Source organism: Hemicordylus capensis, chromosome 1 (assembly GCF_027244095.1).
Source record: "Hemicordylus capensis ecotype Gifberg chromosome 1, rHemCap1.1.pri, whole genome shotgun sequence".
NCBI lineage: Eukaryota > Metazoa > Chordata > Lepidosauria > Squamata > Cordylidae > Hemicordylus > Hemicordylus capensis.
In genome coordinates this window covers 436105290-436177076 of record NC_069657.1, presented here as the reverse complement: position 1 = coordinate 436177076, position 71787 = coordinate 436105290, and the positions used below count along the sequence as shown (strand labels likewise).

At 44.3% G+C, this 71787-nt stretch overlaps 3 protein-coding genes and 1 long non-coding RNA gene across 7 annotated transcripts in view; 1 reads left to right on the top strand and 3 right to left on the bottom strand.

The window, feature by feature from the left end:
- The window catches only part of EPCAM (epithelial cell adhesion molecule), a 12338-nt gene extending 9003 nt beyond the window's left edge, over positions 1–3335 (bottom strand). The window contains exon 1 of one of the 2 annotated variants that reach the window (XM_053243647.1): positions 2923–3335. In XM_053243647.1, coding sequence (XP_053099622.1) covers positions 2923–2992 — 70 coding nt within the window. In that variant the 5' untranslated portion in view covers positions 2993–3335. Of the gene's footprint in view, positions 1–2319; positions 2348–2922 lie in introns of those variants that run through there. The other variant, XM_053243657.1, reaches the window with a different exon arrangement.
- A 112-nt stretch (positions 3336–3447) lies between these two features.
- LOC128322445 (uncharacterized) lies at positions 3448–22121 on the top strand. Its single transcript, XR_008305717.1, has 4 exons — positions 3448–3622; positions 13121–13190; positions 19619–19693; positions 21797–22121. It is a non-coding gene; the product is annotated as an uncharacterized LOC128322445 (long non-coding RNA).
- A 6010-nt stretch (positions 22122–28131) lies between these two features.
- Positions 28132–62794, bottom strand: APMAP (adipocyte plasma membrane associated protein). The gene is made up of 9 exons (XM_053243635.1): positions 62569–62794; positions 54845–54961; positions 49037–49152; positions 47137–47229; positions 37414–37530; positions 32778–32952; positions 30816–30950; positions 30158–30350; positions 28132–29613 (listed from the first exon to the last, which is right to left on the bottom strand). The coding sequence occupies exons 1-9, from the start codon at positions 62658–62660 to the stop codon at positions 29404–29406; spliced, it is 1248 nt and encodes a 415-aa protein (XP_053099610.1). The 5' UTR covers positions 62661–62794; the 3' UTR covers positions 28132–29403.
- Positions 62795–70963: 8169 nt separating this feature from the next.
- ACSS1 (acyl-CoA synthetase short chain family member 1) overlaps positions 70964–71787 on the bottom strand; it is a 71047-nt gene continuing 70223 nt past the window's right edge. For all 3 annotated transcript variants that reach the window (XM_053243601.1, XM_053243613.1, XM_053243620.1), the window contains exon 14: positions 70964–71787. This exon is cut by the window's right edge and continues 201 nt beyond it. The gene's annotated coding sequence lies outside the window, so the exon portion shown is untranslated.

Sequence of the window (71787 nt, the reverse complement as noted above, 5' to 3'; positions counted from 1 at the left end):
AGCATCTCTCTCCTCAGCTCTTCTAGGTAACCTTCCTATCAGGAAATGATAGCTCTGTCAGCACCTGTGGATAGGGATGTGCATGAAACCAGTTTGAAGACAAAGGGAATCTCTTTAAGGATGGGGTAGGGTGCTCTTACCCTCCCGCTGAATCCTCCCGGCTGACACTGCCTTTTAAAACAGTCCAGGGGGCGGCAGCGTACCTCCTTGCCACCCCAGTGCCTCTTCAGACTGGAAGTGACTGGAAATTGTCACTGTGTGTGGGCACATTACACTTGCTCACTTGCGCAAACGTCATGACATGCACATGGGCAGCAGCAACTTCCAGTCCGAGGAGACAACAGGGCAGCAAGAAGGTATGCTGCCGCTCCACCCAATCATTTAAAAAGGCAGCACCGGCAGGGGAAATGTGGCGGGAGGAATAAGAACACCCTCCCCCCATCCTTAAAGAGATCCCCCCCACCTTCGAACCAGCAGGAGCCAGTTCCGTGCACACCACTACCTGTGGAGGTTAAAAGTGCCTCCAGAAGTCTGCCCTGAAGCTCTTGTGTTGTCATAGGTGCCTCTGGAGCAATTTATTTACTTTTACATTTGTATCCTGCTTTTCCTCCAAGGAGCCCAGAGTATATGGTTATATTTATCTTAGCAGCCCTGTGAGGTATGCAACTGGTCCAGAGCCGCTCAGCGAGTTTCATGGCTGAACAAGGATTTGAATGCAGGTCTCCCCAGTCATACACCAACTCTCCAGCCACTACCCCACAATGGCACTCTTCTTAGCCTGCTGATCAAACTAAAGGAATTGACTTTTATTAGAGAATGTTTAACACATGGTTTACAAAAGCAATAGTGATACTTCACCACTCACAGCACCAGAAAAAACAGGTAGCAGCAGAGCACCCCCTGCAGTTTCTGTGGCAATCTCTCTTTTTCTGATAGGAGAGGTGGCCAGAAGCAAAGAGCAACTCCTGTGCTTCATTTAACGCATTTCATACCCCCTTTCATGGCACTGAAAGGAATGCAGAAGAGTCACATACTGTTCCCTCTTCCAGCCCTTCCCCACAAGAGCTGGTGTGGCATAGTGGCTAAGAAACTGAGCTGCAACTCAGAGCTTCCCTGAGGTTACTTGGTGACCCCAGGCAAACCACTCCATCTCAGCCTCAGCTTCAATACAGGAATAATGCTTACTTGATAATAGGAGTCATATGTGAAGAACTTTCCACACTCAAAAATGCTATATAAATGCCAAGTATTGTTATAATTAGAGAATTAGTAGCCAGCATCTAATTTAAAGTAAGTGGCTGAATGTATATGGGCAGGGGGTAGGTTATCCAATTAACTGGAGCCTCTCTTTTATACACTCAGGATTTTTTAATTGATCAATTAAATGTTGCAGTCCTAATCACAGCCACTTCTTTCAGGAGGCTTCAGCAGGGCTATGTTTTACAGGACCTTTAGCAAGGTATCTTGCCTTCCATGGGCCTCAGGAGTGACTCTACTGTAATCACATCAAAACTAGTGTGCGCTCTGGTTGGTTTATTTTCTCCCCCTCCCCTGTTCCCCCTTCCCCTTCCCAGAATTATTGAAATAGAAATGTGATATTGGGGTGGGTGTTGTGGGTTTGAAATAGGGAATATGTTAAGTGGAACAAATATTAATACATATATTGTATTGTTGGAGGAATTTTTTACCATAAAATGTTTTTAAAATCCACATCAAAGCTAAGAGCATAGAATCTCAGGAATCAATGGGTCCTCCACAGCTACTGACCACATACCAACACCATAGTCATGAGGAAGTGTCAGTTCAACAATTATATTTTAAGTCACTTCCTCTTGAGAGGGCATGCCCTCAACTCCTGCTGTAGGCTTCCAGTGGCATCTGGTGGGCCACTGTGTGAAACAGGATGCTGGACTAGATGGGCGTTGGGCCGATCCAGAAGGGCTGTTCTTATGGATGCCACAGGCAGATAGATGCCCCTAAGCTCCTCCGAGGTGAAGCTTGGAGATCTCTTTGGAAAGAAAAGACCCCTTCAAAAGGAAATGATATTTGAAGGGGGAAACAAGTGCTTCCCACGATTTCCTAACCTGACAATATCCCAGCCACAGGGGGAAGGAAAATACAGAAAACAAGTAAAAAGCTTCCCAGTGTTGCTAGGTTCACCACCGCCATACTTCCTGAATCTACATAGTGCCTCCCAGCCAGGTGTATCCAGAGTAAACAGGTGTGTTTGTAATCCTGCAGGTGAAGACTTGGCCTTCCATTTGTTTTCCTTTGTACAACATTTAACCTTCTTAAATCCGAATATTAAGAGATGCTTACCCGATACTAACATTTAGGACGAGGGCATCGACCCCTGGTGAGAATTAGTGAACCATTTGTCTATTTTTAGTACATAGAACTGAGGAGTGGGCGCATTTATTGCAAGTTCGCTCCAAAGTTTTTACATAGGTGGAAATAAATTTGATGAAGAAGCAGCCTGCCAAGAGTACAGCAGCCTCTAAGGTGGACGCCCGCCCGCCTGCCTGCCTCTCCAGGGCTTCTCCAGGTGCTTCAGCGCCTCAGGGCGTTGCCTCCAGGAGGCTCCGCGCACTTCCAAGCCACCAGGGCCTGGCTGGGCGGGGCGGCCACCTCCACAGCAACAAGCCCCGCTCTCCAGGTGTGCTTCGACGGCAGGCCCAGCCCAGCCACCAGGGGCTGCCTTAGCCAGCGAGGAACCCCAGCCCCTCTCTCACCCACAGCCCGCCCGACGGCCCCGACGAGGCGCCATTTTGTGGCGGGCAGAAATGGCTTCCCCCCACTTCCAAGGGGGCGCTGCGCTCCTCCGGGCGAGGCGCCCCGAAGCTCCCCCACCGACGCCCAGCCGGGGGAGGAAGGAAAAAAAGGAATGGCGGGGGAAACGCCTCCCTGGAGGGGCGCACTTACCGCGGCACACGGTGGCGGCGAGCGCCAGCAGCGCCACCAGCAGCAGCAGAGCCCCACGAGGCCACCCCATGGCCGGCGAGCGAGGAGGAGGCGGCAGGTCGACGGGGAAGCAGCAAGGCGGCTGAGGGGGTGCAGCGACCACCACCGGCGCCTCTCCTTCTTCTTCTCCTTCGCAGTCTCGCTCCGCCGCCGCGACTCCTGTGCTCCCTTCCTGCTCTCTGGAGCGGCTCGACAGGTTCCGCAGGTAAAAACCAAGCCCCTCGAGCAGCCAGCCGCGCCCGCCTTCTCAGGTTACCCAGGCAAACAGGCAGAGCTGCCACGCCCCTCCCTGCACCTCGCCCCACACAGATAGCGCTGCTGCTGCTCCTGCTCCTTCCTCTCGCGAAGAACAAATGCGACCCGCCGCCGCCCCTTCCCCGCGCTTATAGCCCGCAGCGCCACCTCAACGAAACCGGGCGGGGCCAGCAGCGAGAGAGGGCGACTCACCTGTGGCCCGGCTGCCCATATATGGACTTTTCCGGGCGAAACGACGAATTGGAGGGGGAGGGGGGAGGCGCACCTGAGCTGGACGAGGTGGCCTCTGAGGTCATGCCCAGCCCAGGCAGGGAGCGTCCGTGTGAAGAAGCGCCCTGAGCTGGCTAAGGCGCTGCGTTCGTCGGTTGCTGCCGCCGTCGTCGTCTTCTGAGGAATACTTGACGACGTGGGTTGTGTACCTAAGCCCAATATGTGCATAATCTATAATTACGTTGGTATAAAATATAAGTATACATAACTTGCCAGCAGGTTGCTATTTTCACATTTTAGGAATGGGGAAATTGGGACTTGTTGGCAGGTATGATTATATAGCACCTAATGTAATATGTATAAGCCACCTTGAGTGGCGCATCGGGGAAATGCTTGACTAACAAGCAGAAGATTGCCGGTTTGAATCCTTGCTGGTACTATATCGGGCAGCGATGATATAGGAAGGTGCTGAAAGGCATCCTCTCACACTGCGCAGGAGGAGGCAATGGCAAACCCTTCCTGTATTCTACCCAGAGGCGTAACTAGGGAAAACGGCGCCTAGGGCAAGCACTGAAATTGTGCCCCCCCCATACATCTGACATGCATCTTTCCGAAAACTTTTATTTTACCATAATTACCTCAAAAATTACCAAAATAGCCAAAAATGCAGAAAATACAACTCACGCTCATTAATTTTTTAATTAGCAAATTATGACATGCCTGAAAATCATAACTGGACCCTCCTTGCTTTCATTGATACAAATTGGTCTATGATGCTATCGAAGTCCGTTTTGTCAGTTTCCTCTCTCTCTACACTCAGCAGAGCAAGATCACAGAGTCTGCCTTGACCCATGGAAGCTCTCAGATAGGAAAGTATCAGCTTTAACTTGCTGTATGATCTTTCACAGCTAGCAATGGAAACTGCAATGGTCAGCATGATCTGAATAGCAATGTGGAGGTTGGGAAAGACGCTCTCATCTCCATATTGAACTATAAATTCGAGAAGCTTGCTACTCTCATGTTGGTCCGCGCTGCTAGCAACATTCTGCAGTCCAAAATTTCATCATAGAGCTCCACATCAACATCAGAGCTCTACCAAGGACAACTACAGGGATCTGTGGTTGCCAGGAGTTGACAGCGACTCGGTGGCATGCTTTACCTATAATCAGAGGCGTAACTAGGGAAAATGGCGCCCGGGGCAAGCACTGAAATGACGCCCACCCGCGCCACAACATACTACATTATACTTAGGTTTTTCCTCACAAGCGCCCGCCGCCGCCAAGCCAGGCCACTGACTGGCCGCCAGGCGCCAGCAAAGCAATGGGGGGGCGCGGGCGGCATGGAAGGGACCGCTCGTGGGGGATGGGCTGCCTACGCGCTCCCTTGACTGCTGCAGCGCTGCTGCACTGAGCAGGAAACATTTGTATTAACAAAAAATTAAAAAAAAAAATTTAAAAAATTGTCATGTCGGCGCCCCCCATGTGACCAGAAAAGATGGCGCCCGGAGCACATGCCCCCCCTGCCCCCCCATAGTTACGCCTCTGCCTATAATGTTAACACTTTTGTATATTTTTGTTATAAATAAAGTATGTCTTAAATGGTGACACCAGGGGGAAAAATTGAAAGAGGGCGAAGAAGGGGCAAGTGCATTTATGGGTGGACGAGCTGTGTCCCACATAGTAGATTTCTGAAACAAAAATCGGGGGTGGGCCAGCCACTTTTCTGGGAGGAGCACTTGCTACCCCTGGCTGCCTTCTGGAGCAACCTTTGAGTTAAATCAAGACCTAATCCAACACCCAGGCCATTGCACCACGCAGTCCACCCTTTTCTAGCCTACTTTCCAGCAGGCTTATGAGATCACCCGGCATTCTGTGTGTGTCCGTCTGTGTGTGTGTCCCCTCCATCAACTTCGCAACGCTTTGATCAATATGAGCCAAATCAGGTACAGTTGTAGGGACACCTCAACAGCATCATTTGTGATGATGTCATCTACCTGATCCAAGATGGCGGATGTGTAAACTTTTGAGACACAAGTGGGCTAACTTGTGAACCGCCTAACCGATTTGAACCAGATTTGCTACAGCTGTAGAGATACATAGGGATGTCCTAATGGCATAGTGTGTGATGATGTCATTCACTCCAATTCAAGATGGTAGCTGTGTGAACATCTGAGGTGCAAGCGGGCTAATTTTTGGACTGCCTAACCAATTTGAACCAAATTTGCTGCACCTGTAGGAACACATAGGGACACCTCAATGGCGTAGTTTGTGAATATGTCATCTACACCAATACAAGATGGCGGATGCGTGAACGTTTGAAGCGCATGTGGGCTAACTTGTGGACTGCCTAACTGATTTGAACCAAATTAGGTACAGTTGTAGTGAGTGACACACAGGGGCAGCTCAGTGGTGTTGTTTGTGATCATGTCATCCACCCTGATTCAAGATGGCGGAACCATAAACTTTTGAGGCTCAAGAGATCTGACTTGTGGACCTCGATTTGCACCAGATTAAGTCCAGATGTAGAGACAGTGAAAGGAAAGTAGACTGATTAGTTCTTACTAGAAAAACTTGTATTTATATATGGGGAGTCAGGACTGCCTAAGTACTACCAACACTTGCATAAGCTGCTTTCAGCTCTACTGAACACTCAGGGTGTGACAGATAAGATGGCTCCTCTCCACAGGTCCTAATCTTTCTTTTGCATTCAGAAGTGAACATAAACAAGATTACCATTCCAGGTGTCCAGTTCTTCACTTGCAGTGTCCTTGGTTTCTTATTTGCAGTACAGAAGTGCAGGTTTAAAGAGGACAAGCAAGACATAAGTAAATCAACATACAGCTAACCAAACAAGGCATTCAAACACCAAAGACAGAACCTTGTGACATGTTAAATACTAATGACAGAACCTTGTGGCATGTTGTAATATAATAAGCTTTTGCTACAATACAGCTTGTATCACAATACATATGTCAGTCTTTAAAATGCCATAAGTTTGGTTTTTAAGATGTATTTACTGTAATGGACTAACTAATGGCACAATCCTATGCTTGTTTACTTGAATGCCCCAATAGTACTTGCTCCCAAATAGGCTTCAGTTCTTTGCACACTTGACAGGTACTGAAAAATGGTCAAGGAATTGAAATTTGACCACCTACATCCTGGAATAAAAGTTTTGGGCATTCCCAAACCAGACATGCATACCAAACAGGAGGCTGTTCCCTTTGAGCTACTCTCAACTGATGCAAGTCCAAAGGTTGTGGAAGAGCACATAATGAGGTCATTAACACAATCAAAACCTGTGTTTTACCTGGGTTTGGGAGCTGTGTGTGTTCCCCGTTTTCAGTTTTGTGGAAGCAAGGTAGGAGGAAAACCTGGGTAGAAGTGATTGTGCTACCCAGGTTTTCCCCCTATCTTGCTTCCACACAAGTCCCAAGATCAGTCCCTGGCCTCTCCAAAAAAAAGGCTCTCAGGTAACACAACTGCCTGAGATCATGAAGAGCCACTACCCATTAGAGTAAACAGTAGTGGGATAGATGGACCACTGTTGATTCAACAGAAAGTACCTTCATGTGTTCAGGTACATCCAATTTATGTGAATGCCTTGAGGTTCATTAGAAGGTCATTCCCCTGATTTCTTCCATGGAACAGAAAGTGTTATCCAGGGGCGTAACAAGGCTGGAGCGGACCCAGAGACAAAATTTTAAAATGGGCCCCTCGCTGATACACGCAAACACACACCACAATATATAGTCATGTGATATGCCTCTGGGGGGGGGGCCTCGAGGCATGGGGGCCCCCAGGCAGCCGCCTCCCCTTGCCTAATGGTAGTTACGCCCCTGGTGTTATCTGGTCACTGCTAAGCACCAAATCACAAAGATTATAACCTTCTAAATGGGGATGAACATGTGGTGGAGGTGCTGTGAAACAAGGCTCCCTGGCTCACTTCCATGCCCCCACCTCTGGTGTTTAGGGACGTGTGATTGCCTTTTACACTTTAGGCTTGTAGACATGGCTGCCAGCAGGGTAGGAGAAGTGCCCAGCTTGGGTAGGAGAGTCGAGTGAGCTCCCAATTTATACGCATGAGCTTGCAAGCCTCAAAGTAGGCGGCAGGGAGATTGATCATGTGCAAGGTGGGTGGCAGCTGCACAGGATCCCCACTTTTTTTTTTTATCAAGGTAGGAGGAAAAGCCATCATACCCGCTGCCACCTCACACATGATCCATCACGCTCCCCTTCTCCTACTTTAATTTTTGCAAGCACATGTTTGAAAATGGGGAGCGCACCCAACTCTCGTACCCAAAGCTAGGCGCTTCTGTCCTGCTAGCAGGCAGATGAACAAGACCTTTATCTATTTACTGCAGAAACACTGGTGTAATCACAGCAAGTACATTTCCCTCAAGGTGTGAAATTTTCATATACCAATTATAGAAAGCCAGAAAGAATAAACCTGAAACAGATGAAACAAAAATGCATATTCCCCAGATCACATAATAAGTTGCCACTCCATCCTTTCCTTCTGCCCCTAGTTCTATAGAATTCCAAGAAAGGCAAATATTTATACCTGAGATACAAAGAGATTGTACCTTTAAAAAGCAGGAATTGTAATTGCAGTATATGATGAAAAGCACAATACAAATGACAAATGGTCATACTAATAATGGAATTGCAAGGGACAAAAATATTTTCCAGATCCATGGAACCCTTAAGGAAGGAAAGAATACATTCCCACTGAACAAATTTATCCCCGAGTTTCATGAAGCATCATAGAACATATGCAAGAACACATCTTTTTACTCACCTTGTTTAATCCAAAATAGCAACATCCCAGGATGGGAATCTACTCTGTTACTATTTTAAGTCACTTGAATTGTCAGTTGAGGATTGTCTTAGAAGGAATTGGAAACAAAACAGTAAATCATCAGCAGATATTTTCTGTCTTCCCCACATTTCTTTCTGATCTCTTACTTTTAAAAAGAGATTTTCTTTTCCTGTTTCCTGTGCATGGAAATATAAGTGAGCAGGAGTTATGGGTGCAAGGAATATATATCAAGTTATATGTGTTATCCTAAGAAATCTTATTAAATTATTAAACAGGGTTATTTAGGTGCATTGAAATTCCCTGTCATGAGGATTGTGAATACTAGAGTGTTTGCTGAGTAGTGACAACTTTCTGTTAAGTGAGTTTGTGTATGTGTGCCATGTTTGCAAGGGTTTTTTAAAAAAAAAATGTAAAACATTTCCCCCCAGAAAAATGTGTATACATAATGTGCAGTATGGACAACCCAAGGTAACAGAGGTCTTCCAGTGCCAATAAACCAGGTAGCTTTCCCTGAGCTCAGAAAGCTCTTTTATGTTCAAACAGTGCCTGAAAACTATAAAGCATTGCCTGTTTTATGTTCATACAATGCCTACCTACACAGGAAAGAGAGGGGAGCAGCACCAGGAAAGAACTGATCCTCAGGAAGATAGGAGAGGGAGAGAAGTAAAGGGTTAAGGGTGAAGCCTAGAGTGGGGGAGAGATGGCTCAACGTCACTAGCAATATAAGGAGTGCATAGTCCTTGTTGGCCAGACAGAGGAAACTGTTACTCATTTGTTTTCTATGTGGTTGCTGGGAGAAATGTCACTCACGTTTTTTTTAATGACATGTTTTCTCAGAGAGTTTGGAAATCCCATTCTTGTACATGACACTTTCTTTGGTTTCTTCATTATCCCTGGTGATGTGATTTAGAGAGATTGGCCTGACGACCTGAATTACACATCTTGTTTCACACAAACTCCAGACAACCCTGATCCTGACACAGAGCCAGAAATTGCATATGCCATTTAAAGCATTTTGATGATCACTCAGGAATCTTTCCTTCCTTCAGTGGCATCACCACCATTTACAAGTTAGGCTTTCCCTGCTGTTAATATTATTACAGCTGGTTTGGGAATAGACATTCCCCCCACCTGCCTATTCTAGATATGAGACCAGACTGCCATCTGACTAGATTTGGGCGCCATCCCACGCAAAGCATCATTAGGGGGTGGCCCATGGGGCTTGGGTCCCCCATGAATGACTCAGAGCCCCAAATCTCATCAGCTGCTGGCTGCTTGATTGCAACAATAATTTCTTGTCTCTATCTCCATACCAAAAGGTGCTGTGCTAGGGACCAAACACAAGCTTTAGCCCCAAATACAGCACTTGTCTCCTCCAGTTTCCTTATGGGGAGGAGTCGAGACGTAATTATCAAAAGGAAGGCTGTGGGCCTGGGGCCTGGCTATTTTAAGCATCTAGCAACTTCCCTATACCCCAGCATCAAGAGCTGGGAACTAAGTCAAAAGTCTTGAATGTCACTCTGCACTACTGCCCCCTGTGGTATGCCATGGGTACTGCAAATCAGAAGGTTCCCTGTTAAGAATATAAGAACAAGAACCCTGCTGGATCAGGCCAAAGCATCCTGTTTTACACAGTGGCCCACCGGAGTGCTTTCCAGATTACACACTACAACACTGGCACTTTACTTTGGCTTGGCAGGATCATACTGAAACCTTGAATAACAGGAAAATACTGCTTTTTTGCAACATTGTAGCAATTGTAGCACTGCAACGCAAAGAGAAAACCCGAAAAAAGGCATCGGAAATGTGAACGGCACCTTGCTGACAATGCAGGGACTGCAGTGTCGAAGCACAGCCAGTATGGAAGCACACTTAATGAACACGCAGTGTAGCATGTAATCTGGAAAGTGCCTAGGTGCCTCTGAGAAACCCACAGAAAAGAGCTGAGGGCACGCCCTCCCTCCTGCTGTTGCTCCCCTGCATCTGGTATTTAGAGGCTTCTTGCCTCTGAGGCTGGAGGTACCCTATAGCCACCAGACGAGTAGCCATTGATAGACCTGTCCTCCATGAATTTGTCTAAGCCCCTTTTAAAACCATTCAAGCTAGTGGCCATCACCACATCCTGTGGAAGAAAATTCTATATTCTCTGCCCTGCGTGAAAAAGTATTTACTTCTGTCAGTCCTAAATTTCCTGGCCCTCCGTTTCATGGGATAACCCCTGGTTCTAGTGTTGTGAGAGAGGGACAAATTTTTCTCTCTGTCCACTCTCTCTACTCCATGCATAATTTTATAACCCCTATCATGTCTCCCCATAGATGCCTCTTGTTCCAAATTAAAAAGCCCCAGGTATTGTAGCTTTGCCTCATAAGGAAGGTGCTCCAGGCACTTGATCATCTTGGTTGCCCACTTCTGCACCTTTTCTTGTTCTCTAATTGCCTTCTTAAGATACAGTGGCCAGAACTGTACACAGTACTCCAAGTGTGACTGCACCATAGTTTTGTATAAGGCCATTATAATATTAGCAATTTTATTTTGTATACGGGCATTATAATATTAGCAGTTTTAATAGCCTGCTAACTTGGCAAAGAGGCACCTTTTAACATGGCGATTCTCTTTATTTAGCAGGGGGAGAGTAACTGGCCCTATCCACCCACAGCACAGTACCTCCAGTGACTGTTGCTGGTGTCTGTCATGTTTTGATAGACACCCCTCCCCCAAGAAATAACTAAAAAACCTCACCAACCATGGATACTCGGGTTGTGGTTGGCAAGACCTGTCACAAATTCCCATTCGCATATGAATGGGACTTGAACTTGAACTACTCAAAACTGCAGTTGGTAAAACTGTGGTTCACAAGGGATGACTGTAACTCAGTTAGTGAGGCAAGATTTGCCCTTGCAGAAGCCATGCTGGTTCTCCTTCAGCAAGGCCTGTTCTTCTATATGTTTAACAATTTTGTCCTTCAGTATGCTTTCCGTCAGTTTACCTGGCACAGAAGTTAAGCTAACCAACCTGTAGTCTCCCAGATCCACCCTGGATCCATTTTTGAAAAATGGAGTTATATTAGCTACTTTCAAGTCCTCTGGTAGAGCGCCTGTCTGTAGGGACAAGTAGCATATTTTTCTAGGAAATCAGCAATTTCACATTTGAGTTCCTTCAAAACTCTTGGGTAGATGCTGACTGACCCTGGCAATTTGTTAATTTTTCATTATCCAAGACAGTTTAGAACATCCTCTCTTGTCTCCTGAAACTGGCCCAATATTTCTTCAGCCTCCAAGCCTGAGAAGCTCACCTCTGGATCAGGTATATGATCAGTATCCTCCACCACGAAGACAGATGCAAAGTACTCATTCAGCTTTTCAGCAATCTCCTTATCCTCTTTAATAATCCCTTTCATGCCCACATCATCTAAGGGTCCAACCTCCTTCATGGCAGGTTTTCTGCTTCTGATACATTTAAATACGTTTTGTTGTTCCTCTTGATACTTCTAGCTATATGCTCCTCAAATTCTCTTTTTGCATCCCTTATTGTCTCCTTGCATTTCTTTTTCCAGAGTTGATGTTCCTTTCTGTTCTCTTCATTTGGACTGGACCTCCATTTTCTGAAGGACGTCTTTCCCCCTTTTATAGCTTCCCTGACCTTACTTGTTAGCCATGCTGGCATCCTCCTGAACTTGGTGGTACCTTTCCTCCTTCTTGGTATAACCTGTTGGTATACATGGACCCCTGTTCTGTGATCCTTGGGCACCAGGATGACCCCATCTACCCAGACAGTCCCTTGGCTCACCCAAAACTAGAACTATAAAGGTTTCCAGATCAAGCTGGGATTTTGCTTCAGCGACAGCAGCAATCTCAACTGTTAATCAGTGGGATGGAGATTTAGTTTTAAATTCTGCCTTGCAGTGTTCTTAGTTCTATAATTCCATATTGTAACTTTTTATTATATTATCATCATCATTATTAGACATCTTAGACAATTTTGAGGGGTGGGAATATTTAGTGGCATACAGATGCAGAGACGTAAATATAACTGTGCTCTGATTCTTTGTCCTGTATCCCAATGCTGGCACACAGTCTTAATTTCCTGCACTGTTTTGCCCTCTGCTCTCCACTGAAAATGACACCTTTGAGGAAAAACCTTGTTGGTTTCTCTCTCTCTCCCTCTCCCTGTGTTATAACTGAGTTACTACTTTTCACTGTTGTTATGCATATGTATGTACTTTGGAAGGAAATCTGCCTTCCCTCTTTTTCTCTAAGTGGTGAAGGTAAGTCACGTTCAAGGTTCATTTCTTATCTTTATGCTGCTCACCTTTCTGAGTTCCAGAGACCTCAAATATTGATTGAAATGTCAGAGAGATTACTGTTTAAAAAAAAAAGTGAGGCACAGCAAATTGCAAATCCAGGTTTGCCTCTGGTTTAAAATGATTTTTAAAAATACGAATGTTACTGCCTATAAATAACTTCACTTGATCATTGAGATTTTTGCTCCTTTTGCTGAAAGCTGCACTATGCTTGCTAACTGGTAATTAATGTCAATATGAAAAATATAAAATAAAAGAATCCTGAGACACATTGAAATTATTCAATTGAAGCCGAGATGCTGTGTTCAAAGTACTCCTGTTGGAATAAATTGGACTCCAGGCAAGCAAGCATTAAAATGGGAAGAAAAAATGAAACAAATCTGCAGAAGAGACAGACTTCTCTGGTGTTGGTGCAAATCTGCAAAATTAATTCCCACGGGCCTTAATTGCCACAGTCCTCACTATATAAACTTCTTTATGTTCGTCTCATATTTAAAACTATTCTTCTAAAATGTGTTTGTGGGGGGAGGTAACCTAAATAAAAATATCCACCTTTCTCCTCCCTATCCACAGAATCTCTCTTCACAAAAGTCATACCAAAAGGAAACAATACAATGTATGCATCATCTTCACTTGTGAGCAGGTGAGAGGAGAAAATAGTTTGCACTTGTTAAAGACGTATCTTCACACCCTGCCCAGGAAAGCCTGCTGTACAACATTTTTACTCTTTTTGCTATTATAATTAAAACACGGTTGGAAATAGCTTTCCCTGGGGCTGGCTAGCTGGTTTTGTTTTTGTAATACTGCTGCTAGTGACTTTGATGTCTCTTTCTGTATTTGGGTTGTTGGTTTTGTTTCTGTGCTTTTTAATTTAATGTTATTGTAATAGTAATATTATTTATATTTATTTTTTCACCAAAACGTTCACAAGGCGGTTTACGTTGCAAAATGAATGAGAAGGGTGGACATACTGCACAATGGTACCTCCACTTAGTAATGCTGCATGCACACAAGCTGTGCAAATGATGCTGCATGAAAGCACGACCATTAGAAACAGTGGATTTACACTTGTATAATGTGATTTGCACAAGTTTTGCATTTGGATAACTTGAATGCATGCACTGGTACTAGGCTGCCATCCCATTGTGCAGTACTGTATGCCAGCAAAGGTCATTCGCTGTTCCTCACAATCTCAAAAGAACTTGAGGCTTACATGCCGCAACACCAAATCAGCATGAGTGAATGCAAAATAACCTCTTTTCCAGTAAGCTCTCAGATTTACGACACAGTTGGTTCCTGAAAACTGTGTTTTAACTGAAACATCTTCATTTGGAACCCATTTTCCCATAGGAAACAATGCTATAAATGGGGGTGTGGTTCCTGAACCAAAGCTGGATCCTCTCCCCGGCCTTGCTTCCTGCCGCTGTCAAAACTGGTGGTGTGTTAGTCACATACATACAGACGGATAGCAAAGAGACGGATAGTGGAGAATCCGAAGTTGCCCAACCCTTGCCGCCCTCTCCCTTCCTGGCTTTCTCACTCCATCTCCTCCTCCTTCTGGGAAGTAGATAGGTGGGAAACAAAGGCGGGCAGGAAGCAGGTTGTGGTCTGAGAGCAGGTCAGGCTCTCTTCCTCTGAAGTTCACAGCACAACAGCTGAGCCTGGAGGAGAAGCAGCAGCAGCAGCAGGGAGAACCTCTTGGTTGGGTGAAGTCCCTCCTCAGATGCAGGTGCTGCTGCCACCAGGACTGCCAGGCTCAATGACCATGTGAGCCCTGAGCCACCCTTGCCCCCCCCCACCTCCTCTAGCCCATGCATGACCAGCGGTCTAGCAGAGCCTCCCCTCCTGTGATGGTAAGTATTGTAAAGTTCAAAAAAAAATCTTAAGTGCCATTTGTCTAAACTTGGAGTGTCTCAAGTCTTAAATTGCCTGCATATTTAAAAAAACAAAAAATTCTGCCAATAATTAAGGCCAAGAGTCCAGGCGCAAGATTGCACTACCTGTAACCCAGTCATATTAAAATTCCTGGAGAGCACACTAGGTTACGTTTGTTCCTAGTCAAGCTCTGTGGTTTTACCACATGCCCAGAGAGTTTGCCTCGGAGAAGGAAATCCCACTTGGCTTTATTTTCCTTTTGTCAGGAGATAATCTTTGGGAATGTCTGGCTTCTCCGTTTCTGCCTTGCATTCTGACACCACCAAGCTTGTCATTCTTGCATTCATCTGGGTTCCTAATCTGAGCCACCAATCTGGCCTTGAGGCGACTTCTCCCGGATTCAAGCCTCTGACTTAGCTAGTGCTCCACCTCTCTGCTTGCCACTTGCTTTTATTTCCTCGTCGGCTTTACTCTTTGTCTTATAACACAGTCAACCAGGCCTTGGATCAATGAATGGGAGAAAGTGCAAGAGCATAGTTGCACTCCAGCTCATTCCGGTGGAGTTTATGCAGCTGGATCTGGACCTGAAAGGACTGTGTACGTACGTACACACACACACACACACACACACACACACACACACACACACACCCCTAAACATGCCTGTTGTCATAGCAAACTCTCATACATGCTTTGGTGATAAAGCACTGAAGTAAAAGAACAGGACAGTTTGTCTTGATCCCTTTCATAAGAAGCTATACAGAGCTATGTGCTACTTCAATACATTCATTCAACAAGTTAAAACACAGCAACCACTTCTGTGTATGTTCCTGGGTGAACAGGACCTTTGTAGCACTGATCTCTGTTTCCTCTCACAATTTTGTATGAGTCATTAAAGTCCCTTTGTGACCTGTTTAAGTACTGTGTACCTAGTGCTTTTTAACATGTCAGCCTGAAAAGTTCACTTGGACCTGGCAATATATTGTCAGAAGCAGAAGCAGCATTCTCCTTAAGGTAAACATTCCACCTAGGCATGACCTAAAGGACTGCAAAGTCCATGCTTCTGCCAGTAGAACTGCCTTGATAGTTGAAACCGCCTTGAGAATGTAGTAATAAAATAAATATAAAAGATAGTTGCATTGCCCCACAAAGCCACACATATTATTTATCACTATGCACAGGGGTCAAGAAACCCATTTGTCTACTTGTCTGAAGAGCGAAAAAAATCCTGATGAGTAATGTACCAACACAGCTCAACGAGTACATTTTTTTTGTCTGGCTGGTGAACAGAGCCAATTTTTTAAATGAAACACATTGCCACAGTCATAAGGACGACTGGCACACAATTCCCCATAGTCAGCTATAGATTATAATAATGAGAATTATGTGCACAAGATGTATGCCCAGTTTGCCATGTATACCTCAAACTCCAGCCCTATTCACATACTCTGTTAACACTTGTAAAAGTGTACAATATACACAGGTACAGATCTGTATGTAGCTATAGCTGTTCACACACGATGTTGAACACAAGTACAGCAGTACACTTCCTATTTCCATCAAGCACTTTGAAGAGCCTGTACCCAGGTTCACTTTTAAAATGAGTTCAGGTGCATCCAGTCACACAAAAACCTGTACAACTGTACAGACATCTGGATACTTGTACAACATAATGCCTGAATAGGGCTTATGTATGCTGATTTACTGACTGGCAATTCAAAAGCCCTTCATTATCCTAGACTTCTTTACCTCCAGCTCATCCTTCAAGTTTAGTGTTAGCAGACAGACTCTTGCCTCCCATCAGATGGGAGTCTGATGGCCCAAGCTGCATGCTGCTGCCCCACAACCTGCCTGGCCAAGTACCCACTGCGTGCCCAAACCCTTTCTCTCTAAGCTGAATCATTAGGCTGCTGAGCCCCAAGCTGGAACACCGAACTGTTGAATTCTGGTAGAAATTCTGGGTCCAGAATTTCTAATGAGCTGGAATCACTATCCTTGCCTGTTACTTGCATGGGATTGCCCTGCACAGTCTTAGAAACCAGAGTCCTTGGGTTGTGTAGTGGCTCTCTGCATGGGCTTGAATGGGGCCATTCCTCTGCCTGAGTGCCTGAGAGCCCCTAGACTCCAAGTGGAGAACTTGAGGCTAGATCATTCCCTTTGTGGGCTTGCTGCGAGCTGACCCCCGCCCCCTGCACCTGACTGCCTCAGACTCCAGTGCTTAGTGCCACAGACCTTGATGCCTTGCCAGTAGCAGCCCGTACAAACAGAGTGGGGAGTAGTAAACAGCCCACAAGGGTGGCTCGTTCCCACTCTCCTCTCCCTGCCCTGGCTGCCTTGTTTGGTCTCGCCTCTCCCACCACCATATCATCCCCAGGCATGCAGGCTAGTCATTGGGTTGCTACTGTACCACACCAGCACCTCGCTGCTTCTCCTTGCCTCTGCTTTGGCAACACCTTTGTGAGAGACCCCAGATCTTCTCCTGGTAGGAAATAATCCCCTGGGGCATTGCACACGAACCAGCAGACACAGACAGACTTGAGATTAAACTGCCCTTAATTCTCTCTTCTCAATCCCTTTTCTCCTTCCCCCACCACTCCACCTGCTACACATTCCAACACCTGCTATTGGAACCTTGACTTCCCCTCCCGCCTTATCTGGTCCCTGGGAGTTGCCTTCACTCCCTGTGCAACTGTGACAGTACTAAGGTTGCCAAATACCGCTCTCTGCATTGTTTCTCTGCTTTATCGATAAACCTTGTTTCGAAAGCCTTGTCTGAGTCCACTGCTCCTTTGGGGTACCTTAACACCTGCTTTTGTCTGTGTCCCAACTGTGATCCATTTGCTGTGTGCACCTGTACATTTAGTTTTGTCCTAAATATGTGAAGATACTTTGTTCTGTAAACATGTTTAGTAGTGAAACAGAGAGTTCACTAATGAGGATAATTAAGCTCTTGCTAGTGTATTGCTTTCAGATTATTGCTGGACGATTCATGCAACTTTCTTGAACCTTCGTTTTTTCTCAGGTTTATTGAACTGTCTAGGGTTACCACCATAAGATTTGCACTTTCTAGAACCTTTCTTTCTTTTCTTTTTTTAAAAGTCCAAATGGTCTTTAAAAATTGTCTGGAAGAGTAGTCTAAACAGGGCTAAAAACTACTTTAGACATAAAGGGCAGACTTCTGCTTGCAGAAGTGAATTCCACTTGTGCAAGACGAGGGAGGGATATTTTTAATCAACCCTCTCTTCCCTCTGCTGCCCTCAACATACATCCCTGAGGGTCCACCTCAGATGCATATTATCAGGGGCAGCAGAGGAAAGTGGGAATCTGTGGAAAATGCCCCTCCTCCCTTGCACAAGTGGTACATTCAGAAATGGTTAGTCTGAATGCTGCCCAAGGACTCTTCTTTTAAGAGCTTTCAACTTCTTTCCCCCAAAAGTGTGATACCACTGTATGCATAAATATGATTATACCACTTGAAAGGTGGGGCGGGGGACAGGTTTCTTTAAGGTGCATAGATGGGTTGTACATTGGGATTCTGTTTTTTGGACCCTCCAGACCTGAGTATTGTTACCAAGAGAGCCCATTTGGAAGCTCCCTGGAGCACCTCTACCCTATTCCTGGTTTGGGGCTACAGGCTTGTAGTTCCCACATTTTGCTGTTCAGATCCCATGGGACTGTGAGCTCTCAATTTGGTTTGCATGAGTTAACTCACAGGGCATGTCACTTGGCAAATGGTAACTCTCAAGTCAGAGACACCCCCTGCGCTCGCCCCCTTGAGTGTTTTCAGGTGGGGGTGCCAGAGTAGCCGTGAGTTCATCCAAGCACTATTCTTTTCAGAACTAGCCTGTTATTCTCCCTATGTTGGCACATTGGATCAGGTCAAGTTATCAGCTCCTCAGGAAGGAGTGATAAGAGGTAACAGCTCATCTCCCCTGCTAACAAGCATGTTAATGGCTGGCTCAGGCCACCACTGCTGTCTCAACCACCATGGCCAAAAAGGAGATATTTGAAACTGGCCTATAATTATCCAGGGCAGAGGAGTCAAGAGAAGCCTTCTTTAGCAATGAACTTAGACTGCTTCCTTTCGCTTAAGCGAAGGCTGCCCGCTGCTGTTGTTCTAAATCTCCCATAATCCCCAGCCACAGTGGTCAATATTCAGGGATTGTAGGCGTTGTAGTCCAACCGCAGCTGGAGGGCCCACATTTGTGTTGCCCTGGTTTAAACTATCCTCTGGCTATCCTACATGGAGCATCGACTGTCTTCTCCACCCATTTGGCTAGCCCTCCCCAGGCAGCTTTGTTGTTGTTGTTGTTGTTGTTGTTGTTGTTAATTTGATTTCTATACGCCCCTTCCAAAAATGACTCAGGGCAGTTTACACAGAGAAATAATGGGCCAAGAGCAAGAATCAAAAAGGCAAGTGGCTAGGAACAGAGAGACTTCCAAGAATCTTGTCCATTGCCTTAGGCTGAACAAGTTGAAATGGATTGTAATCAGACGAGCAGAGGCTTGTTCATCACTTTGATCAATACTGCAGATTTGTGGTCACATTTATCAGTACAGTACTGCAGTTCCTCTGGATGTGAGTGATTCTGTCTGCCAAGTGTTAAGCAAACTGGTCACAGCAGGTTTCCAAGGGCTCCTCACTCCACCCCGCCCTCCAGTAAGCTATGATGTAACAAATCTTTCACTTCAGGGAATAGCTCTACTGGCTGACACCGAGCAGAGGCAATGGTGGCAGAGAAATAAGATTTCTGCCCTACCATCACCCTCATACTATAGGTCCCAAAATGGGCTGTAGCCGGTGTTTGGTAGGGTTTGCTATGAGTCTTCTTCCAGAGCCATTCTGCCTCATATATTGGGCAACATCCAGAGCACGTTAGACACGAGTAAGTCCCATCAAAATTAATGGGGTTTGAGTTAATCGTGACTAATTTGTCTCATTGATTAGACACGAGTAAGTCCCATCAAAATTAATGGGGTTTGAGTTAATCATGACTAATTTGTCTCATTGATTTTAATGGTGTTTAGTCATGACTAACTAGTCCAGATTTTGCTCTTGTTCTCAGGGCTTTGTGTCTCCACATTAATTATAAGCATTTCAGTGAATTAAATTTGCATTTGTTTTATGCATAAAACAATGGTCCTGGAGAAAAGGCTTTATTTGTTTCTTTAAAATTATGGATGCATATGTTACAGCAGATATCACCTTGAAAGAGGCATTCCATCTGGAGAAAATCCTCTTCTGTGATTATGCCTGCCACTGAGCGCTTTGTAAGTATTGTATTAAATAATTAACAATTCTGAAAAAGCCTGCTGCCAAATTAAACTTGGACACCCTTTTAAAGAATCAAAAAGGTTTGAAGTGATTAATCTGACTGATTCATTGACGAAATGCTGCAGTCTTGGGTTTGTTTTTGCGACAGTGTTAGCCAGCACTCACATTTCCGCCATCCAAGGATAAGCTGCCAAACGCCTCTGTGAATACACATTTTCTCAGTGGTGGTGTCCTCCAGAGAAGGCAGAAAGAAGGCACCTAAAATATCTGCAGGCACGTGCATTGCCTGCAGTTTGTATATTGTGGTTACTCCTAGTTTAGATTCATGCCTCCTTGTAAAAAATGCTGCTCAGAATATGCCACCTCAGTGTCTTAACCTCACTGGTGGTGCTTTTACAGTGGTAGCAGGAAGGGAGGCACAGGCACCTTCAAAGCAGCATACACCTTGTGCACTGACTTCCCAGCATGGTTGCTCTTGATTAGAGCCATCTTAGACAAATATTTCTGCCTTCTAAAGGAGGACCATTAAGTTTTTTTCATTTGCTACTCTTGTTTGGAGAATACCCAAGATCACATCAAAGGAAGCTGAAGGCTGGTTCCATTACTGCATGTACATCACAAGATTTCTCATTAATGATTACACAGCACTGGATGGCACAGGTGACTGTGTGAACTTGAACCCACTGAAAATCACCATGGTGTTGTTGGTTTTTGTAATGTCAGGTAACATGATCATAGGAACATAGGAAGCTGCCTTATACCAAGTCAGACCATTGGTCCATCTAGCTCAGTATTGTCTACACCAATGTTTCTCAACCGCTGGTCCGCGGACTGGTGCTGGTCCACGAGCTGTTGGGTACCAGTCTATGAGGGTACTGGTCCGTCACACATAGAGGGGTGAGGCCTGGGATCCAGGGAGCCTGGGTGAGCTCTCCAGAGCACATTTCTAGGCAGGCAGCCCTCGTTGCTGGATAGCGTTAATTTAACTTAGACAAACTTTATCTAGCAATGAGAGGTGCCTGGAAATGAGCTCCGGAGAGCTCCCGGTGGTGGCCCCTACTGGCCCAAAATTGTTTTTAGGGGCCTGGGGTTGGGATGAGGGGGACTGCTATACTAACTGCTGGTCCGGGAAACTGCACAAAAAAAATGTACCAATCCATGACTCCAAAAACGTTGAGAAACACTGGTCTACACTGACTGGCAGCATCTTCTCCAAGGTTGCAGGCAGGAGTCTCTCCCAGCCCCATTTTGGAGATGGCAGGGAAGGAACTTGGGACCTTCTACATGGTAGTGTGCAGATGCTCTTCCCAGAGCGGCCCCCTCGCCTAAGGGGAATATCTTGCAGTGCTCACATGCAGTCTCCCATTCAAATACAAACCAGGGTGGACCCTGCTTATCAAAGGGGACAATTCATGCTTGCTACCCCAAGACCAGCTCTCCTCAACAGACAGATCATTCTGTTTGTGGAGCAAAGCCTGGGATGGATCATTCATACATGGGAATCATCACTTACTGCTATGGTGAACATGGAATGTGAAAATCCAGCCCTGACTTTTAGCTGCTTTCCTTGTTAAATTCCAAGAAAGCAGTTGTGTGAACCTGTGACACAGCAGAAGAGAGAATCCGTAGAATAATACCTTAGCCTCGTCTTCTTGTTCCACAGCAGTTAAATGGACTTTGCCTGCAACCGTTGCATTTCTCTCGCACATCTCGCACTGCGCATTTTATTGTGCCAGCTTTTGTGAGAAGTAGTTTTTATGGTTATTGAGTGTATATACTCACTGTACATCATAGCAGGCATTTGGCTCACTACAGAGAGGCAATCAGATTCTCGGAAAGGGAGGGGAATCAACACCGAACTGTTGAGCAAACGTTCATTTCAGTTGCTTTAGGACAGTACTTGGCTTTTGCCAGAACTGAATGTATGTTGCCAAAGGAAAATATAGAGTTCTCCTTGAGGGAATCTGAAATTCTGGACAAAAAAAGCCTTGAAAAATCAGAACACAAATTATTGTATAATAGAGGCAATTTTATATAACATTGATTGATTTATTAAGTACCGTCAAGTCGGTGTCGACTTTTAGTGACCACATAGATAGATCTCTTATATCTTTAACTATGACAAGCCCCAACTCAGCAGAAGCAGATATTTTCTGTCGAGTAAATGCAATGATATGGGCAAGCGTCACCTGCCAAAGTTCTTCTTGTCACACAACTGGTAAAGCACAGGAGCCTTGCCACGAAAATACAGGCCCTCTCCGTAGGGGTCACTGAGCACCTTGCTCTTTTCTTTTTCTTCTTGGCTTTTGCCATTTATTAAACTTTTATTGTGTGTTCTTCTGTAAACTTTATAAGATATACTTTGTCAACATGTGTTAAGAATAGTTATATCAGTGATCCAATATAAATGAATAGGAGCTTTAAGCATTCTCTATCTTGATTGCTCTTGCTGGTTAAAACCGCAGAATAGGCTGATTAAGCACTTGGCAAATGTATATAATTGTTTGTGGAGTTTGTTTTATACAAAACCTGATAAGCTCACTGAAAAAGAGAGACACTCTGCCTGCTGTGCAGCTATTAAGGACTCGGGAGTCCAATCAGAAGGGGGGAAAGTGGCAACCCTATCCAGGAATACAGAAGCAAGAGAGAGCTAGGCAGAAAAGCCCCACCCTTTCAAATTTGCTTGCTGGGTGGAGACCCATTCTGAGTCATGACAGTCCGGCTGGATTTCCCAGCGGCACCAACTAGGAAAAACAGGACACACAGCACCTGTATTTTTAACTGACTTACTACTGCCACACACCGAGCAACTTACGTCATGAACAATTCAACTGACCTATAAGCAAAGTGTGAATTACCGAAGGCAGAAATCACGATGACCCTTTGATCTGTGTTGATAACATGGCACTAATTATTATGGAGTATAATTTCAAAAGCAAAACAAATGCTCTGCAACACACTTTTCTCTTTCTCTTTCCATAATTTACTTTTGACCAGATCCAGGAGCAGGCTTTTAACCATTTTCTTTAATCTCTACGCAACCTTTGTGTTACCAAAATCTGAAATTGCACTTAGAATTTCCATGGCTATCTTTAATGTTGTCCTTCCTAAGCCAGTAGCATTCTAAATATCCTAGTCAAACAAAGGGGTCACCAAACCTGACAGAGAGTCAGACAGGAGAGCCCCTCCCTTCTAGTATCCATACAGTGGAATTCACAGCGCTTCCTATGCCCATTTGATAACTTCTCCCTTTTGGAACAAGATTCTCAGGTGACATTTTTAGAGATATGTTATTTACCATCACATTTGTATTCTATCTTTCCTCTAAGGAGCTCAGGGTGGCATATACTCGGAACTAACCATTTCTATTCCCACAATCACCCTATGAAGTAGGTTAGGCTGAGAACATCGTGCATGCGCACGCACTACTTCCAGTCACTTCCGGTCTGAGGAGCAGATGGGGGAGCAGGGAGATATGTTGCTGCCCTGCCAGACCAGTTTTCTAGTGAGCACTGGTGGTGGGGAGGGTAAGTTCACCCTCCCCCACCCTTCAAGTTATCCTCCCCCCACCTTCAAACTCTCTGGACCTCCCAGTGCTCGAACCTGTTCAGAGAACCATAAAAGGGCCTCCAAACAGGTTTGTGCACATCTCTAACCCAGGCCACTTCCCCTCAAAGTCTAACACCATCAACCCCCACACTGTGCCCATTCCAGTCAATGCTGCTAGCATGTTGTTAAAAGCATCTTCACAAATGAAAGACCTAAAAAGTTACTTTAAAAATATGAGTGCTCTCAGGAATCCATATTTGGAACCAAGAACATATTGAAAATCCACACATGCAGGATTACCCAAGCCAGGAAGATCAGCCTCTGGCCTTATTGCAATGGGTGGCTCAGAAAGTGATGAGGTAAGCAAGCAGCAAGCCATCTGTAAAATCCAATTTTAAATTGGCTCATAACAAGCCATAGAGAACAAGCTCAACCTTCCCGCAATCAAGTGATGCACATTGGGACGGAAAAACCCAAGTTCATGTATACGCTGATGGGATCAAAGCTGTTGGTGACTGACCAGGATTGGGATCTTGGGGTCTTGGTGGACAACTCGTTGAAAGTGTCGACTCAATGTGCGGCAGCTGTGAAAAAGGCCAATTCCAAGCTAGGGATCATTAGGAATGGGATTGAAAACAAAACTGCTAATATTATAACACCCTTATACAAAACTATGGTGAAGCCACACCTGGAGTACTGAGTACAATTCTGGTCACCATCTAAAAAAGGACATTGTAGTAGAACTGGGAAAGGTGCAAAAGAGGGCAACCAAGATGATCAGGAGCCTAGAGCACCTTCCTTATGAGTCAAGGCTACAAAACCTGGGGCTATTTAGTTTAGAAAAAAGACCACTGTGGGGAGACATGACAGAAGTCTATAAAATCATGCATAGTGTGGAGAAAGTGGATAGAGAGAAATTCTTCTCCCTCTCTCATAACATTAGAACCAAAGATCATCCCATGAAATTGATGGCCAGGAAATTTAGGACCAACAAACGAAGTACTTTTTCATACAACGCATAATCAACTTCTCTGCCACAAGATGTGGTGACAGCCAACAAGCTGGCTGGCTTTAAGAGGGGTTTGGAGGAGAGGTCTATCAACGAGGTCTTAATGGAGGAGAGGTCTATCAATGACTACTAGTTAGAGGCCTATAGGCCCCCTCAGCCTCAAAGGCAGGATTTCTCTGAGTACCAGTTGCAGGGGAGTAACAGCAGGAGAGAGGGCATGTCTTCAACTCCTGCCTGTAAGCTTCCAGTGGCATCTGGTGGGCCACTGTGAGAAACAGGATACTGGACTAGATGGGCCTTGGGCCTGATCCAGCAGGGCTGTTCGTATGTTCTAAGGAGGGCAGCACTCTTGCTTTTCATGAGGAGGAACAGAGCCAAAGTGCTTTTTGTTTGTCTAAGCAGAGTCCCACCTGGCCTTAGAAACCATTACTGCAGCTGCATTATCAATAATTAATCCCAATGGCAGATGAGATACAGTTTACTGCAAATGATGGTGTTTGCTTTCTTGCTGGGGAGGTAAAAGGGGAATTGGGTTCTCTAAGCTAGGCCAGAGATAAAGTCCTGGATGAATGCCAGAAATAAAGAATTAAACTAGCATTTCCCAAGATTTTTTTCTGGACCCCCCCCCAACCCCTACCCCAGGCACACCTCTCTCACCTAAAATAACACCTAACACTGTTTCTGGTGTCTACCTTGTTTCCTTTTTGACTGTAAGCCCTTTGGAGACAGGGAACCATCTTATTCTTCCCTATGTAAAATCCTTTGAGAACCTTTTCATTGAAAAGCAGTATATAAACAACATGTATGTGCATTTGCGCATGTGTACACACACCCCACCACCATCTCAATCAGCTCTCAGAACAATGGGCAGGCATTCCCCTTGCAATTTCAGGATAGCTCAGTTAATATTGGCCCTTTTGTCAGTCCCTGATTTCCGAGAGGTTCGGGGCGCTAGAATCCGTGAAAGGGCCTTTTTGGTTGCTGCCCCACTTCTCTGGAACTCCCTTCCCCTTCAGATTCATTTAGCCCCTTCTTTACTGGTTATTAAATCTCTATTGAAGACTTTTCTTTTTCGCCAGGCTTTTGCCCTGTAGTTTACCTCCCCCCCCCTTTTTTTGTTAGTTACTTTAGTTTTTAATTTAGAATGTAATTTTAATGTTGTCTTGCTTTGCATGTTTTTGTACACCGCCCAGAGTCTTCGGAGTGGGCAGTATATTAAATGTTTCAAACAAACAAAGAAACAAACAAATAAAAGCCTTCCAGCATCTGTCAGATCTCAGAAACTGAATTATGGTTTCTTGGTAGTGGTGAGACTTACAGGATCCTCCACCAGTCAGCTATAGCATAAGGTGTTCGAGGGAATCCCTGAGCATCATGATTCCCTCTCTTGGGGTGATGTTCCTATCCCTGTTGTTGCAGAAAGACAGGGATACAGAAAGCATCTCAAGGAGCAGTTCAGCCCCTTCCACAGCACATCAGCATGCCCCAGTTCAGTGTTTCTCAATCGCTGGATTCAGCCATAAGCATTTGGGGATTTTTGCAGCAGTTCTATAGCTTATCTACAAAACCACTACCATGGTATGACTTGGAGATTTATATACTAGTAATCATTGCTTCCGGTTTGTACTCATGTTCACTGAAGAGAATTTTCAAGTCAGCGAGTTCAGAATATTAGATTGCAGGCCCACTGGGATTTTTCTCAAAACCTCCTTGCAATGAATAGAAGCTGTGCAAAAGCCGGGCACACATAGTAAAGATGCCTTTTAGAAGACACTTAGACTTTTGGACCAGAACGCAGTGGCTGTTATTGATGACCAACTTAGAACCCTTAACTAAAAACAAAAATAGCTCTGCCAATTTTATTCCATAGCTTTACCAGAAACACATTTTGGCTGTCTATGGGAGGTTGCTCTTCTGGGAATCTATGGTAGGAACCAATTCCAGTCACATAGCCCTATTAGTCTGTTGATGTAAGCACAAGATGAACATATTATAAGCATTCCTGGAGTAGCGTTAAGATGCATGAAATGTTTTCTTCAGTTGGCAGGGTTGTAAGTATATATATTAATACAACAGATATTTATATACTGCTTGTCAAGTTCCAAAAGCAGTTTTGGAAACTAGTTACATACACACGCAGATGCACACGCGCGCACAGATTGAGAGGAAAAATGGAAGTACAGAAATAAGAGACATATTGCTACCCTTGCTAATTTAATGGTGCAAATCACTTACAGTGCAATCCTATGTATGTTTACTCAGAAGGAAGCCCTATTTGTGTTCCATAAACACTGTTTTCTAAGCTTAGAAGTATCAATTTCTTAACTTTTTCATGTTTTAGTTGTTCCTTTCTGTACTTGTTCCAGTTCTAAAGCACCCCTTTTGAGAGGGGATAACCAGGCCCATGCACATGGCAGAATATACAGTATGGCTGCTACAGAGTTATATGACGGCCTACTACTGCCCATTTTATTTTCAATACCTTGCCTAGGCTAGTTATTTTTAACCATGGATTTGCTTTTTCACTTTCACATCTCACTGAGCTGATGTGTTCACAAGCTTTTTCCTGAGTAGTCATATCTTTTGAGATTTCCTCCCCTTCTCAAATGAAAAGAGGGTTTAAGAAAAGCCCTGACAGACCTTTTATAACTGCATAGAATCACACCTGCCATCTTGTTGGCCAGTCACCCAGTCTAGAGAATTCTTTTATTTATTTTTGGAGTGTTTAATATTTTACCAATCTTAAGCAAGCTTGCTCAGGAGTACTCACACCCGATACCATCTTCTTTATAACCGTCTGCCTTTGAAGACAGTCCGGAAACTGCAGTTAGTACAAAATAGGGCTGCAAGATTATTAACTGCAACTGGATGTTTTGATCATATTACACCAGTGCTTTATCAGCTGCACTGGCTCCCAGTCTGTTTCCAGGCCCAATTTAAAGTGCAGGTTTTAACCTTTAAAGCCCTAAAATGGCTTGGGACTGGATCATCTGAGAGAGCACCTTGCCCCATATGTCCCAACCCAAACCTTAAGATCTTCTTCAGAGGCCCTCTTCCAGGTGCCCAAGCCAAACAAAGTGAGGTGGGTGGCTACCAGGGAGAGGACCTTTTCAGTGGTTGCACCCCGTTTATGGAATAGCCTCCCCAGTGAGGTTCACCTGGCTTCACTTTGTTCTTTCAGACTTCAGGTAAAGACCTTTTTGTTCACCTAGGCCTTTTAAATGTTGATTTTCAGATTTGATCTGATTTTTTAACTAATGTTGAGTTTTTAACCTGCTTTGTAATGTATTTTGTATTTTCTTGTCACGTTTTTTATGTTATGACTTAATGTGTTGTGTTTTTATTGTAGGTTTTAATCTTTTTGTGAGCCACCCAGATAACAATTTGTTATGGGGCAGCTAACGTCGTTTATTATTTATTATTTATTATTATTAAGTCCCAATACAGATTGAGCAACTCTAGTCCTTATTCCCTTCCACTGTGCCCATTTATCCTTACTCTTTGCTTCCATAGAAGGACCTGTCCTCTTAGTCCATGGCTATGCAGTTTTCTTAGGAGCCTTGGGCTTATGACGAGCCAGTGACAGGATACACAATCTTTCCAATCTGTTTTTGCCATGAATACTTGCACTATACTTCCTGAGAGCAAGCAAGAATACTGTTTGTCTACACAGTGATAACTGCTGGGAAGTCTGCCTGCAATACATTATATACTAATCCCCTATATAATTAGGGATAAAAAATCTGAATGGTGTTGGGGGGAAAGTAAAGTGTCACCCATGTTCATCATTTCAGGTCCAGAATATGCAGCAGATCGCTATTTACTTGTAGCAGAACTCTGTTCCTTATAAACAAGACCAAAGCAATCATCAGACACTTGGATGATGTAGTCATTTAATAGTTTGTTTTGGCTTACAAATGATAACAAAGCTTTGTAACATGTGTTTCTGTCCCTTTAAAGACCACCCAGCTGGAACTCAGTAAGCCTGTCAAGACTTTGTTTACTTCACTCACTATTAAAAATCTCATCCATTTCAAATGGATTTAGCCATATCTTCACATCTTTAAAAACCCTGAACTGTTCACATACAATAGAAGCACTTAATTTTATGTCAAAACCAGAAAATAAAATGCACTTTAAGCAATAGCTCTTTATGTGCTTGGAGAAGTCATTTCAGTCAAACAATCGGCATACATTTGAGTTAACCTTGAGTGCAGCTTTTGGTCAAATTCTAGTGAGAAACGAAGGCCTCCATGGATAGTTCTGATTATTACAATTTTGTAGTCTTATAAACGTGAGAATTTAAGAGTAGATCCCAGATTGCAGCTGAAAGACAGGAGGGCATTTCTTGTGCCTGAAAAGATGCCAATGATTAAATAGCTTGCTCAAAGATCAAATAAGACCCTGGAACCAGCTCTGCTTTTCTCAAAGCTAGCTACAGCCATTTATCATTCTGAGATGACATTTTCAGACTTGAGGAGTCACAAAGTACTCTTGTCTTTAAAACTGTCAATAAAGAAAGCAGCCCTAAAAGGAAATGGAATTGTAATTCAGTTGATAAATACATCTATAAAGGCATGGCAATTAAGTATTACAACATGCATGCTTACAAAACCATGCCTATTGAGAGAGACTCAAGTTGGAAATAAGCACATGCAAGACATCATCAGCTAAGACTAGCAACTCTGAATCCAATGATGAATTTCAATACGATATTTTTGAAATATGGAAGTTGACCAGGTATGGCTATGAAAAATCTTTCAATAGTAGAAGTGACTTTTCAACAATATGGTTAATAAATGAATGTGCCAAGTTTTTTTTCATGAGGTAATTTTGTATTCACTTTGCTTAAGGAAAATAAAGATTTCACAGATTGGGCACAGTCCACCAGGAACAACTTCTACACAAGGCGCACCATACAAATGGGAGTTGCGCAATATGATGATGGATTGTGCCCACTCATTTCAAAATGACATGCTGAGTAACAGGAAGCGGTCAGACTCTGAACCCTGCTAGTTACATAGTGCTACAGTGCTCACAACTAACTGTGCTGCCATTCTTCTTCCTAGGCCAAAGGTCGTGACTGATCCCCTTTTGCACTTCCAGAGCAGTTCAAGACAACAGTGGCATTGCTTTTGGCTCAGGCAATTAGACATCTTCAAGGTTCAGTCTGCAAATAAAGGGAGACCGGAAGGAGCCTATGTAGAGAAGTCCATTGTGTTCATGTACTTCACTTATGTACGTTGCCACCATTCCGTTGGGATCATGGAAACTTCTTCTGTAAGATCCAGTGTCACTCAGTTCTACAACAAGGCTGTACTTAGGCACAAATTTTATCACAGTTTCTTGGTTGAGCAGCTGAAACACAAATATTAAATGTTATGGACAACAGATTCTCAGCCACCAACATTACAAACAAGCGACTAAACCAGTAGTCGTGTTAGGGTGTGTTACATGAGAGCGTTTGGCCGGTGGGGGGCGCAGATAGCTGCTGGAAGTAGCCACTGAGGACCAACTGTGTCTGCAGGGGTGGAGAGAGTTTAAAGCAAAAGAACCATATTACTGCCACTACTCTACTAAGCCTCTTGCCTTTGGTGTTTGTTGTTGTTGGTGGTGTTAACTTTGCCCACCTCCAAAAGCTGCTATCCTCCAATTTGTCACCTGCAAATGGGAAAGCTCATTTTTTGCTCAGCTTAAGTTTTTACTAGAAGGTCTTCAGCACCTCTTAACAGTGGTTGCTATGCCTAAAACATATTGTGTCAGCTAGCCTTAAGACAATATTTAAACTATACAATTTAATCAAATGCATATGTAAAAAAAAGGCATTTCCTTAACTAAAGCACCTAAGATTATTCTAGCACAAGCAGCATTGGGACAGACCACCACTAGTTTTGTTTTTTACCTTAAATATAATTCTTTTAATCCACGGTTTTTCAGATAAGAAATCCATCATAGAAAATCCAGGACTGACTCGGATAGCTGACATAGCTACCCAATAACCTCCAGAGCTGCTTAAACGTATGTTATCTGGGAATCCAGGCATATTTTCTACAAACATGTCTTCTCCACCTTTCATTAGGCCTGACACATAATACCTAAAAAATTTAAATGCATAACATTTTACAAGCCACAGCACATGTTAAAGGATCAATCCACTTTTTAAAAGCATTGAAAGTCACTCCCTACAGTCAACACACAGTCAGTATGGAATCTGCATAGTAAATGCAATAAGGGCACTTAGAGAACAGCTGATGACTGCCATACTACATTACTCCTGAGTAGTCCTACTGAAATGAAGTAGTCCTTTAGTGTAACTGAGTAGTACTATTAAGTACTACATCATCTGCATGTCAGTGATTTTTAGAAGTCTTTTCTATAGGGACAGTGTCCAGACAAATGTCAATGAGAAGCCAAATCCTGAACTTCTCTCTTCCCCTCCCCACACAGATACTGATCAACAAATCTTCCATGAAATGCATTTTTCAAAAATAGCTGGGCTCGAACACTCGGCTAACGTCATCCAAGCAAAGTCATTTCACAGGAAGCAACATCCTATCTACCTTCGTATTCTTGCCATAGTAGTTTCAGCCACCAACACAAAGTCTTCAGCCGGTGAGAGCTGAACTCCATTTGCAAATCGGAGGCCCTCCATCAAGACTTTCACTTCCTTTGTCACAGTGTCATATTCAAGTAAGCTGAGGGCACAATAGTTACACAGGCATTATGTAATGACAGCTTCAGTAACAATCAAAGGCTTCTTGTACTGCCCAGATTATAAAAAAATAAAATGGAAAACAGCAACGATCGGGCATCACATTCTGTCGTCATTTTTTAAAAGCAGGTTTGCAAAATGTACAGCCAGGGATGAGAAATCAGTGCTCTCAACTCCACCGTAATCCAAGCCCCAGTTGCCAGGCCCCGTTTCTGTGCCAGCATGGCTCCAGGAGTTTGCCTCCCTGATGAAGAGAATTAATGGGGACACCACACAACCAATACTCCTCATTGCGACTGGAAAACAATCAGCACCTTCCATTCTCACGGGCAGTAAAGACAGACCTCAACAATGTATTTTGTTATCCCGCTCATGGAAATGCACGCGCTTGCAAGCATTCTTCAGCCAGGAACAGAGGATTATTTCCAGTCGCAGCCCCATCCACAGTGCCATGGCACATAGCATTAGGGCTTGCTAGTTTTACATGGAAGGACTATTACAAATATGTGGCCCAGCCTACTTTTGACAATTTGCTGGAAATTCTGTTGTCATGACCACACTGTCCACTTAGCTTAATCATGCCAGTAAGCTTGAAGCACTATCATACATCAGTGTCAGGAGCAGCAGCAGCAATGCCAGGCCTGTATTATGGTCTAATTTTTCTGGAGCCTTTAACTTTGCCAAACTCATGAGAATGGAGGTGTGTGTCTTTCAGTATAGGTTCAGTTCATTTCTGTACAGCATTCCAAGATGCTTCTTTTACATATTTGCTTAACAATACCATATTTTTATGGGCAAGAGGTGCTACAGCACACAGCACACAACTCACCTCTTCTATTAGAAATATTCCTGCAAGAGTCATTGTAAGCTTGAGCCACAGCTATGTCTGTCACAGCTGGTGGCTTCCAGGCCACAAGCTTTCTGAGTCTGGGGCTGGCACCAGAAGGCTATGGAACCATACAGGTGGTGAGCCTTCCTAATCCCACTACCAAAAAAGAAGCAGCAGCCAAACCCTCAGGCTTTCTTATCCCTGACACCCACAAACCTAAAATCAGGCACAATCCAGGTAACATTGTGCCTCATGACCCAGTAATTATGAGGCACAATTTTTTTCCAACTTTCAATTTTAATGTGTTTTATCTATTACGATTTTTATCTTTTTATGAATTTTAAATCTGTTATATTTTAGGTTTTAATTCTCTACACCGCCTAGAGATTTTTTATACTAGGTGGTAAATTCAACCAACCAACCAATCAATCAGTAATAATTAGGGGAGCAGCATAGCCAAAGGGCTAGAATGAAGTTCACTCTTATCAATATGTAGGAAAGATTAGTTGTGATCAAGGTGTGGCTTTACACACATCCTCCTTGCCTAGAGGAAACCCTAACAGGGTACAGACTAGGAATCCTGATCCTCACAATGAGAGCTACAGCATCAAGGCACTCAAGTCATTCTGCCCCCGTCCCTGCTATTGACATCGGCTCTGCAACAAATAATATAGTCCTGGCTACCATATTTCTTTCCAAGATCACATGTGAATTATCACACAGAAACATGGCAGCTAGGATTGGGGCACCATCAGGAATAGTAGGGCAGGTAGCAGCCCCAAGACTTCAGTTCAGGGGTACAGCTGTACATGTGTTACAATGTAAAGAACTAAGAATAAGCATGTTGGCTACAAGCAAGCACCTGTGTCTAGATATTTCACACCAGACGCTGTCATATTACTTGGTCCGTTTCCTGCTCTGGCAGTTGACAATTCAAAATTAATGCAAGGATTTTCACCATGTCATGGCCCAAATACTGACCGTCCATCATCTGTAGCCTCCATGATTAACAAAGAATAGTCTCTTCTGTGCCATTTACTGCTAGAGTCTGTAAAGTAGATTTTCCGTCCATCCCGAGTCAATGTAAGATCATTCACAAAGGACAAGTTCTTCCCCTCAATTGGAATCTTGGAAGACACAAGCATTTGCACTTCACCTGATCACAAAAAAAAGTGTGGTCCTTTTAATCATTTGCTTTTCTGTTCTAAAACGAGTACTGTCTTTATCTTAGGGTACTACCTTTCCAACCAAAACAGTGTTCCAAGTACCAAAATGACAAATATAAAAAACTGATTGATATCCATACATTTTAAAAGCAGTTCCTCTCTATTTTGGCACTGAGTTGTGAAAGGATTGTGTGCAGGGAGACGAAGGTTTGGTTCTCTTCTTAAACATGTTCTAAGCTTGAGGTTTAATTTGGTTCTATACATTCCTCAAGCACTGTTGTTCCTTCTAAGGCGCGCCGTGGCTGCGCACCCACTCACAATACTTCAGCCCCCCCCCCCCCCCGCAGAGGATTTCCGCAGCCGTGATGTTGCACACAGCACTCCAATAGCTGCTTAAAATGCCGGCAGTCTCCCCGCTCCCTGTCCCCGCCACTGCGTTAGCTGTTGCTGTGGCCAGAGCAGGGAAATGGGCTTTCTTGTGCCAGTGAGAGCCAATTCTCCCTCTCTGGCCTCAGCAAGATGCTACTGAAGGCCTGCACCTCCTCTCAGAGTGGCTAGCAGCTGCTCTCTGGGCTCCAGGAGCCTCCGGCTGCAAGAAAAGCAGCTGCGGCACTGGCCGCCTACTAGAGAGCCAGCATAGCATAATGCTTAGAGTGTTGGACTCGGACCGGGAAGACCTGAGTTCGAATCCCCATTCAACCAAGAAACTCACTGGGTGACACTCTCTTTCTCCCCAGCCCCCACCACCTTTGGCAACCTTCTAATTAACTGATACTGATTCATTAAGCTTCCTGATGAACTGATTAATTAACGCATCCCTCCAATATTTGGCTAGAGGTGGCCTTGAAGAGGGGGAGCTGAGATGAAAAAGAGTCCCCCCACCCCACGGCCATGCTCACTCCGGAGCCAGCCTCAAGAGTTGACTGGGGACACACAAGGGTAAATACCAAAGGGGGAAACCACAGGCAGGGATGGGAGGCAAACAGACAGCACAAGGAACGGATGTCAGGGAGTGGAGAAAGCAACCAGAGGTTGGCTCCGATGCTTTTTAGCTTTTTTCCAGCAGCTCCCTTCCCCCATCCGCCCCCCCCCCCCCCCCCGGCTCCCTACAGGCTTCCTTATCCAATGGGAAAGCTGCTGGGGGAGGGACTTCTGCCAGGAGCTCCAGTGCACCGGTGCTGGGAGAGAGAACGAGAGAGAGTGTAACGTTTAAGCCAGTAAAGGAGACAGAAGTGGAGGTCACAGGAGAGCTGTGGAGGAGAGGGGACAAGACACTGTGTGTGTGTATATATATATATATACACACACACACGCACATACTGTGGGTATGTGTGTGAACTGTAGGTGTGTGTTTTTAGACTGTAGAGGGAGGTGTGTGGGGTGGGAAGGGAAGGAGTGTATCAGAGGGAGTGTGTGTGTGTGTGTGTGTGTGTGTGTGTGTGTGTGTGCGCGCGCACATACAGACCATGTTCTTTATCTCTCTGGAAACTATTGCCCAAAATCACAGACTAAAGGCTGATTAAGCGTAACTTTAAGGGGGCTTACTCCCAAAGTACTTGTGCACAGAACTGCAGCCTTAAGTACAGTGGTCCCTCTACTTACGAAATTAATCCGTTCCGAATGCACATTTGTAAGTCGAAAAGTTCGTAAGTCGAAAAGCGGTTTCCCATAGGAATGCATTGGGAACAGATTAATGCGTTCCGGAGCCTAGAAAAAAGACCCAGACCCCCAGTAAGGCTTGCAAACTGCACAGGAACATTTCTTTTCAAGAATAAACAGGCAGTAAACAGGCAGGCAAGTCAAGGAAACCGCATGTAAAATTCGTAAGTCGAGGAAACCCCATCTAAAAATTTGTAAGTCGAAAAAACCGCATCTAAAACTGGATCTAAAACTGCCGTTTGTAACTCAAAAAATACTTATGTCGAGTAGTTCGTAAGTCGAGGGACCACTGTACTATAAATGAAGCAGCTTTCAGTACCATTCGAGTTTCCAGATCATTTCTTCAGGAGATCGCCCCTGTACATTCCTTTAATGGGCCAAGAGCGTTGCTTACTTGAGTCACCAAGAGAAGATATTACTCCTACAGATTCAAGAAAGACCCTTTGGGATATTTTATGTGAAAGTAAGTCCTCCTGTATCGGTGAAGTCTCCATTTGAGGAATTTAGATGTACTGTTATCTAAAGCCAAACATTTCGCTGTAGCAAGGTTGTGTATTGCATCCCTCTCACTGCTGGTATTCAGCTAGCTACAGGTGCAGCAGAAGAGTTAGTGAATCTGCGTTCTTTCAATTTCTGTATTTCCCTCTCTCACCTGTCTATAATGAATCTTTTCACCAAAATCATGGGTGGCTAACTATTCCCAAGCCATCGCCTGAACTATTTGAGCCATTTTGTGGATATGGGGCGATCCTGCCTCACAATCCTGCAAGTGTTCCTGAAACCTTCAGATCCCATTTAGGATTCTATGTAATTAAGTATGCTGGGTGGGATTTCACCTCAATGGTGTAGTGCTCAAATTGTAGTACTATAGTAAACTCAGTCAGTGCACTGCTGCCCATTAATTATCCAGTCCTCTTAAAGCCAGTAATATTGCTTTTCAACAAGTACAGTTTGCATTTTTAAACTGTTTGTTTCAGTATCATTCGATGCTAAGCTAAATGAGTTACATTCTTATCTAAGTGTATGACAATCTGAATATGACATTCTTATCTGGCAAACTTTGTTTAAAGGCTACTTTTTAGATTCTGCCTTGTTTTTATTATACTTAAATGTGAAGCAGAAAAAAGTACAATCCAGTTTTATAAACAGAAAAGAATTGTAATACACATTTCTTTCCTTCCATATTTATGGGGTGTGTGCAAGTTGTATCTATAATAGCACATAATGCACCTGTGCACACACTGCCTTGATAATGCCACCCAGAACAAAACTTATTCCACTCACTAATGAAAACGATTAGAGGGAACACTGTCCTCAAGTATATAGGCCTATAAATATGGTCAAGTTAAAAGCATGAGTTATGATGTTCTAAACATCTTTTGCAAAGAGGGCTCTAGAAGTCCTAAGATTAAATAATTTGTGTCCTTCCTTTTTCCAAGAAACTCAGAGCAATTTATTGCCCAAATCGGTGGAGAAAGCCAAGGCACAGTAGCTCATGCAAGGACATTTAGGGAGTTTCACAACTGAACAGATGTTTTGAAGCTACATTCCCTGCTCTAAACCTAACAGCCTCTGTGCTCACCAGCTCTCCAAGATAAGGCATTCTTTCCATAAAAAGTCATTGGGCTGCATCCAAAGAAAGTTCATCAGGGCTAAGCAAGAGCTCTTCCCAGCCCTGGAAGAGGGATTTCCCCAATGCTAGGTGCCCTTGCACCTTCTAGAGGAGAAGTCAAACTCATGATTACAGAAATAGGAATATCAGCCAGCATCCCTTTGAGACAAGAGATTTGAAGCAATTAAAAACTAAGCCACTGTGTCAGGGCAGTTCACATTAAAATCAAACAAACATAACAAAACTATTAATATTTTTTTAAAAACCATTTAAACCAGATTAAAATTAAAACTGGACATCATTAAAAGCCAGGCTAAAAAAATGGGTCATTAAGGCTCTCCTGAAGGCTACAAGGAAGATAATCCTCTCTTATCCATGGGGAGCACGTTCCACAACCTAAGGGTAATAACTGAGAAGGTCCAATCCCAGGTCACCACCAGGTGAACTGGTGGCACCCAAAGATTGATCCCTCCTGATGATCTCAGTGCGCAGTGGGGATCTTGTAGAGAAAGGCATTCTCACAGGTTACCCAGACCTAAGCCATTCAGGGCTTTAAAGGCAGTAACCAGCACTTTGTACTTTGCCCGGAAACATATCAGCAGCCAGTGCAACTATTTAAGAACAGACATAAATAATGTGGACTCTCCAGGATACCCCCGAGACCAATGTATCTGCTTCATTTTGGACTAAATGAAGTTTCCGAATTACACACATTATTCAGGAATCATTTTAAGTATATAAGCAGAGTTATTGAGAATATCAAGTTCAAGCCAGTTGGACTCTACTTGGCAGACTGCAAATATTATAGTGCTTCCCGTGTAGTTCCCCCCCACCCTTTTAATTTACACATGCTCGATTCTTCATTAATCTTCTAGATTAAGATGCAATATCATGTTGACATTTTCAGTGTGTAATATTTAAATGGATGAACACTACAATAAGCATTTCTGGATAGTGATCTTTGAGGTTTTCTTAACCTGGATTTTTAGCATGAGATAGCTTGAACTTGTTATGAAGAAGCTGCCCAGTGAAAATGTAAAAATTAGTTTTAAAGCCTCTGCAGTCTTCCAAGCAAGTCAGATTAATGGAAGGTAAAGCAACAAGGCAATGTTAACCACAGACACAAAAAGACTCTCAGTGCTCCTAACCATTTTCTGAGCAGGAAAAAAGAAAAACCTACCTGAGGCAGGATTGATTTCAAAGAGTCCATAGTAGGCATCGGCCACAAAAAGTGTGTTATTTGGTCCAACACGGATTCCAAGAGGTCTTCCACACGTGGGTTCATCGTCTCTGGTTCCTTTTAAGACACATTGTTAGCAGGTTCACAATTGACACTTTGTGTGTGTGTGTGTGTGTGTGTGTGTGTGTGTGTGTGTGTGTATTGCTATTCCACTTCACAAAAGTATGCCAGTCTAGACAGGGCTACACAACTTTGGCCCTCTTGTAGATGCTGAACTGCAACTCCCATAATCCCTGAGTCCCTGACTATTGGTCACTATGGCTGGAGATTATGGGAGTTGTAGTCCAAAAACAGCTAGAGAGCCCAAGTTGTGCAGCCCTGGTGTCGACAATACTGAGCTAGAAGGGCCAGTGGTCTGACTCGGTACAAGGCTGCTTTCTATATTCCTAAGAAACACCTCATGCAACATTAGAATCAAGGCTGAGGTAAGTAATAGGAGTCACTACCCACTGCTCTGCCCCCACAACAAAGTATCTACTGCTACACTCGGGACTATTTTGCCCTGCTTGTACTTTCTTGTTCTGGCTTCAGAGGATTATGTACCTTGGGGTTGGCTTCTGCAATCTTTTCCCATTGAGCACACAGATTTGCTTGAGGCCAGGGGAAGAGGTGCCGTTGACTAACTGGAGGCGCCATTTTGGGATTTTTAATCTTTGATTATGGCAACCCTACCTGTGACCTTATACAGTGTGAGAACCTAAGTGACAGAGAATGTAGGAGTAGGGGGCGCCCTATTTGGCCCAGCACAGAGTGCTGATATAGCAATGGCAGAGTAAGCCCGTCTGTATACTGTTCCATATAGGAATATTTACAGGAGATTACATTTCATTTAAAGAAAAAGAGATTACAAGTCATTTAAACATATCATGTCCAAATGCTAAAGGTGCTTTAATAATGCAGGCATATGAAATAGAAAGTAAGACAATACTGATAAAATCCTGTATTAAAAAACAATTTGTCAATTGCATGTGATTAAATATCAAAGTGAATTTGAGAAACTTGTAAACATTGTTAAGGGATTGTTTTATTGCAAGACACCCTAAGCAGCACTGTGCTGGCAGAACAGGATAGAAATATTTCAAACTAGTCAGTGAAGCCTGTCCTTGACTGGGCAAAGTCGTTTATATTACACTTCCAGGAAGGTTCAAGAAATTAAATATATGTAAAAGGGGAAGTAAAAGGAAAGTTTTAAATTTGTAGAACTTCAACCTCAAACATTATTCATTTTATTGAATAATAATGACCATATGTGGTAGATGTTCATAACAGTAAATCTGAATCTGAGAAAGATCTGCTTTTCTTGGGCATGATGTCATTTTGGAATTATTGATCTGATTATTGAGTGTTAACAATCCGTTGAGAACAGTGACAGTTAAAATGTGATAATTATATTGATTCCCCTCTTAAAAATACAAAATAAATAAAACCTTTCCTTGATCATATTCTGATGTAAAAAGTAGTGCATTCAGATACTTTCAGTGGCAGGATTGTGTGTGTAAAATTTGGTATCTGTATGTCATCCAGAAGTATGACTTTATTTCACACAAACAAAATCTTCAAAATATATGATAGATAAATAAGCAGCCTTTCCCCTTTTCTCCCCCCACTAAAGCCTACGGCATACATAGCCTATCATACCAAGCACACCCAAAAGGTATGGAATGAAACAAACATTCCCACCCTTACATGCATCTCTGACTAGGCTTCTCCTCTTGCACCCGATTTGCTTTATCCAAGACAGCTCGCTCTCCCGGTCCCTCTCGTGACAAGAACGGGCAGTCGGATCTCATTCCAGTTGCTTGGTGCATTCAGGCTTGCAGGCAAAAGGAAGGCGGCTTGAGGAGCAGCCCCTCACTTAAAATGGGGGGTATGTGAGCATTTTGGGGGGAGTTCTGCAAAATAGGCGGGGCAGAGGGATCGATACTCCTGCATCGCATACAGTCTGGGAACACTGCAGTTAACCTTGGACGCTAAATAAACTAGCATGTACCATGCAGAGCTAATCAGAAAATTAAACCAAAAGAATGTGGTTCTATCATTGAACAACCAAGGTGGTGGCCCGCCGTTGGGCCTCCAAAAATTGGGGAAATAACCCACAATGAGGATCTCCATACACAGTAGAAAAAGGACCGAACTAACTTCGCGAACGTTTCCACAGAACGAGAGACACCGCCTAAGGTTATGGTGTTGCAAAAGTAGCCTCATGCAGCTCTCATTCTTCAGAGGCAAGAGGTACCCAAAGCACTATCTTATCCTCCTTCGACTTTTTAAATTGACTTGTCGTTTACAAATGCGAGCAAATTACACGATGAAAGGTATTCTTTTCCCCCCCGCGCGCGGTGCTTTGTGGGCTATGCAAATGAGCCTCCATGACACGGTGCGTAGAGCCACAACCCACTTTGGTTTCCTTAAGGTGGGAAGTTCTGTTAAGGTGGAAAGCTTGCGAGCATGATATACGTCCAACTGAAAACGAGCAAAACTACTTGGGATATCTAAAAATTACTATATCCTGCGTGATAGAGCAGCTAAAAGTAACCGTAATTTAATATGCTACGGATAAAGCTATTATTACGTAACAGAACCAATTGTCCTGCATTTGAACCTACACAATTTAGGGAAGATGCCCACAGCACCACAGAAGACCACTCCAAAAAATGAAGCAGCATTACCAAACATTTCCACAGAACGGGCGACATCTACTGAGATTAGGGTGACTCGCGACTATTAATGCACAAACCATTCTGTGTATTAAAAACAAGGAACGGTGGCACTACGCTTTCCTCCCCGAATCCGACATTCTTTTAACAAAGACGCAGAACGGATCGGGAGACATGTAGGATTCCCACCCCCCCGCAGCGCAGTGTATCATGGGATATGCAAATTAACCTAGCCAATTCTATACGCACGCATCGCTAAAACGGAATCTGCGCACGTATTCGTAAGGTGGCTCTTGTGGGGCGTGTTCTGAATTCTGAAAAGCTGCGTTTACTTTACTCTCTGAGTACTACGGAGTTCTTCTGAATCGGCCGGTGTAGCGCCGTTCTTTCTGATGTGGCAGGGGAGAATAAAGCTAGCGTGTCAGAAAACCCTACAGCGAAGGGGTCGCTGAGAGGCAGGACAGAAGAAACTATCGCTACACCGTTCCCATCCCATGCATATCCGAAACTAAAACTCCAGTTCAGTTCAACTTCAGACTAACCGTGCGTTCCAGCCTGAGCCAAGGATACTAAGGATTCTCTTCTCTAGTATTATCACGAGCCTATCCGTGTTTACTCAAAAGTAAACACTATTGAATTCAATAAAGTCTATTCCCAATGCGTCAGTACGCTTAACCACCTTTACAAGGAAGTAAAAGTTGCAAATCTTATGCAAGACTTTCTTGGGAGTAAGCTCAATTGATTGAACACAGAGAGTGAAACTTACAAGTGAGTAACCCTACATAGGACTGCGCTACATGTTGATGGATCATCACTTCTAACAGGGAAAATAAGAACCTTTTTATAGTGACGGGACTCTAATATTTAGCAGGGGCAGGGCAACTGCTACTATCCAGTCCAGCACAGCCTCTTTTCAGTGATTGGTGTGCGCTGTCTTGTCTACCTTCTGTTTCTTTTTTGACTGTGAATTCCTTGGGGACAGGAAACATTATTTTCTGCATAGACTCCTTTGAGAACTTTTCTGTTGTAGTTGGAAAGTTAACTCTTGCTTTTATCTTGTAATTTATTTAGAGCATAATCCTGTGCATTGTTGAGAATATGCCATTGTCCCTTTGGGATAAGCCCACTCCTAGATAAGTGTGCACAGGAATGCAGCCTAAATAAGTTTCATGATTTTGTGAACTGCTTTGAGTATCTATTTTTTAAAGTCAGGTACACATATTTGAAGTCCTAATGGATTTCTGTGGGAATTACTAATAAATAAGAATGTGTACAGTTGAGACATAAGCTGTTATGGGCAAGTAAATCTTGTCAGTTGATTTACTTGTCAGTTGATTTTGGGGGTGAGAAACAAAATACAAGATAGGTTTTACATAGGTTTGAGGAGTACTGCCTTCCTAAATGCAACCATACAGCTGAAAGATAAACATTTAGATCAAAGTATATCAACAGGATGGAGAAACTTTGAGGATGTTTCTCTCCAACCTAAGATCTAACAGTCAAACTTGTAAGGGGTACTTCTATAATGAGGTGAAATGCGACAGTCACTTGGGGGGCTATGGGGGGGCAGCAGAATGCCCTGGCAGACTCAGTTGTGCTACTGGAAGCCTTCTGGCTGCTCTGTCAACAGGCTTTGGCCAGCAACAGTTCCTCCTTTCGTCTCTTGGGGAAAAATTTTTTTTAATATATTGATTGAAATTTTAAAAACATTATAACATTAAAAAGTAATAAAGAAAGTCATTACAAACAAAAACAAATGCAGAATATGAAGCATTCCCATCACAAAGTTACGTAATTGCAGTAATTTATCACTAGTGGGTAGCCACCTAATGGCACAGTGGGGAAATAACTTGACTAGCAAGCCAGAGGTTTCTGGTTCGAATTCCTGCTGAAACACCTCTATTGGGCAGCAGCACTATAGGAAGATACTGAAAGGCATCTCATACTGCACGGGAGATGGCAAACACACACCCAGTGCACGCACACCAGGCACTTCCAGCCACTTCTGGTCTGTGGAGGCACCGGGGCAGCAAGGAGGTACGCTGCCTCCCAGCCAGACCATTTTAAAAAACAGCGCCAGCAGGGGAAACGCAGCAGAAAGGATAAGAGCACCCACACACACACCTTCGAACTGGCAGGTGCCAGTTCTGTGCACTATCCACCCTCTCCAACAAACAGGGATGATAGGTGCATTCATTTATATTGTCTACCTTCTAAGGGAATAAATATCATCTGAAAGCTGTTTTAAGTGCATTTTCTCTTCATTGGGATGGCACAGATCTCCATGGCCACATTTTACTCCAGACCTCTCGTGATATGTCTTGTTTTAAATTGGTGTTTTAAATTGGCTTCTCTCTCTCTCTCACACACACACACACACACACACACACACTCTATATATATTGTTTTGGGGAAAATATATTGGGGGCTGTGTCTGTAGCCAGTACCCACAACAACATGAAAAGCAAAAAAGTGGAGGAAGCGGAGCGTGTTTCCTCCCGCAGCTCCTCCCCTCTCCTTCCTGCTGCCTTCAGCTTCCAGCAGCAGCAGCCGCCAGCTGGTCCTCCTCTTGGTTCTGGTCTCCATTTTGTTTGTTCCCGCTCAGAATTTGAATGCAGCTGGAGAGCAAGGGAGGCGTGAACAGGCTGCTGTTTCCCTTTAGGAGAAGTGGGGGGAAATGCCTTCTGGGTATTTTTCTTTTGTAGATCCCCCCCCAGCCCCCAGCCCTTTTCATACTTTGGAAGCGTGGTAGGGTTTTTTCATCAGCTTCCAAGCTGCAGGGAGGAGGATGAGACTGAAAATCCTAATGTTCCTTTGGCTTAAGAGGTTTCAGTGTAATTTTGAAACACCTTTCCCTGTGGCTTCCAGGTGTATATGTATGTGTGTAAAGAGAATTCTGGGCCAAGAAAAATGGTTTGTTCTTTTTCCTCTTGCCTTTGTTATCACATGTGTTTCTGTTAGAGAGGTGGATGGGTTGCAGGGAATCCTAGCTTGTTTGCTGGTTTTAATCTGGTCTGGTGATCTTATCATAGCAAGGGCAAGCTTTAGCTGTTGGATTTTTGTGTTGTGTAGCTGTTAAAGGCAAACCTTTCCAATTGTACAAGACTTATTTCTGCAGAACAGACCAGGAAGGTTCCTAATGACTATTCTGGAAAGGCAAAAAAAAGTTGCTTAATTTTCATACCACGTAGGGATTATAATTAAATCCCAAAATAAATAGGATCCTAAATTAGAATTTTAATTTAGGCTGCAGCCCTACAAATAATAATAATAATAATAATAATAATAAGAAGAAGAAGAAGAAGAAGAAGTTAATCTTGTTGAAATCAGTGGAATTTTTCTGAGTAAATATGTTTAGGAATAAAAATTAATGTGAAATATGGAGAGGCTTCCAGATAATCAGTTTCCTGTACAAGAAGTTTTCATTTATTTTTCATTTGCTGTGCAGTCTGTTTAAAGTTGATCTTTTTTTGCAGGGATATCACCTTTTCCCAGTATACAACCTGCAAAGTTTTGTACTTGGGAAAATGCAATACTTCCCCAGATGGTGCATTTGTTGCTACTGTGATCACTATGCAGTTGTGCGAGACTCAGGGACATCTACTACATATTGTTTGTGACATTTCTAGTGGTAATACACTCATCTCTGGTCCACATTCCTGCACCATTTTGTGCACTCTTACGAAATCACACCTGCCACCAGTGTTCCCTTCAAGGCGTGTGCATGTGTGCATGCAGACAAGGTTTTTGATGTGTGTTCCGTTAATTTTAGATCCTTCTCAGATTGTATTGGGAAGATCATCCCACTCCGAGTTAACAGTGTACACACATTGCCTTGATACTGCCGCCCAGAATAAAACTAATTCTTCTCACAGATGGAAAAGAGAGAATGCACTGCCTGCCACTGTGTTCACCCACCTGAGTGTTCATCTCCCTATACTGACATGCCTTTTTGTGGAGATGAGGAGTCCTTTGGAGGTGATTGGCAGAGATAATGTCACAGATAGGGAGGGCTGATAGGAGACTATTTAGTTGTAGGGAAGGGATATTTCTGTGCTTTGAAAAATATTTTTGTGAATTTGTGTAGTTGACAAGGGATGACTTCTGTACAAGTCTTATTGAAATTAACTAGCATTAGCGGGGGGGGGGCTGTTTCAAAGGGACGAACCAAAGAAATGTGCAGTGAAGTGTGTCTTTTGTCACATTTCTTGCCACTTCTTAATAACCATTTGTGGGAATTATCCCGTTTCCAATCTCCAAGCCAGCATAGAAAAGTGACTAGCCCTTTTTCTGATCTAGCTGTGCCCCTGAGGAAATTAATATTGCATTGTTAACAGTCATCTGGGAATATTTGTGTGAGTGGAAATGTTTTCAGTGGCAAGTCGTCATATTGCTCCATATGAAATTTAAAAGTTCAAATATCTTCCAAGTTACTGGATAAACAGTAGATGTTTCACAGCTGTGCCATTATTGTTCCAATCCTTGAACCTCATGGTGGATGGGGTGTGTGTGTGTACAAATAGAATTATAGAGTTGGAAGGGTCTCCAGAGCTAGAGGATCTCCAACAGATGGCTGTCCAGCCTTTTTTTGAAGACCTCCAGTGAGAGAGAGCCTCTTGCCCCACTAAGTGATTGGTTCCAATATCTAACTCAATGTTCCCTCTAATTATTTTTCATGTGTGCGCTGAAAGTTTTGTTCTGGACGGAAGTTTCAAGGCTGTGTGTGCACACATGTGCATACAGAGTGGGGCCTTCCTGATTCAACCGGGGCGGAACCACCATTGGGCAGACGGGTTCAAAGAACCTGGGCTGCTGCCCCCAGGGACTGCGCCTCGCAGTCCCAGACACACACACCCCCGCGACTGATATCAGACATGGGAGAGTGTTATTTTGCTCCCAAATGGGGCTGTGCGACCCCATTTGAGAACGAAATTGGCCCACACTGCATTGGCAGCGTGGCCAGAGTGACTCTCCCTGCCTTTTAAAGCAGGCCCCATTGGGAAGGGAGACCACATCCCTGCGTCTGACGCCAGACATGAGGGCCAGGGGGCTGTGGTGGCCACAGGCCAAACATGCAGTACTTTTTCTAGCACCCTTTATGGGTCTAAAGCAGGCCTGCTCAATTTAGGCCCCCCCCAGCTGTTTTTTGACTACAACTCCCATAATCCCCAGCCACAGTAGCCAATAGCCATGGATTATGCAAGTTGTAGTCTAACATCTGTATGAGGGCTGAAGCTGAGCAGGCCCAGTCTAGAATATAATCCACTGGGTGTGTGGGGTGGGGTTTTTAAAGATAGGAATTTTGAAGAACATTCAGCAACAGCTTTGTTTCCAACCTGCCAACATCAATATAATTTTATACCAACAAGTTACAGTGGGGTAGATACAGTAATCTATAACAGTAAAAATAAAATCCAAAACATCTTGTAGCACATTAATGGCTACAGATTTATCATAGTATAAGCCTTCCTGGACCAAATGCTGTAGTCTATGGAAACTTATGTCCCAATAGTTAGTCTACTAGCATCCACAAGATGCTATGCTTCATACTTAATAATGCTGAATCCAGTACTTCAGATTGACTTACTAATGTATTTTGCTGCTGTTAACACAACTTATTTTCCCATGCAGGCTTAAATTTTAAAAGATAACCTAAAATTATCCTACAAAGTATAGCCAGGAAATCAAAAGATAAAGTTTATGAGTTCATGCTTCACCATACTGGCTGTTGTAGAAGTGTGCATAAACAACCCCAGCATCCATACACAAAACAGTGTTTTTGAAGCCTGACTCCTCTTCCTCCATGTCTTTTTGCAAATTAGCCACTGGCAGTGGTGCCCTTCTGTGTATTCGACAATTACCTGAAAGTGTCACTTCACACCAGCCACCTTTCCTTGCCCCCATTTACTGAATTCAGAGGCTGGGACACATTAACAGTACAGCCAATATCTGGAATATTCATTTTCTTCTCCAAGAATATCCCCCCACCCAACTTCTCGTCTTTGTGGAACAGCACCGCCAGCCAGAACAAGGCACAGCTGCATCTCTCAACCTACAATAGGCCAAAACAAAATCTTCAGAAACTTGAAACCCTTGTAATCTCTGAAATATGTCAGTGTTTCATTTTACCCCTACTGCATTGAGGTGCTGAATGTTGCAGTAGAAGTTACCCAGACTCTTAATGAATGATTCTGTCACAGAGTGTGTGAGAGTGCATGTGGGGGAGAGATGGGGAAATCTGCCTCTATGAAATGCTGAAAAGAAAACCAATTGGAGTCAGGAGAAAAGGCAGTGCATCTCCAAACTTTGCTGACACATTTAGGTACTATAATACATCTCTGCCCTACTTCATTAGGCTGCAACAATACCATTTCTTTTGAAGGTTGTCAGAATATGGCATTTGCAGCAGAGAAGCTTCAGAGCAGAAGGGGACTAAACAGGTTGCAATAGATGCCTAGTTAAAATAACCACTGATGACAGTGTATGATTTGTGTGTGAGCGAATGGATATTAAGCAGAAGTTAATATGTTCTACTAAACAAAGGACACTCCCAACTTAGTTTTCCAGTTTTTGACAGACCAAATCTTTATAAGGCCTCCGATTCACAATCAGAAATCAAACAAAGAATGATATCACTTTAAACAGCAATAAGAAAGTTAGAAAATATGCCCATGTATTCCATATTGAAAAATCAGCACACTTTCATACAAGCTAGCTTACTGTGTGTATTTAAAATCATGAAAAGTAGAGAATATATTAAAAAAAACTTATTCCTTTTGCACAGTCTCTAGGTAGCTATCAAAGTTAAAATAAAAACCAAAATGAGATCAATCAAAAACAGAACAGCAGCTGTAGATGTGAGGAAGCTGAGCTGGTACAGTAGATAGAAACTATAAAGCAACATCCAAGAGATGCCAGTGACAGAGCAAGACTAAATACCAAATGGCTCATCATTATAGAACGCAGCCAAAGGTTTAACTAAAAAACCCACACTGTGCTTACTTACCACAGGACCCATAGCCAAGTCGGGCAATTGTGCGTATTTCCCCATTTTCAATCTTCAGGATTTTTCCATCAGCTGTACCAGTGAACAGCACATCTGAAAGAGTCAAATATTGGCTAAATAACTGACTGTTGTGCACAGGAAGTATCTGGCAGTCCAGGATATTGACAGCATCAGTTGTATACTGCTCTTCCACAAAACCCATGCAGCATAAACACTATTTTTTAAAAAATCAAGTCAACCTGTGTGGAAATGTTCCACACAGGAGCATATTTCAAAGCCTCAGGGCAGCTACAGAGAAGGCCCGATCTCGAGTTGCCACCAAACGAGTCAGTGGCAACCGTAACCGGACCTCTTCAGATGATCTTAATAGGTGACAAGGTTCAGACAAAGAAGGTGCTCTCTTAAGTGCCCTGGACACAAGCCGTAAAGGGCTTTATAGGAATAACCAGCACTTTGCATTTCACTCAGAAACATTGACAGCCACCGCAGCTTTTTAAAAGCATTGTTATATGGTCCCTTCAGGTTGTCCCAGAGACCAGTCTGTATGCCACATTCTGTACCAGTTGTAGTTTCCGGTCTATGTACAAAGGCAGCCCCACATAGAGTGCATTACAATACTCAAGCCTGGAGGTTACCAGCATATGCACCACTGTTTTAAGGTCATTTACCTCCAGAAAAGGATGTAGCTGACATATCAGCCAAAGCAGATAAAAAAGCACTCCTGGCCACTGTCAACCTGAGAAACCAGAGAGAGTTTGGGATCCAGGAGCACTCCCAAGCTACGTGATCTTTCAGGGACCTGATCTTTCAGGGGGAGTGTAACAACATCCAGATCTAAACTATCGCTCGGGTCCCGACACACACACACCCCTGTCGCAGTCAGTACCTCTGTCTTATTTGGATTCACTTCAGTTTGTTACACCTCATCTAGCCCATTACCGCCTCCAGGGAGGCATTCAGGGATATGCCATTTGCTGATAAGGTTGACATGGAGAAGCAGATCTGGTGTCATTAGTATATTGATAACACCCAGCACTAAACTTCCTGATGATCTGTCCTAGCAATTTCATGTAGATGTTAAAGAGCACTGGAGACACTATGGAGCCTCGTTGAACTCCATACTCGAGTTCTCGCCTTGAAGAGCAGTATTCTCCAAGTGACACCACTTAGAATCTATCAGAGAGGTAGGAATGGAACCGCTGTAAAACAGTGCCACCCAATCGCACCCACCTCAGGCGACTCAGAAGGATACCATGGTTGATGGTATCAAAAGCCACCAAGAGATAAAAAAGGATCAGCACAGTCACACTCCCTCTGTCGATAGCCAAATGGAGATTATCCATCAGGCCAACCAAGGCACTCAACCCCATAACCCATTCGAAAGCCAGTTTGAAATGGGTCTAGATCATCTGTATAATCCCAAACTGCCTGGAGCCAAGAGGCAATTACCCACTCAATCATCTTACCCAACCATGGAGGACTGGAAACGGGTCTGAAATTAGCTGACTCCGAGGGATCCAATGCAGTTTTCTTCAAATAAGATCTAACAGATAATACTAGATACTAATAGTAAATTAGGTACTAGATACTAATACTAAATAATACTGAGCTAGATAGACCAGCAGTCAAACTTGGTATAAGGCAGCTTCCTCCTTCAGCTCTTGAAGGTGGCAGTTGCTAGGCATCAGATCCTGCTGTGGATCTCTGAGGCAATGGAATAGGGCTGAGCAGCTGAAACTCTTATAAACCAACAATTGTATAAAGTCTTATAAACTCAAGATCCAGGTATTGCAGGAAATGCAGAGCCTTTTATAATTTAGTACAAAAAAAGTTAAAGATTCTTAAATGTGAAGCAAGATGAAGCAATCACTTTAAATCCCCGTCAATTATCTGTGCTTACCGCCAATATTTACAATGGATTCTGGTCCAACAAGTTGGTTTTCAAATAGCCTGTCTGCTTGACGGAGCTTAAAGTTTTGCTCTAAGGCACCAGTGAGGAAAGGAGGTTCTTTGAAACTGGAAAAGAGAAACAGTTTCATCAGTATGCCACCAAATTGGTATAAATATTGAAGTCGCTTGAGCAACAAGTGGAGCCAATTTCTCTATTTGCCAACTAAGTTGGAAGTATCAGACATGCTTTCAACAGAGCATGCTCCCCCGCCCCAATTGCCTATCATTTGTCCAATTCCTTAAATGGGGAAACAGCCTGCATCAGCAATAGGAATAAAGTATATGAGGGCTAGTAGCTTAAAGCAAGTTTTTATAGGTGATTCCTTAGCCTTTAATAACTGAGATTCTTATTACTTACATGTTGCCATTCTTTGTGAACAGGGAACTGTTCCAGTCAACAAATACGGAACAGTTCGACACATCATTGTCACATTGACCAGAAGGAAGCTGCAGGCAGTTTTAGGGTGTGCCAAATCTCACCCAGAAAGAGGAAATGCTTAATTCCAGAAATAAGCTCAAGAATCACCTTTGTGAGCTCCTAGTTCTATAGCTATTCTGTGCACCCACATAACCCAATTGGACTTGGGAAGCATCCAAGGAAATGTATTAGCAGTAGATTAATGATCAGCAAGACTGTTCAGCATCATTAATCTTACAAAACTGGCTTTAAAGGGGGATTAGACAAATTTATGGAGAGCAAGTCTGTGAGAATATACTGGCTAAATGGAACCTCCATGTTGAGAGGAAGAATACCTTTCACTACTAGATGCTGCATTTCCACTGTTTGAAACAGGTTGCTGAACTACACAGAGCCCTTACCTGATCCAGCAGGCCTCTTCCTAATGTAAAATATTTGCACAGAGCTCTGCCCTGAGGTACCAGCAATATGATTAAATGGTTTCACTGCAGTCACTTAAGATAAGCACACCCCAGACATGCAAGACACACAGTACCTCACCAATTCCCCTACACCAAAAAGTCCAAGTGAGGAACAAGCTTCTGTGCATGCATGAACATGAAAGGCAACTGTTGACAATTGCCCTCATCTCTCTGTGCCCTGAGGGACATTTTAAGGAGGCACATTAGGCAGCTGCCAATGGAAAGCAGGGGACCACCAAATCATCCCTCCCCTCAGATGCAGAGCATTCCCTGCAAACAAGTCTTAGTTTGGACTTGGGGCAAGATTTTCAGTGCTTTTCTGAAAAATGTCCCAGTTCCAGTCTGATACCCTCCTTAGAAAACCTTGTTTAAAGCTTTTCTAGAAGAAATTTGCTTTTTATGCAATTCCATGCAAATCAGCTTAGTACATACAGAGGGATCATGTTGGCCAATAAAATGAAATCATCAGGAGAACTGATCATACTAGCAGGTGGTGAACACTACCCAGCAGCTTAGGATAGAAGGGGGGAAATCACTTACCTAGATGAAATGCAATACTTAGGGGCTTAAGATAGCAAAATACAGTTATCTTGCTATGTACATTGTTGGCTGGGAACAGCTATTCCTATTTTAGATCTGCATTGCACTATTTAATCCTATACTTTGTTAATATAATGTAAATTAAGGTGAATACAAAATGAAAGGTTATATGAAATGAAGGATTTGGACGACACATCAGTGTTGGTGCTGAAATTACAAGTAAAACACCTGTTAATTACAACCATCTTGATAAGATTCTTTAATTAGACTAGAGCTTGATTCTAACTATACTTACTTGGATGTTAGATCAAACACAGAAAAGCTATATGTGGGGCCACACATCATGCTGGGAGCAGTCTACATACCACAAGGGCTTAAGTAACAAGTGAAGAAGCAGCTCTAACTAGTTGATCAAAATGCTTGCCTAACCTCAGAGTCAAACACACTTCTTCTTTAGGTAGTCTTAGAGGATGTACTGTTAGTTTGCATTATATTCTATTTATCTAAAAACATGCAAAGCACAAATGGGTGATTCAATAATTATTCTGGTTTGAGAATCTAGAACTGAACCAGTAAATTTGAGGAATAATTCCACTGGAATTTGTCAAGGAAACAAAATCAAACCACTTTGTTCAACAGACCAAGCAAAGAAAAAGGCAGCAAAGATTTCATACACTTCTATGACATACAAGAGCCACTGGGATTTCATACGGTTTATAGGCACTCAATTTCTAATAATTCCTTTATTTGAGGGTTTCAGCAGCCTTCTGTGGTGTACAATACAAGAGAGTGGCTCTCTTAAATGCCACAAAAGGACACTTTACACAAATGCTTGCATACCAAGACGTTTTATCAGAAAAATTACCTGTGAAAACTTGGTTCCACATGAACTCATGAGCCACAGCTTAATTGGAATTCAGCTTAAGTTCATGTAAGAGTTTGAGCAAGTTGCATGGAAGACTAGCAATTGCCCAGATTGCTGGGGCCCATCCATGTGACCAGTTACACAACTGTGGTGTGCAGAGCAAACTCCAGCAGATGACAGTCGTTGCTCATTGCTCAGAAGCACCCAAACCTGCTTAGCATAAAATCTTGACACACACACACACACGGTGTGCTGGAGGGGCAAGTGCAAACAAAAACTGTTTGTTTTCACAGGACTTTCAGGCCTTACAAAGGCCATTTTTGTTCAAAACAACTTTCACATGGGTATTGCAAGTTGCAAATCTTCAGGACAGGAAACAGTCTACATAGATTTTCAATCAAATTACTCCATAGAATAGAGTCAAAGGCCAAAGTGAAATGAAGCACACAAAATTATTTACAGGCAGTTAGCACCACTGAAGACATTCACTGGTGATTAGTTTGAATCAAAGAATATACAGTTCTGCATCAAGGTCCTGACATTAACATTTGCCTGGCCAGTTTTCTGCTCTTGCACATCCAGAAGTCTGAACAAACAAAACAAAAACAGTATTCAAATAAGAGTATTGAGTCAAGAAACTCAATAAGGCATACACAAATATGCCAAGGTCAAGCAGGTAGCCAATATTGTGGACAAACATTAGCTTTTTCAGAGACAGCTTTGGCTGCCATACTGTAGTGCGTTTATTGCCTGCAGTACCAGAATTCACTGTGTCCTCACCCCACCCTCCCCACCCCATGGTGATGGACCATGGTCTCAGGTCACCTACTTTTGGAAGTCTGCATAAGGCTTCAAGCTATACAAATCAAGCCTCCAGAGGCATGACCAGCACTGCAATAAGACGTCTGTCTGTCTGTCGTGGATGCCCACTGGATAGTAGTAACCGCAAGAAATGCCACTCTCTTCTCTCCCTGGCCCTTGCACAGCCAGAGCACATTTGGAACTATTTTAAGAGGTGTTTGGTTTACCCATTTTTAGTGCATGAAAGTATAGGTGCATATCTGCACAGCTGCTCAAAGCGCCAAGTTCCTTTAGGAGTGGACTACATCAGTAGCTCTTTGCAATCTGGCCCACTGAATTGCAACTCTCCTTTGAGCTCTGTGTGGTTAGGGGGAGCAGCTGCAAGGAAAAACAAGCAGACATTTTCCCTCCAGGGAGGCTGCTTTCCCCTCTCTGCTTTGTGCAATTATCAAGCTACCAATGAAGTGCTAGTGCTAAGGCAGCAATAAGAGGAAATCGGCATCAGAGAAAGCCACCTATGCACAGTCCAAATTTAAGGCCATGATTCCAAACAGCAAAGAAAATAATGACATTTTCTTATGAGCTGTATCAAGAGATACACAGATATACACTACTGAGAAACACAGGGCAACATCAAATGAAAAATATGAAGAGTTAAACAGAATGGTCAAGAGACAAACAAAAGCAGTTTCTACTTGGCCCGTCCCCTGGAAATTCAGAGCATTTTTATTCCCAATTAACCTTTTTATTGAACAAGTACACAAAGATCTTCCAATTCAAAAGTCACATTTAAAATAAAAAATTGGAGAAAAATGCACATCTATAGAACTCTCCCACTTCCAATATGCTTGGTCCCCACCATTTTTAAACCTAATCTTAAGAATTTTTTTTAGAATTCCACAAGTTGATTTATTTCCTTGCTGGCTCATATAAAATCCAGTTATGCCACTGTATCTTTTATTGTTTTCTTTTCTGTTTTAGTGTTGTCTTTATAGTTTTATTGCATGATTTTGTTAGTCACCTTGTTAAAATTTTGTTTTAAAGAGACAGGATACAAATACACAAAAAAAACCCAACCTTTCAATGCAAATACCACTAAGAGTTTTATTATTTATTTATTACATCTATATACTGCCCAGACTTTCGTTATCTATTGCAAGCAAACCAGTGCCACCTTTAGCCATGAAAAGGCAGCTTAAAAATATGCTTAGATGAAAGCCTGTGAACCCATATTCACCCTGAAATGCCTTTCAGATGCAGAGTATTGACAGCACTCGTTGTCATGCACCAACACAACCTGGTAAGTATGCTTCGTTATGGTGCCTCCAGAGAATAACCTGCCCTGTACACGGACATTTAGCCTCACATAAGAGAGGAACGCAGAAGAGAACCATAACAGGTGAGAAGGTTTGTAAGGAGAAGATGCTCCTCCAAGGCATGCCATTCTCAACTCATTTAGGGCTTTGAGGAGCAACACCAGCACTCTGACCCATAGCCAGAAGTTTAGCAGCAGCCCGTGCAGCCAAGCAAGTGCCAGTATAATGTGCTTTCTACAACCAACCATCACATTCTGCAGGAATGAGACTCAGTCTTATCAATACTAAAGAAAATCCACAGCATGAGGCTTTGGTACCAGGTAAATTGATAGGAAGCACGTGTAAGGACAAAATTCTTAAACATACAGAAGAACAGGCCCTGCTAAAGGAGAACCTGCATGGCTTCTGCAAGGGCAACTCTTGCCTCACTAACCTTCTGGAGTTCTTTGAGTGTCAACAGGCATGTGGATAAAGGTGATCCAGTTGACATAGTATACCTGGACTTATAAAAAGCTTTTGACAAAGTTCCCCACCAAAGGCTTATGAGAAAACTTAGCAGTCATGGAATAGGGGAACAGGTTCATGTGTGGATTGGTAACTGGTTGAAGGACATGAAACAGAGGCTAGAAATAAATGGAGAGTTTTCACAATGGAGGGAAGTAAGAAGTGGGATCCCCCAGGGATCTGTACTGGGACCAGTACTCTTTAACTTGTTCATAAATTATCTAGAAGTTGGGGTAAGCAGCAAAATGGCCATATTTGCAGATACTAAACTATTTAGGGTAGTGAAATCCAAAAGAGTGTGTGCGGAGTTCCAAAAAGATCTCTCCAAACTGGGGGGTGAGCAACAAAATGGCAAATGCGGTTCAATGTAAGCAAGTGTAAAGTGATGCGTATTGGGGCAAAAAAAACCCCAACTTCATATATACGCTGATGGGATCTGAGCTGTCGGTGACTGACCAGGAGAGAGATCTTGGAGTAGTGGTGGACAGCTCACTGAAAGTGTCGACTCAGTGTGTGGCAGCTGTGAAAAAAGCCGATTCCATGTCAGGGTTCATTAGGAAGGTGACTGAAAATAAAAAAGCTAATGTTGTAATACCCTTATACAAATCGATGGTGCAGCCACATTTGGAGTACTGTCAATACCAGTTGCAGGGGAGCAACAGCAAGAGAGAGGGCATGCGCTCACCTCTTGCCTGTGGGTTCCCCAGAGACATCTGGTGGGCCACTGTGTGAAACAGAATGGACTATATTGGCTTGGGCCTGATCCAGCAGGGCTGTTATTATGTTCAATGAAACAGTCCATAAATTATGAACTACATCAACATTTTAACATCACGTGTACTTAATGGCTCACCTTATAGGCTGAGGGTCTATCGGACATTCCAGAAGAACTATTGCTCCAAATAAGAGAATTATGAGCGATACAGCCAAAGTCATGAAAGTCACACGGAATACCTTGTTGCTGTAAGTACTGCAATAAAATCACAAAACAGAATTTAGAATCTTAATATACATAACTGCAAATCTGCTGGGTCTGTAACAATAAAATCCCAACTATTTAACCCATGTATTTCTAAGGCCAGATATGTAAACTAGAATAAAACTGCACTAGCAACCAGAGGCCAAAATTATAGTATTTTATAGATGTGTTGTTATTCTATAGTGCTAACATGTACTGGAAACACATGTATGCTTTTCCCCCCAGATGAGCACCAATAAGAATGAAGCATAACGTTATTTCAATTGGAGGATAATTCCTATTCAAATAAGGCACTCCGTTCTGAAACTCCCTTTTTAAACTCATAATTTATCAAAGTTGAGCTATGCATTCAGCACATCACATGGTATACCACTTTAAAATGCAGGTAGAGAATTTTATATTCAAATGCCTCACCATGTAGAAAGAGAAACTAGCATACTACCAACCTTAACTTTCTCCTCAATGTGTTAGCCTCCCTACAGGGAGGTGTGTGGGTTTTTTCCCTTAATGGTGAGAATTTTCATTCATGCTGTCCCCATACCTGCATTCAGAAGTTATGCAGTCTTAGCCTCAGCGTTATCCTCTTAAATAAAAGGCTTGGGTGTCCGCCCGTGTCTTTCTCGGCCATTCTGGGCATGCGCAGAGCGCATGCCCAGAACGTCCGAGGAAGATACAGCCGCAGAGACACGGCGGCCATGTTGAAGAGAGCGGCGGGCAAAGAACGGGCTACGGGGAGGGGAGAGGCGGCAGCAAGGGGACCGGGAGGGCAAAGGGGGCAGCGGGGGCCATTCGCTCACACGTGCTGACCGCAGTGGCTTCACTTTCTAAAAGCAAGCGGGGGAACAGCCGGGAGTGAAGCCCCCCTGCGGGGAGCCTACCGCACTCCCAAGCGGGAACCCCTTCTCCTCTCTCAACCTCTGCGGATGCTGCGGGCGGTGCTCCCTGCGGGCGCTAGGGGTCTCTGCCTGCCTGCCTGGGTCTCTCTGGGGCCCGGGACGGAGCGGCGGCAGCCATTGTGTTTTCCGCTCTGCTTGACGCCTTTCCTGCCGCCGGGAAGAGCAGCCCAACAGCCGGGCAGGCGGAGCAGCTGGAAGCGGGCTTGGCGGCGCCTGGCTGGGGCATGGAGGGGGAGAGCACCACGGCCCTGCTGCCGAGCTTCGTCTTCGGCGCCCTCGCCTTCCATCTCAGCACCCCCTCGGACACTATGCGTAAGGCAACCCTCCCCAGCCCCTCCCGTCCCCCGTGGTTTGAGCAGGGCGAGCAAGAGGCAGGGACACACATGGCCCAGCTGGGCGAGCGAAGGCGACGACTCCCCTTCCAGGCCAGGGAGTCCTCTCAACCCCGTCTTTTCAGCGCCTGGGCTAAGCCTAAGCCTCCGGCGCCAACCCGTCTGGCTAGAGACCCCTGAGTATGCGCAGAGTGCCTCTCCCTCGCCTTTGCATGCCCTGAGGTTGAGAGAGGAGAAGGGGTTCCTGCTTGGGAGTGCGGTAGGCTCCCTGCAGGGGGGCTTCACTCCCGGCTGTTCCCCCGCTTGCTTTTAGAAAGTGAAGCCTCTGCGGTCAGCACGTGTGAGCGAATGGCAGGAGAAGACGGCTGGAGTTTGGCGGGGCAGGAGGGGAGGGCGCTGTCAGTTCAGAGGAGAAGCCGCTGCAACACCCACCCTCCAGTGCCATGCTGTTGCTTTCTTTTCTCGAAGCATGCCTGCTCATTTCCTCTTGGGCTCCGTGTGTCTCCTCTCCTCCTTAGTTAACACAGAGCTCTCCAGTTGGGTACCGTGACAAAACTTAACGCAACACACCACCATGCCTCCTCTTTGATTCTGGAATAAGTCACATTGAGATCAGTGTGACTCCCCCAGAGCCAAGAGCTAGGATTGAGCATTCTTCCATGCCTGTAGTAGGCAATGACTTCATGTGTGGGGTTTTGTGGGGGGGGGGGTTGACACACACGCAGCGCGTGTAAGGAAGGGAATATATGCCCCTCTGAGGTTTAACGGTAGAGGTTCTATTTAAAATTAACTTCCTAGCTGAGTAAAGATTGATTCTACAAAACTCTTCTAGCGCCCGCTAATGTAATGGGCTTAATGACTAGGCAGGCTCTGCCGGAGGAACTGTCCCCTTTAGGAACTGCGACCCCTTTCCTGTTAGGGAACCACTCTGGGGCGAGGAGGCCACCTTTAAGACCCTCTGGTGGGTGTGGGTAGGAGCAGCAGCCCTGGCTCCCGTTCCAGGTCCCTCCTTCCGGGCTGGCTTAATTGAGTGCCCCCACCCCATATGTACTAGATGGTGTGCTTCCGTAGAAAGAGGAGTGGGGAAGGGCAAGAGGGAGTGGGGGAAGGGAGAAGGGCAAGAGGGAGTGGGGGAAGGGAGAAGGGCAAGAGGGAGTGGGGGAAGGGAGAAGGGCAAGAGGGAGTGGGGGAAGGGAGAAGGGCAAGAGGGAGTGGGGGAAGGGAGAAGGGCAAGAGGGAGTGGGGGAAGGGAGAAGGGCAAGAGGGAGTGGGGGAAGGGAGAAGGGCAAGAGGGAGTGGGGGAAGGGAGAAGGGCAAGAGGGAGTGGGGGAAGGGAGAAGGGCAAGAGGGAGTGGGGCAGGAGGCTGACAGGGAGGGGAGGGTGAGAGAGGGGGGTGGGAGGGGGAAGGAGGGCAAGAGAGTGGGGTGGGAGGGAGGTGCGGCCGAGGCGGCGGCGGAGGTGCGGCCTCGGCCAGAGGAGGCGGAGTTAGTTGGCCCCAAAGGTCTACTAGCGCCCGTTAATTTAACAGTCTTAAAGTTACTAGTCATGTATATACATCAAAATCTTTCATGTCAAGTATTGGGATGCAAAAAAGTGATGTTACCGAAAATTATCAAATTCCTTTCTATTACAGCTTCCTGAATATTAAGCTAGCTACAGAAACACTGTTCACATCTGATCTTGAACAGAGATCCCAACTTAATTTTTACAACAGGACTGCTTTGCTTTTAACAATCCCATGGCAACTATAGATTCATGAACTGGAGCTTTTCCCCAGAATCCCCTCAATGGGAAAAGCCTCACCTGCTGAATTTGTTGGTCATACAGCTGTTAAAGAAAAAGCTGCCTCACTACAAAAAGAAGCTGGCAACTACTTAAGATGCAAAACAAGATGGACTATCAAGTATCCACAAATTTTGTTTTAGCTTACCAGCCAAACATTTTTAACCACAGCCAGCGACTAGTCCTCTCTCCCAAGGCCTATGGGATGCAACAAGAACTCAGGGGAAAGAGGAGGTATTTTCTCTGCTCTCACTCTGTACTTTTTACAGCACACACAAGCAGTTCCTTATTGCTGGTGGCACCTCCTGCAAACGCTCAGCCAGCAGGAAAGGAGATATATCATTCTCCCTAGTAGCCTGACCTGCAGAAAAGTTGGAGTGGTCACAAAAGGAAGGTGTTTACTTTCATATTAACTTCCACTTGCAGATCATGGAGGACTCAGAGGTGGGGATCTTTATGCTGGGCCACTTTTCAGAAAGAGGAAAGACACTTTCTGTGGGTCAACAGGTGAACTGGTTCAGGAATGCTACACATGATACATCATTCCTCAATTTAAAATATAAGGTGTTTGATATACTAGGAACAGATGCCTCGATCTCACAAGGCAACCTTCTTTATAGCAGCTGAAAAGAGATTAAGGGTAAGAAAATGGGAGAAAAACAGAACTACAGTTCTGTGGATGAAACCAGCTTAAAATCTTTCTGTCATGGATAAAGGTTGTGTTCCTGACCCTTTGCAAGCTGCTTAACAACCAACACTGACTGGCAAAAGAAAGAACATGCACAAATCATTTGCAAGATCTCATCATCCAAACCTTTAGGATTCAGGCATGTCTAAGCCATTTCTCTTCAAGTGCTCATAGAGTAAGATACTTGGCTACTCTTGGATAAGATATAGCAAAATGATTAGAATAGTCATAAATGTAGGCCTTGACTATTATGAAACAATTCTCCTGAAATACACCAGCATAGCCCTATATAAAACCAGGGCAATGTCTCTGCTAAAGCAGTATATGTAGTACGCTTCTTCCCCATCCATGTTTTTTTTTTTTAAAACCCTTCTTATAGTGTCAAAAAAAGAATGTAAAGACTTCACAGCCCCAGGAGCTTGCTAGATCCCAACATCAACACTTCTCCACTGTTGAGAAGTGCTGAATTCTAACAAAAAGTCCTGCTACTTGAAGATGCCTCAGATCCACTCTTTTGACAGTATAATATGTCTCATTTGAGGACCACCAGCAAAATGGTTTTGGGACAGCTAATTTAACTGTAGGAAAGGAAAGAAAGATTGTGCCACCGAGTCAGTGTTGACTCCTTGCGACCACAGAGCCATGTGGTTTTCTTGGTAGAATACAGGAATGGTCTACCATTGCCTTCTTCCATGCAGTATGAGATGATGCCTTTCAGCACTTTCCTATATCACTGCCACTCAATATAGGAGTTCCCCATATTCTGGGAAACACACCAGCAGGGATTCAAACCAACAGCTTCCTACTCTTTAGGCAGGTTGCTTCCCTGCTGCGCCATGAGGTGGCTATAATTCAACTATACAGTGACCAAATAGAGCCAACAGCAAGCATCTTATCAATGTAAATAAGAATACACCCACAAACTTTACAAACCTATTTATGTCAGAACAGCTCCAATGCTAGCTAATACTGCTGCAGCATTATCTATAGATATAATTCTCCTGGGTGTGGCTTGGAATGTGCATCCCAGCACCCAGCTGATTGGCTGGGCAGCAGATGCACTTGATTGGCTGAGGCACACTCAGGACAGGAGGCCAGAGGTGGGGGCATGGCCCAGCCATGAAGGCAAGGCCAAGAAAGGGGGGGGCGCAGAAGTGGCAGTGGGGAGGAGAGGTAGCTGGGCCCGGAAGCAGAGACTGGGGCAGAAGATGGGGGGGAGAGGTAACCACCAGCCCCAAAGAGCGCACAGATGCTCTGTGTATGGTCGGCTAGTACAAATTTAATTCAGCACTTATCTTAATAAGAGGCATTGTCATACACGGCGCTTAGTTGTTCCTGCTTGACTATGATGAAACAAGGGGCAAAAACCACTATCTCAGGTTCCTCAGATGCCTAGAGAGGGCCAGCCCTGGGTTTTTGACACCCTAACTGAAATTTGAACATGGTGTCTCGCCCCCACCCGAGAAGTGCGTAAGCCTCAGCTATAACTTGAGCAGCGCAGGCTGCTCATTCACAAAGTCAAATGACCAGCCTGCGCAGGTGATTAGTGAATGACTAGTCTGAGCTGGTTTGGGGATACAGTGGGAGAGATTCCTAGTCTATTATGGGGGCAAAACTCTTGCACTTCAGAGATTAAAAGATCCTACTGTTAATTTGGAAATCAAGTCTGAGACAATTACTTTTTGGAAATGAATGCTGAGGCAGGCAATTTCACCATCAAGCAAAGGAGTGCAACTTATAAGACTAGCTGTTTGTAGGGGCCGAGGTGCAGTGAGCAGAGACAACTGTATTTTGGGGTGTTGAATGTGCAGGCCCTTTGGGGAGCAAGGTGTCGTATTACATATTACAGGTGATGCCATCACGTCTGCTTTAATTCTTTAAACACACACACACACACACACACACACACGTGTGCATGTATTATCAAAGCCCTCATATATATAGGTTTAACTTGTATTGGTATGTACTGTATATCTTGACACATGAAGTCCTTTGGGAACCATCTCAAGAAAGGAAGGAGTACTGTGAGTCCTTTTCAGGAATTCAGGAATCCCCTGAATCAAAATTCAAAAGAAATGATAGAAGAATTTGGGACAAGAGAGAAAAAGTGAAGCAAATTCTAAACTGAACAAGGATAACTGAAAAATACATTCCAAGACACTCACCTCCCTCATGGAAGATGGAGAAGAGGAAGACACATCCTGAGGCAACGCAGGCCAACCTCAAGGATGGAGGCAGGAAGGGTGCTACGCAGGGGCGTAACTCTAATAGGGCAAGGGGAGACAGTTGTCTGGGGTCCCACTGCCTTGGCCCCCCCTGAGGCAAGTCACATGACTGACTCCCCCACCTGTGCACCTGCCCAGGCTTCCTTCAGTAGTATTCATTCTCTGAAATTGATGTGAGTGTTAAGACCTGGAGCTATCAGAACAGCATGTCTTTTTCTAGTACCATTAAATGACTTGCATCATCCACAATTTACAAAACCTTTTTAAAAATAATTTAGGATGATGTTCTATTGTGGCACATAGGTGTGTGTGTGTGTGTGTGTGTGTGTGTACACACACACTATGCTTTTTGTTACTACTATTCAGTCTCATTTAAGATTTCTTTACTTCATGAGCTGAGCACCAGTGAGGGAGGGGCCCATTTTAAAATCTTGTCTCTGGGCCCACTCTGACCTTGCTACGCCCCTGGTGCTACGAATAAGGGACGAGTTGCCCACACTAGAGACAAGGAAACATTTCATGCCTACCTGGTGGAGAAATAGGTTTTTCCACTTCCTGGGGAAGCAGGGCCTGCCTTGCTTAGATGTAGAGAGAGCCAGGAAGGCCCCAGAAGCAGTTATTGCAAGATATACCTCTCATACTAAGCTGTTCATGCAAACTCCCTAAACCTTGTTGCTTAACACTTGAACAACATTATCATGAGAGAACACCATACTGATTATGGACTTTTCTGTGCAACAAAGATTCTGCAACACCTCCTCCCTACTAACCTCTCACCTAGTTAACCCTCTCCAATAGGCTTTTGCATCAGACTTCATTAGGACTCAGTGCCAGAGCTTATTTTCAGTACAGTATTTATCTAGGGTACACACTTTGGCATGCACGCTTTTTTTGATTGTATAAGCACCCAGAAAATGGTTAACACTGTGATAACTAAGAGTTATAAAGGAAAGCTTTAGAGCATGTGCACAGTACTGACTGTTGTCATCTGGGATAGAGAAATGCTACCTTTGGGTGTTTGTTTTTTTAAAGCTATGGCAGCTTTAGAGTCTTTACTGCAGCGTTAACACTACGTTGTTGTACACACCTGCACAATAGCAATTAGCGGGAGGCGGCTCCCCGTCCACAAGGAGCTAAATGTTGCCAACGAGGAGAAAAGGGGAGAGCCTAGCAAAGAGATGACTGTGAGCTCAAAAAAACGTACTGAGCAGGCCCCTTAGAGACGGAGGACTTGCGTGGACTGCAGCGCCAAAGTGCATCAGGACAGCATGAAGCACAGCCGCCAGCCAGAGACAGATACAGTGAGGCGAAAGGTGAAGCCGCGGCAGGAGCGCGCTGAGGTTACGCGGTGCCTCAAGAAGGCAGAGAGCCGCCTCCGGACAGCAACTGAGAGGGAGAGGAGGAGAGCGGCCGGTCGGGCGCAAAAAGGCAGGCCGGCTGCTTCACTCCAGCAGGCTCCGACGTCCCAGGAACGTCGCCTCGTTTGGGAAACCGACCGCTCGCCCCTTCGCGCGCGTCTCCTGCATCCCGGGCGGCGGCGGCGCCCCAGTCACTACCCCTCAGGCTACCGCGGGCTCCCCACAGCGCGCACCTCAACCGGCTCCCTCGCTCCGGGTCTCCTCACAGGAGGAGCTGACAGTGCGCTGACGAGAAAAAATGGACACCACCCCGCACCTGCCATCCTTGGTTTCCTGAGCCGTGTTGTCCTCGGTGATCACCTGCGGCCGGACAGGGCGGCGCTGCCGCAGGCCTTCAGCTTCATTCATGCTGCCCGGATCGCCCCTCAGCGTGACAGACCAGAAACCCGCTTGGCTACCGCCGCACAGCCACACTTCGGACTCTCGGGGCGCCAGGGAGCCCCGCCCCTCGCCTCGCTTGCCCAACGGCTGCCACCCCCGAGCCCCGCCCCCTCCGTCTTGCGCAGCCAACGGCCGCCACGAGGTCCCGCCCCCTCGGCGTAACGGCGAGTCAACCGCCACCCGTCCCCCGGGATGCCCCAATCAACACCACAGAGTTCCGCCCCCACTTTTGGGAGGGCCCAACCGCCTCCCGCAGAATCATGCTCCGCCCACAACCACAGTCTCAATGAAGCTATGATCATTGTTCAGGGCCGGAGAAGCAAAGGTGCCTCATTATTGTCCATTGAATGAAGAGAGCCCTGCTTTTTCTTTCCACCCCTTTTTGACCCCCTGGCCCCCTCTACAAGCTAGTCAATTATCCTGCATGTGAAATCACGAGACCGCTCAAAGAAATGTGTTCGAGACCACGCCCATTCAGCAGGAGCCCCGCCCGCGACGCTTAGGCCCGCCTTTTAAACCGTCTATTACCCAATCAGCGTTGGAGGCGGAGGCAACAGTTGCTGTTGGAAGGAGGCAGAAAGCGATTGCAGTTGCTGTGGGTGCTGTTTAATAATCTTAGCATAAAAACCAGATCTAAGCATTTACACTAAAAGACCCATGAATAGGTTTAGGGCGCTCGCGATTGTGTCTCCACGGGTGCTTACTGTAGAGCTTTCTGTCATCACTTTTGGAACTTCCTTGGGGTTTCAGTGGTTTTGCATTTCTGTCATAATACCCAGACCTACAGCACGACAAGTTTCGCGTTTCTGTCATTATTATTGATGATGATGATAAGTTAATATACTGTGCCTTAAATACAATACATAGACCCAGTCTGACAAACGCAGACCTCCATCATCTTAAAGCGAGAACATCACTCCACAAGGACTAAAAGACCCTCTCTTCATCAATTCCCTAATCTTCTCTGACACAGGAAATAGGGCCACTTTGCATCTTACCACCCAGAGGGGAGGAAATTAGAATGCTCTTTGAACTATGGGAGTGCCACCTAATGGCACAGCAGGGAAGCAACCTGCCTAGAGAACAGGAGGCTGTTGGTTTGAATCCCCACTGGTCAGTTTCCCAGAATATGGGAAACTCCTATATCGGGCAGCAGCTATGTAAGAAGATGCTGAAAGGCATCATCTCATACTGCGCAGGAGAATGCAGTGGTAAACCAGACCACTCCTTGTATTCTACCAAGAAAACCACACAGCTCTGTGGCCTCCAGGAGTCAACACTGACTGACACCTTTCCTTTTTCCTTGTTTCGCTACGGATAGGTGTGAAATCCACATTTGCCTGGGACTAGCTCACCCCTTCCCTCATGGCTTTAAAGCTAGAGGACAAAAGCCTGGCCAGTGTTCACCCTTTTTCATCTGCAAACGGGTGTTCCATGCAACAGCGTAGGAAGGCTGGTGGCAGGCTGTGTGTGGCTGCCGCCGCGGCCCCCTGGCCCCATGTCTGACGTTAGATGCAGGGACCCAGCTAACCACGCCCCCGCGTCTGATGCCAGACACTGGGGACGTGGTCTCCCTCCCAAACGGGGCCATGTGGCCCCATTTGGGAGGGCGGCCCACGCTGCGTTGGCAGGGAGAGCGGTTCCAGCCACACTGCCAATGCAGTACGGGCCGATTGGGAGGGAGATCGATCAGCCCTGCTGCGTTGGCAGCGAGACCAGAAGCGGCTCTCCCTGCCTTTAAGGCAGGGAGAGTCGCTCTGGCCTATGCTGCCCAACGCAGCACGGGCTGCTCTCCGAAACAGGGCCCCGTGGCCCCGTTTGGGAGGGAGACCATGTCCTGAGCGTCTGACGTCAGACGCGGGGGGCATGTCTGGGGCAGCGCTCGTGGCCCCTGGTTGATGGCAGCCTGGGTTCTTTGAACCTGTTTGCCCAATGGTGGCTCTGCCCCTGGTTCCATGGGAGAAGCTGTAGAGATTAACACTCTCTCAGCCAAGGACCTGCCTACTGATAGATTAAGGTAAAACTCAGTGCTAGTCTGTTAGTAAATGCTTTTTGTATTTTCTTTTAAATTCCTGTCTGCTTTTCTTTACTTCCAGTTTCAACCTATTTACCCCCAATTCCTTATTCTGTGTGCAACCCTTGTTTCTTAATAAAGTTCATATACTTAGAAGTGGCTTCAGTCTGATGTAACAGGTTATGAAGGGTTACTTGCAAAACTCTTCACCATGTGCCTCGTAAGGTTATTTGCTACTGTTGAGTTGTTTTCAGAATAAAATCTTGTTGTCTAGAGCTGGGTTGTGTGGACTCTGGCTGAACAGCAGGGGCGTAACTAGAACAGAGCAGGGGGAGACAGTTGTCTGGGGGCCCACTGCCTTTGCGGGGGGCCCAGAGGCAAGTCATATGACTGACTCCCCCAGTTGCGCACCCACCCGGGCTTCCTTCATCCTCCAAAATTGATGTGAGTGTTAAGACCTGGAGCTACCAGAACAGCATGTCTTTCTTTAGTACCATGAAATGACTTGCATGTCCACAATTGGGGGGGGGGGGAGAGAGAGAACTATGCTTTTTGTTACCACTATTCAGCCTCATTTAAGATATCTTTACTTCATGAGCTGAGCTTCAGTGGCAGGGTGGGGGCACTTTAAAATCTTGTCTCTGGGCCCACTACAACCTTGCCACGCCCCTGCTGAACAGTGTGCCTGTAAGTCCCATGCCGGACAGTTCTAGGTTGTTGAAACCGTGTCTAAGCCTGGTCAGTGGCTTTAGATCAGTCTTCAGCTGGTGGCAGCCTACCTTGAAGGAGCGGTGTGCTCCTAGATTTGGGATCAGACAGAGCATTCTGGGTAGATCCCAGGAAAGCATAGAGTCACCCTTGTTTCATCACACCCAGATTTAAACAACATATTGGATGCATGCAGCAACCCATAGGTATTATTATCAGTTTGCTGCCATTATCTGAATCAGGATATAGTTGTGTTTATTGAGCACACTGTGCCTATTTCTGCATAAAATGTCCTTAGTTCATTTTTAACAATAATTAGTTGCTGAAGCTATAGCAGATTTAAACACACACATACACACACATCGTATCAAAGCATAAGGATCTTTTATGAATTTTTCCATAGTTAAACATGTTATTCCAGTTTCTTGTTTTTGAAGGCAATGTGTCAATCAAATGTGAGTACCTATGATTACAAGCATACAAAAAGTGTGCAAGGAGCATCATTTTCTACAATTCACATCTCCCCCCCCCAAAAACCTTTGAAATAATTATTGCTCAGGCCAAAAATACATTACCAATATATATACCTAGCAAAGAGGGATGAAGACTGGTATAAAGGTTACTGATTGATTGATTGATTGATTGATTGATTAAGTGACGTCAAGCTGGTATTGATTCTTAGCAACCACATAGATAGATTTTCTCCAGGATTATCTATCTTCAACCTGCCCTTTAAGGTATCTCAGGGTTACTGCTAGGGAGCAATCTCATGTCAAAAGAGCATATGCAGAGTCGAAATGTATACCAGTCTTTACTGTTAGCATTCATTCATTCATTCAACATTTTTTAATACCACCCAAAACACAAGTTCTCTGGGCGGTTTACAAAACAAAAAACAATATTTAGCATTCTGACTGAAGAAACAAATTGTTTGGATTTTTAAGAAATGTGTTCCATTCCCTCTAATAGTGAACTTGGGTGATCAAGTGCTTATCAATTTGGTAGTGAAACAGAACCCGCCAAAAATAAGCTAATAGTTCTTGCATGCACAGGAGACTCTCTAGGTATGCAGAAGTATGCAAGCTTGTAAACAAAGCAAAAACCAAAAACAGCTCTGGGAGTTTCCAGGACCATGTGAAATGCTGAGAGCAAGGGGACTAAAAATGTTAGGGTGTCAATTGGCAGAGATGGAAGGAACAATAGGAAAATGCAAAGCAGTGGGTGGGGAATTTGGCCTGCTCAAGCTCTCATAATATCTTGGGGGAAGATTAGAGGAGGGGATGCATGTGTAGTTAAATTCTACCCTCCCCACCCTATATATTGTTGTTTTAGGAAGAAGGAAAGAAAAGGGAAAAAATACATCTTTCCCCTTTCCTACTCCAGAACCAACTCGCCCCCTATACACACACACACACTGAGATGCTCAGGTCTGGGGCTCAGGAAATTTTGAAGGCTGTTTCTCAAAGTATATTTTGTATGTGTTTTCTGATACAGATACAGAATAGACCCATTTGGCATCTGTTCTGAAAAGCACACATGTGTATACATTATAGCTTGCTACCTCCTTCAGAATACTTGCAAGAAGTGATTGGGAAAAGATCAAGCTCTTGCTCTGGCATTTTTGGGGATTGGGGGAGAGAATTGCAATTTGTTTATACATGCAACATTCATAACTGACACAATATACATTTATTTTGTACTCTGGATTGAAAAAATGGCTTGTAAGAAGTGACATTGTGGGCCTGTTCTTACAACCCAAGTGATCATAGTTAAAAGGTTAACTATGATCTTCAAGTTGGGCGTGCTCCCATGAAGTGTGACACAATAATTCTTGCTGTGCCAAAGTTTGTAGTTTAATCCTAGTTAACTGCCATGGGACTACGGATGTGAAGCATGCCTAGCTCAGCAATTGGAGTTAACTACAATTGTATAGGTTGTAAGAACAGGTCCTGTTTGCGTCTGCTTAAAACATTTTGAATGTATACATTAGAGAGATACTGAGGACCAATTCCTGTGACCATGTTGAATTTCACATCACAACTTCATTATGCTGGCATACTTGCCACTAGTTAAGCAGTTACCCATGCTAACTGAGCAAAGAGGCACCTTACAAAATGGCGATTCTCTTATTTTTAGCAGGGGGAGAGCAATTGGCCATATCGAAACCCAGCACAGCACCCCTCCAGTGGATTGTGAGCCGTTTTGGAACAAGGTACCACTTTCTTTATTTTTCTATATAAACCACTTTAAGTACTTTTTTGTTGGAGTGGTATATAAATATTGATCCCTAACCCTTGATCCCTCCAACCTAGACAACTATAGACCTGTGTCTAACCTTCCCTTTTTGGGCAAGGTGATGGAGCGTGTGGTGGCGTCCCAGCTGCAGAGGGTCTTGGATGATACAGATTATCTGGACCCTTTTCAATCTGGCTTCCGCCCCGGGTATGGGACTGAGACTGCCTTGGTCGCTCTAGTGGATGACCTACGCCGGGAACTAGACAGGGGGAGTGCGTCCCTGTTGGTTCTGCTGGACCTCTCGGCGGCGTTCGATACCATCGACCATGGTATCCTCCTGGGCCGCCTCTCGAGTATGGGAATCGGAGGCACTGCGTTGCAGTGGTTTCGGTCCTTTCTTGAGGGGAGGGTTCAGAAGGTGGTGCTGGGGGACTACTGCTCGGCCCCGTGGCCGTTGGCCTGTGGGGTCCCGCAGGGATCGGTCTTGTCCCCCATGCTGTTTAACATCTACATGAAGCCGCTGGGAGAGGTCATCCGGGGATTTGGACTGAGTTGTCAGCAATATGCGGATGACACTCAGCTCTATCTCTCCTTGTCATCTGATCCTAGGGAGGTGGTGGATGTCCTGAATCGGGGGCTGGAGGCCGTGATGGGTTGGATGTGGGCTAACAAACTGAAATTGAATCCGGATAAGACGGAGGTACTGTTGGTCAGTAGGAGAGCCAATCGGGATGAGGAGATTTTACCGGTTCTGGATGGGGTTGCACTCCCCTTGAAGGAGCAAGTACGCAGCTTGGGGGTACTACTGGACCCGGCTCTGCTTTTGGAAGCTCAGGTGGAGGCGGTGGCCAGGGGTGCCTTTGCACGGCTTCGGCTGGTGCGCCAGCTGCGTCCCTTTCTCGAGAAGGCAGATCTGGCCACGGTTACCCACGCCTTAGTCACGTCACGGCTGGATTACTGTAACGCGCTCTACGTGGGGCTGCCCTTGAAGGTATCCGGAAACTGCAGCTAGTGCAAAACGCAGCAGCAATGGTGTTATCCAGAGCTTACCGTTGGGAACATATCACCCCCATTTTGAAAGAGCTGCACTGGCTGCCAGTTCGTTTCCGGGTCCAATTCAAGGTGCTGGTTTTGACCTTTAAAGCCCTTAACGGTTTGGGCCCGGGGTATCTGAGGGACCGCCTGCTCCCAAGGGTTGCTGCCCGCTTGACAAGGACATCTGAGGGGGCCCTGCTCCGGGTGCCGACAATGAGGGAGGCCCGGCTTTCGTGCACTCGGGACAGGGCCTTCTCTGTTGCTGCCCCTAGACTCTGGAATGCTCTCCCAGTGGCCATTCGTTCCTCAGACTCCATCACAGCTTTTAGACTTGGCTTTTTACCCAGGCTTTTGCATAATCGTTTTTACTGCGGCTTCTCTGTGTTTTTATCTGTTATCTGTTGTCTTGTTTTTATGCTTGTTTTATATGTTTTTAGCTTGATGTTTTTATTGCTTGATGTTTTTATTGCTTTTATTGTATGTTTTAATTTTTGTAAACCGCCTTGGGGTTTTCTTTTAACGAAAGGTGGTATAGAAATGTAAAAATAAATATAAATAAATTTGTAGCAGCAGCAGAGGATTGACCTGCCCATCTTTATGAAATAGGTTAGGCAAGCAGCCTTCCATTGAGCACTTAAAAAAAAGCATAGCAGCTGGACTACTGAGCTGTTTGAGGAGCTTTAAAAACTTTTTATTGTTGTATTCACTTTCTAGTAGATCTCACTGCTGTACCTTATATGATTGTTTTTTCCAGGTTATTGGTTGGGTGTTTTTTCCTGCATTTTTAAATTCTGTATTATATGTGTATATATAGAGAAAACAGATATTATTGGTTGTTGTTATACTTGTCCAGTAGAGGGTACTCTTGCAGGGTTTTTATGTGTCAACTGGGGATCTCTCCCTTTCTTCCCCCCTGTCTTTTTCCTATAGGCACATCCACACACACCTTTTCACCTCCATCCATTAAATTTTAGTGACTATGAACATGCTAAATAACTAACAGGCAAAGCAGCCTTAAGTTCCAATTCTCTCATCCAACAGTAGCTACCAATGGGAAATGTAGTTGCTGATTCACTGGACTGGAAATCAGAGGCAGTCAAATGTATCCATCACATTTTTATCCTGCCCTTCCTCCAAGGAGCTCAGAGCAGCATACATGTTTCACCACCTGCTTTATCCTAACCACTCTGTGAAATAGGTTAGCTTTGTGGGGATTTAAACCTAGGTCTCCTGGTCCTACACAACACTCTACCATTAAGCATTTACTGCTCACATAATCTGTATGGAGTGGGAGATCTGTTAGCCCTATAAAATTAGCCTGATGGTCTGTGCAGCTCTGGCTCAAATTTGACTAGATAACCTGTAGAAGCTGGTGAGATGGCAAGAACTTGAATGAGCTTTCTGGAATCCCATAAAAGATGTTTGCACAACAAACCTTGTGGTCAGAAAACAAGCAGGACCCAGCACCAAAACCAGACTATGTTAAGTCCCAAGAACACAGGAAAGGGTTCTGTCCAATCCAGTATAATCTGAATTTTCCCCATGTACTATAAAAATTCATTCTTCTCCTTCCAATTTTATTAGTGGAAATTATTATTAGTCTTCAAAAACAGGTGACTGTGATGGTTCAGGATACTGAATATGCAGTGGCTTTTTGCTTATAATTCAGGCTATTTCTAAATACTCACACATTTAAATAGGCAATATGTGCATATGTATATAAAGTTACAAACATATGTATGTATTTAGACATACCTTGTTACGGAATATATATGAACATTTACAATTGTAAGCCAGATAAATAATTGTCTAGTCCTACAAATCAGATTCTTAGCTGAAATTCATTTTCAGAATATAGGGGAATTAAACCATAATTGAGCCATTCTCAAATCCTCCAACTGCATTTCCTATATAAATAATCCAGTTATTTTTAGGGAGTATTTCTGGTTAAGGCACTAGGATGGGTCTCAGGAGGGCCTGGCTATTGCCACAGTCTCCCACGTGACCTTACTTTTCTAGTTTTTACAATAATCCCCACCCCGCACAAAACTAATATATTTTCACATGTCATGAAGGAACTTCCCTATTCCTGTTTCACAATGTGTTAAAAGAACACACACAGGGCATTGCTGCAATTGAGGAGTAGTTAGGCAAACATGGTCATTCAACATTAACCTGATCATAGCATTGTATCACTTGTGCTGCTCTCAGCTTTAATGAACAAACCAAAACTAGCAGTAAACCATGTGCAAACAGCAAATATATATAAACATGAAAATTCAGAAATTAAATAATTATATTTTAATATATATGTGTCGTATATGGCATGTTCTCGTTTTTGAAAAAAATGGAGGGGAAATTACTATGTCTTAAAGAAAGGACTGCATCCCCCTTATACAAAACAGGCTATTTAGAATCAAGTGAAAATGGACATAAAAGCATGACTGGATGTCAATGCAGCCTTATTAAAAACCCTCTGTACCCTGTCACCCACGGTTATAAAATTCATTTTTACAACTGTATATATCACAGTAGCACATATTACTAACAAAGAATCAGTTTGGTTTAAAAGCGTGATTTGGCTATGCAGTTAAAGTAAAAAACAAGTACAGAAGGATAGAAGTATGCTTTCTCCTACTGTTCTTTCAAATCGTATAGAACAAGTACAGAATAATACTTGTGTAATAGTATTGCTAGTACATGTACTTAGAAACCCATAATACTTCAAGCACTGAAAACAATTCAACCTACCTGAATGGCCAAGTACATGTTAATTATATTAAGGCAATGCTCAAAACGTTGTTTATATTTTCTTTGAATCACAGACATTAAGGCTAAATTAATGCTTCCTGCCTAGAGCTTCTATAATGTATGGTTTTAATGCTTTAAAATACTCTAAAATATTAGGATGTTCTGTGGTTTCAAAAGTCAAAGAAAGGTGAAACACAGGAAAATGCAGGCAACCACATATAAAAGACAGACTACTCTAGTCTACAGATTGTTTTTAGAAGGAGGTTCTTCAGGTCCTCATAGGAGTAAGCAGAGCCCATGAGAGAACATGAGCAGATTGTGTCATTCTTTTTGTATCTTTGAGTTTCTAAT

What these genes read in the sequence shown, in the direction of transcription:
- APMAP (XM_053243635.1), bottom strand. Translation starts at nt 62,660, where the DNA reads ATGAATGAAGCTGAAGGCCTGCGGCAGCGCCGCCCTGTCCGGCCGCAG. An exon ending in ACTATGGCAAGAATACGAAG is followed by an intron (nt 30,351 to 30,815) that starts GTAGATAGGATG and finishes TAAATTTTTTAG; the next exon opens with GTATTATGTGTCAGGCCTAA. An exon ending in TTAAAAGAATTATATTTAAG is followed by an intron (nt 29,614 to 30,157) that starts GTAAAAAACAAA and finishes TTTGTGTTTCAG; the next exon opens with CTGCTCAACCAAGAAACTGT.